Below are 72,089 nucleotides of genomic sequence, written 5' to 3' on the forward strand. Positions count from 1 at the left end.
AGTTTTTTCCATTTTTCATGTGTTAGGAATTGGTTCATTTGAGAGGAGAGGACAGCATGGAAGAGGACTTTTGGAGAGCAGAATTCGAAGGTTTTAGCAAGGGTTTGTCCGTTAATCATTTGGAAACATTTTAAATTCTTCTTTTTCAGCACTTTAGAACTTACTTTCATCTTTTAAACTTGTTAATCTTGTTCTAGCCATGTGTGGCTAGAACCCTAACTTCTCCAATTTCATGTTTTGACTTTTTGGTTGTGAATCAAATCATATGACCTAATATTTGTGTTTAATTTCTATCTAGTGAAACTGATTTTACTTTAATCGAATGTTTGATTCTATAATAATGATTCTTATTGGCCATTTGAATTAGGGTTAGGTCATTCAAGTTCTTCATTTTGCAAAATCTATAATTGTTGTGTGAATTGAACTAAGTAACAAGCATTAAATTGATTTCTTATGAATGAATTTAGTGTAAATCTTTTCACACATTCTTACGCTCCCGAGCTTGTGAGGGTACATTCACAATAGGCTTAATGCAATCTTTTAATCTAATTCTAAGAGCTTGTTTAGATTAGGTTAGTAAGGTTAGGATTAATCAAAGAGCTTGTTTTGATTGAATAATGTGGTGAATGGAGCGTGTTAGAGCTTGTTAACACTTTGAAGTACCAACATAGATAGAATGAAACAAATATCTTGTTGTTTTTGATTCACATTGCTGGATTGTCATACATGAAGTTGGAGTCCTTACAAAATCTGAACTTAATTCACTCCTTTAGTTGTTTACTTGTGTTTTAAATTTGTTTGCTACATCAGTACATTCAAACCTCCCCCTTATTTAATCTTTTGTGAACAAATACAAACGCAAAACAGGTATAGACTAATTGTCCCGTGTCTCTGTGGATCGACCCTACTTGCCTTGTACTACCTTTCTAGTGCAATAGAGTAGTGTATTTGGAGTCATTTGTACCCCTTTATTTGTTGGGTTTGACACCCCTAATAGGGACCCTTTGGTCCCACAACACGGATGGACCCTCTCGTCCTATCTCAATAGTACACAGGATAATATACAACATATATTTCAAGACAGAATACATGATATCACACGTCTCAGTATAAGCACATAAGATTAACATATACACAAAGTACTATAACAACATAAGTCACAAAACAATATGCACAATAAGACATATCACATCATAAACAAATCAGACCCTCCGGTCAATAATGTACTAAGACCCTCCGGTCTACAATGTACTAAGACCCTCCAATCAAGAATGTACTAAGACCCTCCGGTCAGTAACAAGAATAAGACCCTCTGGTCACACATAAATTACCTCATAGGTAAGTACAGTGAGAATACTCTCCTTGGCTGGTGAGCAGATTCTATAAATAATGATGTACTTTGGCCTCTATCACTATGCCACTTCGCATATTTAACCTCATTAGGATCTAAGACCAAACCTTCACATATTAGGTCTAAATATTGTCCACCAACTCGTTCCATAAATAACTCAAACCCATTGGGCCCACCAAGGCCCAATACCAAATGGGTCCATAAAAGTCCACTAATGGCCCAACTTTGGCCTAATTTTCCAAATTGGGCCCATCCCTCATATGGGCCTTACCCTAAAGCCCATTTATATATTCTAGTCTACATGATTGCACTTGGATGGCCCATCAATAGCCTAATCTCCAAAACCCAATTGAAAGGCCCAACTCATGGCCCAAGCAAAAATTAAGGTTTTTCACATTAAATGACGATTAGGGTTAAGTGTTTCTCACTTAACCCATTAAGGACTTAACACCTTAAGTCCATCATTCCACTAGGCCATTCACACAATAAAGTCTGACATAATTCACAGTATCAATCTAACAGTACAACCGCAGGTCCCGGTAAAATCCAAACTAACAAACCCAAAATTAGGGTTCTATAAACCCTAATTAGGGTTTGTAGCCCAATCAAAATTGGTTAGGCCCATTAGGGTTCTACTAGGTTAGGCACCACCCATCGCTACCTTGGCGGTGGTGATTGGCTGCAACTCATGCCGACGGGCGGCGGAAGCCACTATTTCTAATGGTGGTGGTGGTGGTTCCCACCCAAAAATCACACATACCACTTCACACACAATAAACACACACCCACATCCACCTCCCGTGGTGGCTGGTGGTGGTAAAGAGTCGCAGAAACGGAGGCAACCACCACTATGAGGTGGTTGCAGTGGGTTGTATGCCAAAAACTCACGCATGGCCATACATTCAGCTCGTAACAACAACACAAACACACAAAGGACACGAGAACTAGATTCCCAACCACTGAGTGCGAGGCACTGGTCTTCGGAATGGGCTGAAATGATAGCTCAAGGGCCACCGGTGATTATGACGGCGATTCCGTCGTCAGACTCATAGAAAAGAACGAGAGGGAGGGGAAAGGTAGGGTTGCGGTGGCATACCGACGCTCTGGTGGCGCACGACCCACACACGACGAACATAAGCACTAGTCTTTGCGGTACTTTGGTGATCCCCTGATGTTCTGACATTGCTCCCGACTTCCAGCATAGTGGTGGCGTTCCAATGGAGGGTTAGCGGCAGCAGCGAACTCAGTAGCGTAGCGGCGGCTAAGGTTCTCTTGAGGGTGGCGGCTATGAAATGGAGTCCTAGGTTTAGGGTTAGACGAGGGGAGGGAGCATCGGGTATAACTCGTGTCTTTCTTCAAACATTTAGCGTTTTTACAATAGCATCCCCTCCCCACCAAATCTTCTTCAACTTTAACCTAATATTTACCTTTTTAGCCCATACTTCTATAATTCTCTTCAAATTAAATCCCAATAGTTACCATGCAGCCCCAGATTCCATAAATTCATTACAATTGAGGTCCAAAACTTACCAAATAGTCCATGCCCTCAGAAATCTTTGCAAATTAAATCATGCCCTTACACGTTTAACCCCCAAAAATCCAAAATTACATCAATTGGCTCACCGACTGTAACGACCAAAATTTCAAAACAATTAAAACTTTTCAAAAGCCACTCATTTTAATACGTTGTTACAAAAAGGTTTTCAATACATTATTTAACAGAGTATTTTCCCAGGTTCATATCATAAACATCAACGCGAGGAACGGTACGATCACGCCTTTGCCTTGCCACAGACTCCTGAGAACCTGAAAACATAAAACCACAACTGTAAGCCCGAAAGCTTAGTGAGATACCCCCAAAATACCAACCACATATACGCCTTTCCAGGCCACGACCTTCCGATCCAAAACATATCGCCTTCCGGCCCATAACGCAATGCCTTCCGGCCCATAACATATTGCCTTCCGGCCCATTACATATTGGCTTCCAGCCCATAACATATTGCCTTTCGGCCCACAGCATAATAAGCATACATATCAGCATAAAGGCATACATAACCTAACAGAACATAGAACGACCCTGCATACCGGGTCACACCCCAGGTCTAGCAATCATACGCATAACACATAATCATATAACAGTTCACAGTCAGCAATCGATCAACAGACCACATAACATAGCATTACTCTATTCAAGATACCAGACTAACCGGTCACTAGCATAACATCACCATAAGAATCAGTCAACATACTAATTACACACATACGCCTCTCCAGGCCATGACCTTCCGGTCCACATAGCAATGCCTTCCGGCCCACAACATGTAATGCCTTCCGGCCCACAACATATAACCACTGACAACTACCCGGATTTCCATCCGATAAAAAGGTTGGCCTTGGTGCCATAAACCCTAGCGATATAGTGAGGATAACTCACCTCGAAACTGCCGACTGAACAGATAGCTCAAGCTGCTCCGATCACTGATACGATCTCCACCTCTGGACAGCCACCAATGCACTGAACTCAAACAATAAACAACAATTACCAAAATACCCCTGGAATCACTGGTCAACCCTTGGTCAAAGACAAGGTCAAAGTCAACCCCTGACTGACCCTACTCGCCGAGTCAACCCTATGACTCGCCGAGTCCCCATAATCAGAACTTCACTCAATCTGCGATCTAACTCGCCGAGTCACCCCGAGACTCGCCGAGTTCAACAACTCTGAGTCCACTCGCCCTCAACTCACCGAGTCATCCCTTGACTCACCGATTCTCGACTCAACCCTAGAATATCGGGACTCTTCGACAAGACTCGCCGAGTCCAAGAACAGACTCGCCGAGTCTATGGCTATCTTCAACCTACTCGCCGAGTTGTTCATACAACTCGCCGAGTCCAAGGACATCTTCAAACTACTCGCCGAGTCTGTTCATCGGACTCGGCGAGTCCATGCCATGCAACCGCTCCAACTGCTTTCTAAGGTCAGATCTGCTCCGGCAATTCATAGGTCTGGCCTTCCTAGACTGGTTCATCACGTAAAGTCCTCATTTCGGTGCTCATAATACACCCCATGACTCATAATTCACATTTTGACCTAAGGCATAAGGATTCCAATCCAAAACCTCCATTGATTCCCAAAAAGCTCAGGCATGGGCCCTTCTGGACTTCCAAGGGTCCCAATATAGGGTTCCAATCGCTTGGGGGACTAAGGAAGCACTCAATCTAGCCACAAAAGGGTTCCATAAACCCTAAATCCATATGCACATCAACATAGAAGGGAACAACTCGGAATATTACCTGAATAACGTTGCTCTGTGTCCCCAACCCTCAGAATATGGCTTCTCCTGTTGTTCTCTTAACCAAGCCTCCTCCTCCTTGCACAATAACACTTCCAAGATCAATAATGGTCTTCTACCTTGCTCCAGATGCTCACAATCGAATTAGGGTTTCTCTCAGAGGACTAGGGTGAACAATGACGGCCATAAGGCCCCTTATATATGTCCCAAACCTGGGAAGTTAGGGTTTCGCTAAACAGCGCGGACTCGCCGAGTCCATATCCGGACTCGTCGAGTCCAGTCGCGAACCCGCGACCAGATCTGCGATCCTACTCGGCGAGTCTGAGCTCCAACTCGCCGAGTCCCCTCTTAAAACACCCAAAATCATAAATATAACAATACCTGGAATTCCGGGCTGTTACAATTCTCCCCCACTTATATTAGGCTTCGCCCTCGAAGCCTACAGCAACTCAACTCCAAGGATATTCCCACAACGCTCCGCCGCGCCTTAACCGGCCTAGGTCTCTCAAGGCATAAATATCGAAACTCGAACATACATTCCCCTCCTTCACGGTGTCCTGATCACCATCTCGAACCGGGCATCGACTGTACCCCTGATCATCACTCTCAATAACCGAGAATTACCCAAGATGCAACTCTGCTTTAAATCGCAACGATCACTCGACCCATAAGAGCTAGAAAACCCTGAACCATCGAATCCCCAATCCGAGTTCCACTCTATCCATTCCGCGACGACGGAATGACCCATCCTCAATCTCAGAGCAACTGTCACGAGTTCCCCTCTTGCAACCGCATACTCATGCTGGACTAGCTCCTACACCCTCAGGTTGGGAAAACCTGACGCACTGATAATATCCTCAAACATCTCCCAGAATGAATCACTAATATACACCCCATACTCTGATCAGAATCACACTGAGAGTTCAAGACTCTCTCTCTCTCTCTACATCCCTTCCGAGCCTTTTGGCTCTACACTTGCGGATTTCCCTCCGCGACCTCAGCGGTCATTCCAAACCGGATGAGCTTCTAATCCACTGCCGCAAACACACTGCTCACTAACCATACTCGAATTGCTCTAACATAACTCTGCTCTGCCACTTTCACTTCCGTGAACTTGCACTCCCTCTCGGGGTTACACACCTCTTACCTTTCTCTCTTCCTTTACCAAGGAATCCACCCGGCTACAATGTCACTTCGACAAATGCCATGGTGCTTGCCCGACGCTACACCACCCTTAGCGTGTCCGCTATCCATCCAATACACTTATTCTGACTCTCCTCGCAGGGACTCTCAAGCCCATGCACTACCTCAACTAAACAAGATCGCTACCCGGGGCCAGACCTTCCATTGCAAACACACTGCAACATACACAATCCGCAATCTCAAACTGATCCAACAATACCAGCAGAGTCTCCAGCATGACTGGACCGACTCACATAACGCATATTAGCCACTCGAGGCTATATCTCTGTGGGTCCGTACACCCAAACTCCGCGAACCCTCAGGTTCTAACTCTGGGAACCTTCCGGTTCCAACTCTAGAAACATGCACAACATAAATCCCGTGGGATTAATGCAGTACAACCCATCACGTACATCAAGCATGCAAATACTCTGATCACGTAACCCCGGTTACCTACTCAAACTTGATCCCGGCCTGCTCCCAGGCCTCCACAATCAAATGCCCTAGGTCTGTATCCCGCCCCGCATACCCGACGCTCGCTCTCGTCAGCCTATTCTCTGAGCTGACAGAACACTGCTGAATCCCAGCAGCTAAGCACCCTCACATACTCATCGATCTCCCGGAGAATTCTCCAATTCTCCCCCACTTAAAGCACTGACTAACAACCACCAGTCGCCAACAACGACCTTCCAAAACAACCCTACACAAAGAGAACACTTACACACTGGCTGCTTCCCACAAGCATAAACAACCCTCAGCAAAACACATCTCCTCACTGATCAATCCGCTCAAAAGAATCTGATCTCCAATTATCCATTCCACGATTGTAGATGCTACCCGACACTCAACCCAATGCCGCATCTCCATTAATAACCCTCACGAACGATAACCAACGATAGCACAAAACACCAAACTATAATCATACCAAACCCTCAGGGAACAACGGATACCAAAACGAAAACCCGAAACACAAATCCATAACCATGCCAAACCCTCAAGGAACAACGGATACCAAGACGAAAACCCGAAACATAAATCCACACAAAGATACCAGCACAAACAATACACCACCATAATCGCAAGATAACAAAACAACAAGAAAGAAACATACCCGCAGCTGCCTCCGACACTGCTCTGACCTCCTCTGCCGCAAGCTGATAAGCACGACCCTGAGCCCTTGGGGCTCCGCTCCATCCTGACCTCCTCCTGGAATCCTCAAAGTGGCCGGTGCTGGAGCCTGCACCGGTCCTGCAGAAAGTTGTGGATAGTTGACCCTAAATTGTCCAACCTAACAACAATGATAACAAATCCTCAAATCCCGAACCGGCACTGACTGCCGACAATCCCGCGCATAGTGCTCCTCCTTTCCGCACTTGCGACATGCACCACCGGACCAACAAACTCCGGTATGACCCATCCCACACTTCCCACAAGTGTAGCCGCTTAGATTCCCCACTCTAACATCAACGGTCCTGGACCGTTTCGGCGCCGGCTGCGACTGCATCGGAGCCTGCCTCAGCTCACGCAACTGTAACTCAACCTTCAACTCACGCCGCCTGGCGGCCTCCTGGAACTCCAACAAGGTCTCGCACCTCTGCACAGGCACGGACTGTCTGATATCCCCCTTGAGCATACTCAGATATCGGGACGTCTGAGCCTGCTCCGAAACGAACTCAGGGCAAAACACCGCCCTCTCAGTGAACATCCTGATGATCTCAGTCACCGACTCCGAATCCTGCTTCAGCTCAAGGAACTCCTGAGCCAATCTCTCCCTCTCATCCCGCGGAACATAGCGAGTGCTGAACATCTCTCTGAACTGATCCCATGAAACCGCAGCCCTCTGCGCATCGGAATATGACCCCGTGGTCAATCTCCACCAATCCTTCGCCCCGAGCCTCAACAGGTTCAGAGCACCCCTCACCCTCTGATCAGCAGGGCATAAACGCGTGGAGAAACACCCCTCCACGTCTGATAACCATCTCATAGCAACAATCAGGTCCTGAACTCCATCGAATGTGGGAGGCTTCGTATAATAGAAATCCCGATACTGAAAACCCCAACTAGCTCCTCCCCTTACAGCCGCTGCTACAGCCGCTGTAGCCGCCGCGGCAGCCGTCTCTGCGAGAGCCGCATATCGCTCATCAAAATACTCAATCATGGCGGTCTTGATCGACCCAACAATTCCAGCAACTCAGCCCGGGACAATGCAGCAACCCCATCACGTAGGATCTCGCGAATCCTCGCGTCCAACTCGCTCGTGCTCGTCTGGTCGATAATGTCAGACGGCACCGATCCACCCGGAACTCGCTCTCCAGCTCCCGATCCTGATCCGGATCCACTATCATCATGCCTCGAAATCTCCATACCGAAGACACCATACCAATCTCAGACACTTCCCACAATCCTGGGACCCAACTCTCGCAACCCAACCCTAGAGATCATGGTTTCCCTGATACGCACATGGGTCCTGTGCTTTCAGTAGTACGGGCCCATACTACCTTCCACACCTACCCATATTTGTATGAAGTACTACCACAATACCCTAGAGAACATGCATAACAACTATCAACCCTCACCACTAGAGGAACACTGAGAATCTCCCATAAGGGACCCTAGGCTACAGGCATCACAAATCAGGCAACATTATCATGAATTCCTGAAGATCCCTAGCCTAACTCTAGCATGTTGTTCTATCAAGCTCAAATAAAACAAATATCATGTATGGTATCTTGGGGTTACTTACTGGCTCCGGTTGATCGTACCTCCGCGTCCTCCTTTTACTTAATTTGAAAACCATTTTAATTTCTCTTTTTAAACCCTCCTCGATTTGAGACTGGAGTCACACGAATGTTCCTCCAATTCACTCAAACCAAGGCTCTGATACCAACTTGTAACGACCAAAATTTCAAAACAATTAAAACTTTTCAAAAGCCACTCATTTTAATAACGTTGTTACAAAAAGGTTTTCAATACATTATTTAACAGAGTATTTTCCCAGGTTCATATCATAAACATCAACGCGAGGAACGGTACGATCACGCCTTTGCCTTGCCACAGACTCCTGAGAACCTGAAAACATAAAACCACAACTGTAAGCCCAAAAGCTTAGTGAGATACCCCCAAAATACCAACCACATATACGCCTTTCCAGGCCACGACCTTCCGATCCAAAACATATCGCCTTCCGGCCCATAACGCAATGCCTTCCGGCCCATAACATATTGCCTACCGGCCCATAACATATTGCCTTCCGGCCCATAACATATTGCCTTCCGGCCCATAACATATTTCCTTCCGGCCCACAGCATAATAAGCATACATATCAGCATAAAGGCATACATAACCTAACAGAACATAGAACGACCCTGCATACCGGGTCACACCCCAGGTCTAGCAATCATACGCATAACACATAATCATATAACAGTTCACAGTCAGCAATCGATCAACAGACCACATAACATAGCATTACTCTATTCAAGATACCAGACTAACCGGTCACTAGCATAACATCACCATAAGAATCAGTCAACATACTAATTACACACATACGCCTCTCCACGCCATGACCTTCCGGTCCACATAGCAATGCCTTCCGGCCCACAACATATAACCACTGAAAACTACCCGGATTTCCATCCGATAAAAAGGTTGGCCTTAGTGCCATAAACCCTAGCGATATAGTGAGGATAACTCACCTCGAAACTGCCGACTGAACAGATAGCTCAAGCTGCTCCGATCACTGATACGATCTCCACCTCTGGACAGCCACCAATGCACTGAACTCAAACAATAAACAACAATTACCAAAATACCCCTGGAATCACTGGTCAACCCTTGGTCAAAGACAAGGTCAAAGTCAACCCCTGACTGACCCTACTCGCCGAGTCAACCCTATGACTCGCCGAGTCCCCATAATCAGAACTTCACTCAATCCGCGATCTAACTCGCCGAGTCACCCCAAGACTCGCCGAGTTCAACAACTCTGAGTCCACTCGCCCTCAACTCACCGAGTCATCCCTTGACTCACCGATTCTCGACTCAACCCTAGAATATCGGGACTCTTCGACAAGACTCGCCGAGTCCAAGAACAGACTCGCCGAGTCTATGGCTATCTTCAACCTACTCGCCGAGTTGTTCATACAACTCGCCGAGTCTGTTCATCGGACTCGGCGAGTCCATGCCATGCAACCGCTCCAACTACTTTCTAAGGTCAGATCTGCTCCGGCAATTCATAGGTCTGGCCTTCCTAGACTGGTTCATCACGTAAAGTCCTCATTTCGGTGCTCATAATACACCCCATGACTCATAATTCACATTTTGACCTAAGGCATAAGGATTCTAATCCAAAACCTCCATTGATTCCCGAAAAGCTCAGGCATGGGACCTTCTGTACTTCCAAGGGTCCCAATATAGGGTTCCAATCGCTTGGGGGACTAAGGAAGCACTCAATCTAGCCACAAAAGGGTTCCATAAACCCTAAATCCATATGCACATCAACATAGAAGGGAACAACTCGGAATATTACCTGAATAACGTTGCTCTGTGTCCCCAACCCTCAGAATATGGCTTCTCCTGTTGTTCTCTTAACCAAGCCTCCTCCTCCTTGCACAATAACACTTCCAAGATCAATAATGGTCTTCTACCTTGCTCCAGATGCTCACAATCGAATTAGGGTTTCTCTCAGAGGACTAGGGTGAACAATAACGGCCATAAGGCCCCTTATATATGTCCCAAACCTGGGAAGTTAGGGTTTCGCTAAACAGCGCGGACTCGCCGAGTCCATATCCGGACTCGTCGAGTCCAGTCGCGAACCCGCGACCAGATCTGCGATCCTACTCGGCGAGTCTGAGCTCCAACTCGCCGAGTCCCCTCTTAAAACACCCAAAATCATAAATATAACAATACCTGGAATTCCGGGCTGTTACACCGACACCCTCACCCTGCTAAATATTATTTATTTATTAAACGGGATGTTACACCTTTGTAGTTATATTCACTAATTTCATGCCTATTAGTATCATAAGATGCTATTTCAGACTCATTTGAGTTTCAGGACATCGTTCGTGGAACTTATCATCTTATATCGAATCTTTAATTGAATCACCCATATAAGGTGAGTTCATACATCCATATCTTTTTCCAACTTTTAAAATGTTTTAGGGGGGGAGAGAGAATACAAGTATAACACTAGAAATGTTGTGTTTTAAAATATAAATTGCTTATTATGTCTTTGTACCAATGAACTGTATTTAGAACATGAAACTTCGAATAGAACATGGAAATGAGCTCATAAACTTTAGTAAGTTTAGTTTAAGGAAAAAAAGATCTTTTTATAAAATTATTTGTTAATTATAAAAAGGGTTTTTCTGCATTATTACTTGTAAAGTCGTTAATCTAGCTTGTGAGACACGTCTTCGGTACTTACTTAAGTACAAGCGAAAATCTACCCTTATGCCCAGAGTCTCCTAGAGGGAGAGCGTGAGTTTGTGTATAGATCTATACGGGATTGACAATCTCGTACCTCGCTGTTAACTATAGCCAGACTGGCAAGTCTGCGGGTGATAAATGTCATATTTTTCAACGTCTACAATCCGGCGTGTTTTACACTAGTCATATTAGTATGGTCATAAAACTCACAATAGATAACAACGATATATTTTACGTAGTAATATACTTTTCATGAACAATCTCAAGGGGTAATAACTATATGATTACTTAGTATATACCATAGGGTTAGATAAAACTGAAATCTGATAGACAGTGGAATGTGTGACTTCCGCCTCACTTTCTGTTCCTTGTTTGGTTGTGGGCTTGGGGCAGATTCACCCATTCAACTGTCTGTTCAGTCTTGGTTATATACAAATCGTATGTATTAAGTGATCATAGGAGGGTAGTATCGTTGTATCAGGTTTTTAGGGTAAACAAGTCTTTATTCAGTTTAACATATTAACAAAACTAGATATCATGGAAGTAAGTATATTGAGTATACTTGTGCTTTTCAATCTTGGAACAACATTGACATCCAGTCGGTTTTATAAGAAATATAGGATTTTCTATGGTAAACATCATTTTTTTAAGATAAACAGTTTTCGATGGAACTTTCTAAAAACAATAACATTTATTTTTGAAATCAATGTTTCACAATTGAGTTAGTGAAACTAGAAACTTATCTATAAAAGGTTCAATACACGTTAGTAAACCAGTATAACATAAAGGACCTTAAATGGTTAACTCTATAATTCCTTAGTTTATACATCAGGGTTATATTTAATTAATATCTGATAGACAGTGCAATGTGTGACTTCCGCCTTACTTCCTGTTCCTTGTTTGGTTGTCAGCTTAGGGCAGATACACACATTTAACTGTCCGTTCGATATTATATTATATATAGCTAGTATAAACTAACTGATTATAGAAGGAATTATTGTGGTTACCATTTTACTAAAGAAAATATATGATTTTCTTAAGGAATATTTTCATCAAATATAAAAGAACCATTACAGTTAACTCCGTAAGTACCCAGTGGATACGCCAAGGTTATATACAATGAAGATCAAACAAACAATGCGATGTGTGACTTCCGCCTGATTTCATGTTCCTTGTTTGGTTGTGGGCTTAGGGCAGATTCACACCATCGATTGTCTATTTGATATGGATTGTATATAACTTATATTCATTAAGTACTCATAGAAGGAATTGTAAGAGTCTTTTTTTACTTGTCTTTCATCACATCAGAAAATATAGGATTTTTTGGAGGAACTAGCGAACTTTTTCAAAAAGAAGTTAGAGTATACCTTTTATAATAAAAATCTTATAAACTCACCAGCTTAAATGCTAATCTACTCTTTCGAAATAACTTGTATTCTCAGGAAACTAGTAGACAGGTACACACTCAGGGATTCTGAAGATGGAGCATAATAGCTTCATGTCTTTGTTTTGTTATTTACTTTTGGGGTCAATATTTTGTGAATCAAATATGATGTAAACACTTTAATATTTATACAATGGTTGTGGTTTCTTGTTTTACTATTCTACATTTGTTGTGATACTAAGCATGACATCCTCCGCCCGCGAACGTTTCCGTCGTTCCAGTTTGAGGGTTTGACATTAGCCCACATGTCATAAAAGGAGACTCCTTGCCATCATCTATGTAAGACTTTGAACCTTACATTCTCCCTCTCAAAGTATGGAATGGATGACAAGGCTTCAACTTCCAAAACAAGCTTCTAGCAAATAAGAAATGATCTTGTGATGAGGAATATAAAAGTAATCCACGAATCTTGATTCTTCAATAGTCTTCAAACGGGTTCTAGGATATAGAAATATGAAACCAAGCATTAAAGTAAGACTATCACCTTCAAGCTCCCAATGGCTTAGAAGTAATATTTTTCAACTTCATCATGTAATGTAATTCCAAAGATTGTCAAGAAAGTCAAACCCGACATAAATACACATTTCAGAATTAAGAGACCAAATCACTTCTTATATTAAAGAACTCCCTCTCCAAGTCACAATGATCTTCTTATATGCTAATGATATAAGTCACCAAAAAAATATCACGTGACAAATCAAATTCAAGATTCGCAACTTCACTTGATGGAGAAATCCCTAAAAGTTAGAGTCAATCAAAGAACCACGGTCATTGGTAGAACCTTTGGGATCCCCGTCCTAAATTTTATCAATACCTAAAAATCATATCCCCACTTCCATATCTCTTACCACAAGCTTCATCAAACATCTCCAATTTGATACATCACAATCCAATTTCGAATGGCCATATAAAATTGTCCCCCTTTTTATAATAATAAAAGAATGATTATAAAACCTTCAAATGGTCATTAGAATGATCTTGAATTGGATAAATCATTCCAATGCTCCCCCTCGACAAAATGGAATAAACATTGAAGTTTAAAATCTGAAATAGTTGACAAACTTTGAAGTTTTTGCGAAATACGACCTTCCAAACCGCCAAGACTTGTTGGAATCTCATATTTACTATTCACGAGAAATATGCCCAGAAAAAATTATAATTTTTGCTCATCAACCCTTTAATTCGTAATCATTTCGAATTATGGATAAAAATTGCCAAGATGCTGAAATGCAGAGGACTACATATGAAACAATGTATCATCTTCCCAAATTTGGTCGATAAATGCGAACAACAACAACACAACATAAATTTCGAATATGGTGCCTTTTTCCGATTACAATTTTTTCTCGATTTGTGAGTTAAGCAATTCCGATTGCGAGACCCTCTTTCCAAATCTGAGTTGAGCAAATAAATCGGTTCACGTGGTATCAATATTCAGAATGGAGTCATTCACTTTGAATTTCGATTCCAAAAAAATTGATGTCTTCGTCTTGCTTTTCATTCTTTTATATTCCAATTGACATGGTTTCGATCACATTCTCAGATAAGAGCAACATTCCACAAAAAAATCACAATTCCGATTTAATCTCCAAATCGTAAATTAAATCCGATTCCTTCATTGAACTTGAAAAAAATTGACCATCGGAACCCAATACTTGACAAACACCAAATAAATCTTCTTCAAATCGATTTCCAGATCAAACAAGTTGATTCAACAATAATCATCACTATCTCCATATGTTCTTCATCTAATTCTTGATTCCTAACTTATTTTGACACTCACAAAAACCATAAATCATCGAACCTCCAAATCATATTTAACTTCTAAGATCAATACAATCAAGAAACAAAATAGATATTGGAGCATGATTGATTAGATTGACTCAATTCGAACATGTAAGAATTGAGGTATAGAAAAGACTTGGAAATTCTGAGAATTGTGGTTTTCACTTTCAGATTAAAGTATTTGGGTGGTACTCCCAATCTTTAACCGGATAAGACTCATAATTGAGAAAATAGAAGAAAGAATGTTCAAGATGTTATCAAGAAGAAGAGTACCAACCACAAAATTCGGATATGATCATATAACCAGAAAAACTTAAAGTCTTAAAACTGCCACATAACAGTTTTATGTCCTAAAACTGTCAAAATGTCATAAACTAACTTAAATTTCGACCCCCGCCAGGGGCTCTGCTCCTTGGATCCCCCCAGGGGCTGCTACCCCTTGGACCTCGCTCCTAGGGGCGCTGCCCCCGGACTCCCGTCGGTTTAGGGGCTTCGCCCCTAAATAGCAGTATACTTTCAAAAAAGACAAAATTAAACAAATGTGCACGACGCACCATATCGATTTGTTCAATAATTTTCAAAGTGACATTGGTAAAAAAAAAAATTAACCCCATTACAGTTAAATATCATTAGTGATATAAAATCACCAATAGAATAGATAACCAAATAACAAAATCAAATTGATTTTGAGAATGATATTGTTCAGAAATTTCGACTCAAGAACAGAAATCAATTGGTAAATCAAATTAGAACAAATGATTAACTAAACGAATAAGTGTCGTGAAACATGAAATCAAGCAGAATATAAAAATGAATCGGTTAATTTGAACAAGGATTTCGAGATACAGCATTCACAATTTTAAGATGTGTCGACTTGCGTGATTTAGAATGTACGCTTCAAAGAACAAGATATGGGATAAACAAATGAATAGTAATGACTTGTGATTTGGGCTAAATCAAATGAAATATAATCTCAATGAATATGGGCTCGAAACTGATCAATCCAATAGAAAATAATGAACTGGTAGATGAATGGATTGACATTACCACGATGAATAATAACATATGCATAAATCTCCATGAACAGTAGCTTGAACTTGGAGCTTGATTCTATAACAGCAAAATACAATGATATTTAATAACTTGTGTAGAAATTCATTAAATCGAGAACCGATACTTCAAAAATCACTTCGATATTCAAACACATGCTCTGATACCAATTGGGAAATAATAACGATGATTTGATGATGCGGAATGTAAGAGCTAACACACTCATGAAGAAGTGTTTGGTTAACAAGATATTTTAATCAACTATGATGAGGAAATTATACAAAAAAGAAATATTGCAATATAACTAATCTAAGCTAAGAAATCTCATTTCATTCAAGGACAACATCTTGCTATGCCCAATAAATGAATACAACTTCACTATTGATAAGTGTACAAACAAGTCTAGCTAATTAACCCACATATCATAAAAGGAGGCTCCTTGTCATTATCCATGGAAGACTTTGAACCTTACAATCTCCCCAAAATTTAGTAGCTAGGAATCTCAGATTGAAAAAGCAAGGACCTGGAAACATTCACAATTTGTCTGTGCTTTCTCTCCATGCATAACTCCATTTTATTATGGAGTATAAGCACAGGAAGTCTGATGTAATATACCACGATTAGTACAAAAGGATTTCATACGAATATTAACAAATTCAATACCATTATCTGAATGAATATTTTTTTGTTTTTCAATCAAGTTGATTAAGCAAAATTTTCGAAAAAGAAACAAAACATTCAACAACTTTTACTTTAGATCTTATGAGAAAAACCTAAGTATCCCTTGTGTAGTCATCCACTATAGTAAAAAAAAAACACTTAAAGCCTTCATGGTAACCACTCTTTAGGGTCCCAAAAGGTCTAAATGAATTAAGTCAAACAATGTTATTTTCGCTGACAGGAAAAGACTCTCTAAATTGCTTAGGCTTATGACAGACATCACAAGGAGGAAAGGACTCATTACTTAAGTTTAGTTTCTCCTTTAAGGAAACTAAAACTTGAACAGGATGAACACCAATATGACTATGCCATGTAAGTTTGGAAACACAACATTTAAGACCAGGTATATTAGAAGAAATACATAAGGGTAAATAGTCAAGATAATATAAACCCCTAGACTCTCTACCATTCTCCACCATCTCCTTTGACAGTGAATCATGAATTTTATAGATGTGCTCAGAAAAAACAACTTCATAATTATTGTCTTTACAAATCTTATGAACAGATAAAAGGTTAACATTAAATTCAGGAATAGTAAATACATCAAATAAGGTAAGATTAGATGACAACTTAAGATTTCCAATTTTATTAGTCTGAGAAGAGGATCTATTTAGATGTTTCACAAGATGGTTGAGTTTAGAGACATCCACGGTATCAATGAGCTAAGATTCAGAAGCAATCATATGTTGGTTAGCTCCTGAATCAACAATCCAACTCTTAGGAGTAGTAGAATAAAAAATAGAGTTAGAACTGTAGCATCCGAACCCTTGAGGTACTTAATTTATTGAATTCTAACATTTGGTAGGAGGGTCACGACATGAGCCATATCGGTGATGAAGTTGGCGACCATTAACCATTTAACCCGCATTCTTGACGACTCATGACGTGAGGCATGAGGTCTCACGATGTGAGCAAGGCCCGATGACCCAAAACCCTAATTTTTGAGTATTTAATTGAATGAGAGAGCTACGGTTGTCCATCCTCAACCTCTCTCACTCTCTAGCCTTCTGAAAATCCTTGATTTGTCCTCCTTGAGACCTTTGACCATTTTTGGTGACCTTAAAGAGCTTATTTGGTGGTTTTTGGTCCATTGAAGTGAAAGAGGAATCTTGTAACATCCCAATCTTCAGGTATGAATTTAAAAATTATTATTTATGTTTTCAGGGCAACTCGACAAGTTGGAAGGCTTTAACTCTTCATGTAGAGTATATAATGTATGCGTAGCTTTCAATGTATACTCGATGAGTTGGAAGGCCCCAACTCGACGAGTTGAAGGCTGGACATGAAAACCCTAATTTTTATGGTTTGCAACCTATTTAAAGGCCTTATCTCTCATTGGTGGCCTCCTTCATCCCCTCATTATCCAAAGAAAAACCCTAGTTCATGCTTTTGCCCTTATTGTGTGTGCGTGTGTATGAGCTTAAAGAGTGACTTTTGGTGCTCTTTGGAAGAAACAAGAAGCTTGAAGAAGTTGGATGAAGGGAGAGGCTGTAGATCCGGAGTTTACTCTGTTGTGACAACCATTCTGAGGTATAAAGTTGATACCTTGTCCTCTTATTGCTTAGATCTACTTCTATCAAAAGTTATTGTTATTCTTGGTCCAAATTGGAGTCATTTTTGGAATGATGCATTGTTTGTAGTTGCCACTTCAGATCTGGATGTTTTGTGGCTCTTTGAGCCTAAATTTCTAAGCTTTATCAAGTATTCGCCCTACTTCATGCCCTTAATTCCTTGATAAGCCTTATTTGAGTGTTTTAGCCCCTTTGATGCCATGCATGGACGTAAAGTTGGAAAATTTTTGTTCTATCTTAGTCCTAGGGGACCAGATCTATAGTTTGGAGCTTTGGTTTTGCTTGGAGATGTTTGAATGCATTAAGTCTAGGAAAACTCGACGAGTTGCTCTGCCAACTTGACGAGTTGGTTTGGATTTTCTCGCTTTCTGGATGCTGAAGAACTAGACGAGTTGCTCTGGTAACTCGGTAAGTTACCTCGAGCTTTTCACGATTCTATGAGACATGAAGGAACTTGATGTGTCAAAAGATGCACTCGACGAATTGGGTCAACATGGACTATTGAACTTGACTGTTGACTTTGAATTTGACCACGGTTTACCAAATTTGACTTTTGAGGGTATTTTGGGATTTTAATGAAGTTGTCATTGGTGATTGTAGGCAGATAAGTTGGAGCTGTAAGTTGGGATTGATATTACCGGTTCAGCACTAATTGTGAGGTGAGTTTTCCTTACTACACTTAGGGTTCAAAGGCACCAAGGCCGACCCATTGGATTGATATCCTAGTGTTTACTGATATGTTGAGTATGAGTTATATATGCATGCTAGTCTGATATGCTAGTTTGGTAGATCTGTAGGACTACCTAAGATACTGTCTGATTATTTGTTTGTGCCATTATCTATTACATGTCGACATGTTGGGTAGGTTGGGTTGAGGATGTACTGCTCCGTGCTGTAGCCAACAAACCCTGGAGTATGCTAGATATGAGCTGAGGTCCAGGTAGGGCATGTCAGACTCATACTGAGAACTCATAAGCATTCCAGATACGATTTGAGGTTCGGGCAGGGCATGTTAGACTCGTACTGTGGGCTAACCTTTCGTATTCCAGTCAAAGGACTGAGGGAGCATGCTAGACCTAAGTTGTGGGCTCGATGGGCAAGCCACACTTATGTTGTGGGCTCGGGAGCAATCCAGACAGCAGTTGTGGGCCTAATAGGCAAGGCAAACTCATGTTGTGGACTCGGGGGTAATCCAGTCTTTAAATCTGTGGACCCATTACATGTTGTTATTATGTGTACTATTTGTTATGTATCAGTATTTTGGGGGAACTCACTAAGCTTTGGGCATACAGTAGTGGATTTTGCTTCAGGTACTTCAGATGATCGCAAGAAGGCGAAGGCTTGATTGTGCACCTCCTCACATTTCGTGTCATGATTTTTGGGACTATTCTGATGATAAACTATTTTGAAAATAATTTCTAATAAATGGTGGTTTCTGGATGTTTGAAAAGTTCAAAATTTTTATGAAATTTATGGATTTTACAAGTTGGTATCAGAGCCTTGGTTTGAGTGAATTAGAGGAACACCCGTGTGACTCCAGTCTCAAACTAAGGAAAAAATTTCAACATGATTTTCAAATGGTTTTCAAAGTACTAAAGGAGGATGCGATGTGTACGATCAGTTGGAGCCAGTAAGTTGACCCTAAAATAGCATACTGTTATTTGATATTGTGAGATGATAGAACAACATGCTAGTGATAGGATAGGGATCTTCAGGAATTGCATGATAGAATTGCTAGATTATATGATTCCTGGTAGCCTAGGGTTTTCCTTATATGAAATTGACATCATTACCGTAGTTGCTTAGTGTATACATCACAGTTGTATATAACTAAGATCTTATAGCCTGAGAATGTTTGGTTTGGCCTTATTTCCAATTCTTGTTTGATGAAGGGCTTAGGGTAGGATAGGATATTCAAATTTATATATGGTTCAGTGTTATGTATGGCTAGCATACACGAGTGTTGCAGGGTAGGTGGAAGTTTTATGGTTAAGTTATGTTTGGTCAGTTGGCCGGTCGTGAGATGTTTAGTTTCCTCTAGGAGTCAGGACTGTGCATTTGTTTATGCTTATGAGTATTGTTAGGGTTTTGTGATGATACTTGAGCAAACACGGGTACGTGTGGAAGGTAGTATGGGTCCGTACTACTAAAAGCACAAGACCCGTATGCATAGCAGGAAAGTCACAACCCCTAGGGTTTTGGTTGGGAGTTGGGTCCCCATTGTTATACGGAATGTATGATATCTTTCTGGTGTATTTTCAGTATGGTGGTTACGAGGCAATTTGAGATCGAATTTAGGTCGGGATCAGGAGCTTGCGGTCAAGGCGGGCAAGCATTGTCGGGGACCATTGGTTAGATGAGACCAGATGAGTTGGATGCCAGGATTCGGGAGATCCTACATGAGGAGGTTTCTACACTTTTCCAGTCTGAGTTGCTGAAGATGTTTGGGTCTATTAAGACCACTATGTTGGAGTGTTTTGATGAGCGTTATGCAACCATTGCTGAGACGGCTGCCGCTGCAGTCGTAGTAACTGCAGGTGGTGGGGTTGGTCGGGTATTTAAGTATCGGGACTTCGATAACATGAAGCCCCCAACTTTTGATGGAGTCTAGGACCCGATCATAGCCATGAGGTGGCTAGATGACATGGAGGGATGCTTTTTCACCTGTTCATGCCCTGCTGACCAGAGGGTCAGGTGTACTCTGAACCTCCTGAGGTCCGAAGAGAAGGACTGGTGGAGACTTGTTACAGGATCATACTCCGATGATTAGAGGGTTTCATTATCTTGGGATCAGTTTAGGGATATGTTTCGCACTCGCTACATTCCTCGGGTCGAGCGGGAAAGGTTGGCTCAGAAGTTTATAGATTTGAGTCAGGGATCGGAGATGGTGACACATATCACCCGAATGTTTACCGAGAGGGGATGTTTTTTTGGAGTTTGCTTCCGAGCAGGCTCAGATGACTTGTTATCTGAGCATGCTCAAGACTGACATCAGACAGTTCGTTGCTACACAGAGTTATGATACTTTACTAGAGTTATAGGAGGTCGCTCGGCAGCATGAGCTCGAGATAGAGCTACAGTTGATGATGTAGTGGCAGGCCCCGACATAGGCACAGTCGGTGCTGAAGAGGTTTAAGGGCATTGATTCTAGGTCTAAAGGTTAGCATGGCCACACTTATGGGAAGTCTGGGAAGGTTCATGCCGAAGCCTGTCGATCCAGTGATGTGTACCGCAAGTGTGGCAAGGAGGGGCACATTGCTAGGGATTGTCGCCAGTTAGCCCTGGTTCAGGATATAAAGATCTTTTACTACCGCGACGGATTTGTCATGTGAAGACCAACTGTCTATGGTTCGCCGCTAAGCCGGCGTAGGCCCCCGCACCAACTACGTTGAGCATCACTGACAGGGGTCTAGGCAGGGCGGAGCCCCCGAGGGCTCGAGGTCGTGCTTTCCAGCTCACAGCCAAGAAGGCCAGAACATCACCAGATGTGGTGACTGGTATGTTTTGTCTCCCTTATTTTATTGATTATGTTTCTTCTATGGTCATGTGTTTGTACCTATGTTAGGTACGTTCTTAGTAAACGCTTTGCCTGCTCTGGTATTGTTTGACTCGTGAGTGAGTCGGTCTTTTGTCTCTTGATCTTTTAGTATGGAGTTTGGTTTGCCCCTAGGAGGTCTAGAGTGTCCTTTGTGAGTTTCCATCGCCAACAAACACGGGGTTTCTGCTTCATCAGTTTATCGAGGTTACGTTCTAGATATATTTGGGTTGTCTTTTCCGATTGATTTTATTCCGATTCCCATGGGGGATGTTTGCGTTATAGTGAGTATGGACTGGCTGAGTTGTTTCGGTGCCATGACCGACTACAAGAGTCAGCGAGTAGTGGTTCGAACCCCAAGTGGGGGTGAGCTGGCCATTTATGGAGAGGGCACCAGGATGGGCTTAGGATTTTGCTCGGCAACCAGGGCTCCGCAGTATATTCAGCATGGGTGTGCGGGGTATTTGGTGTATGTGGTAGATACACAGGTCGGGGAGCAGGTTTCAGTTTCAGATGTTCCAGTTGTTAGAGATTTCGCTTATGTGTTTCTGGAGGAGTTACCCGGAGTGCCTCCTGAGAGGCAGGTCGAGTTTAGGATCGACCTTGTGCCACGTGCAGCCCAAAATTGTCAAGGCGTCATACCGATTAGCACCGCCAGAGATGCATGAGTTGTAATCTCAGCTACAAGAGCTGTTAGGCAAGCGGTTCATTCGACCAAGCAGTTCTCCATGGGGAGCACGAATTCTCTTCGTCAATAATAAGGATGGTTCACACCGGATGTGTATTGATTAACGGGAGTTGAACAAGTTAACGGTGAAGAATTGTTACCCTCTTCCACGGATTGATGATCATTTCGATCATCTGCAAGAAGCATCTTGGTTCTCCAAGATAGATTTGAGGTCCGGTACCATCAGGTCAGGGTGAGGGAGGAGGACGTGGAGAAGACTGCATTTCATACTCGTTATGGACATTACAAGTTCGTGGTGATTCCGTTTGGGGTCACCAACGCCCCAGCAGTATTCATGGACCTGATGAATATGGTATGCAGGCCGATGCGCGATCGCTCAGTTATTTTGTTCATCGATGAGATCTTGGTGTATTCCAAGACCAGAGAGCAGCATAAGGAGCATCTCTGAGAGTTTCTGGGAGTTCTGAGGTGAGAACAACTTTACGCCAAGTTCTCGAAATGTGAGTTTTGGTTAAGAAAGGTTCAATTCCTTGGACACCTCGTTAACCAGGAGAGGATTTTGGTCGACCCGGCCAAAATCGAGGCGATGATGTAGTGGGAGGTTTCGAAATCTCCCACAAATATCAGGAGTTTTATGGGTTTGGCAGGGTACTACCAGAGATTTATTCAATATTTCTCCAAAATTGCAGTACCCCTGACTCCTTTGACGAGGAAGGGGGTGGATTTCCGGTGGGGCCCTGAGCAGCAGACAACATTTGAGACCCTCCGACAGCGACTTTGCGAGGATCCAATTTTGACACTCCCTCACGGAGTTGAGGATTTTGTAGCTTTTTGTGATGCGTCTATCACTGGGTTGGGAGCGGTCATCATGCATAGAGGACGAGTGATAGCTTGCACATCGCGGCAGCTGAAGCTGCATGAGACGAGATATCCCACGCATGATCTTGATCTGGGACCGGTAGTATTCGCTCTCAACATTTGGAGACATTACCTATATGAGGTCCGATGTACTATCTACACGGACTACAAGAGCTTGAGACATATCATGAATCAGTCGAACCTGAACATGAGACAGCACAGGTGGCTGAACGTAATCAAGGATTATGACTGCGAGATCCTTTACCATCCTGGTAAAGCGAACGTAGTGGCGGATTCCTTGAGCCGCAACTTAGCTAGATCTTCTATTCCGACATCATGTATGAGGATTTCCGTGGACTCTCTACTTGTGGGATTGATTAAAGAGGCTCGGGTCGGGGGGTACGAGAGGAAAATTGGAAGATTGAGAGGATCAGGGGTGAGATCACCAGATCTGTGCAGGATAGTCGTGGATTGTTGATCCATTGCAGTCGGGTGTAGGTTCCGATGTCTGGTGGGGTTAGACAGATTGTAGTAGAGGAGGATCATAAGTCTCGTTTTTTCTATTCACTCGGGGGCCACTAAGATGTATCGGGATCTGAGACTAAGCTATTGGTGGCCTTGTATGAAGAGAGAGATCGCTTGGTACGTTGAGAGGTGCTTGACCTGCAGGATGGTCAAGGCCAAGCATCAGAGGCCGCACGGAAAGCTGCAGCCTCTGGAGGTGCCCATGTGGAAATGAGAGCAGATCACAAAGGATTTTATTACCAAGCTGCCGAGAACGACAAAGGGTTTTGACGCTTAATGGGTCATCGTGGATCGACTGACCAAGAGCGCCCATTTTCTAGCAATCCGGGAGAGTTCGTCGGCCAAAAAGTTGGCCGATGTGTATATCCGCGAGATCGTTGCTCTCCATGGGGTTCTTGTCTGTATTGTTTTAGACCGTATTGTTCGGTTCACGCCCTGCTTCTAGCAGAAGTTCCATGGGGAACTGGTCATGAGGCTGCATTTCAGCATAACTTTTAACCCACCGACAGACGACTAGAGCGAGCGGATCATTCAGACCCTCGAGGATATGTTGAGGGCCTGCAACACTGATTTTGGTGGGAGCAGAGTTCTCCTACAACATCTTTCACTCCAGTTGGAAACTTTACGTGGTATCTCAGTCCTAGGGGACCAGATCTATAGTTTGGGGCTTTGTTTTCGCTTGGAAGTGTGACGAGTGTCTGAATGAATTAAGGATAGGAAAAATCGACGAGTTGCTTTGCCAACTCGACGAGTTGGTTAGGGTTTTCCCTCTTTCTAGATGCTAAAGAAATCAACGAGTTGCTCTGGTAACTCGGCAAGTTGCCTCGAGCTTTCCACGATTAAGCAAAATAAATTTTAAATAATTAATTAACAATAAAAAAAACTAAAAATAATGTTAAACCATATATTATATTTAATTTTATTCATGTGTTACACGCGGGTAGAAGTCATTCAAATGATTGACATTATGCAGTTATAAATAGATGTATATATTCTCATATAATTCAAAATAATCAATATATTATATCAATTTACAATACAAATTATTATATAAAATTTAACAACCACGTTATTGTCATATTTAAAAAAAAAAACATATATTTGTAAAGACTTCAACTATATAGGTGTTTTTGCGCAACGCGCGGACATTCACCTAATATGCTTATAAATGAAACATTTTTCCTTTCACCACATTCATTTGAAACTCCCATGAATTTTCAATTTATTTCTAATAATGATTTTAAATTGGTTAATAATGTTAAATAAATATCAAACCAATCATAAATAAACTATATTTCAATATTAAAGTAATATTTTTACTTCTATTTATAAATTTATGTATTTAACTTTTAGCATATCATACTCAATTTATTAGTTTTAATATATTGTTGTATGTAAACGATTATCATTTTAAAGCTATAACTTTTGAACAGTTTTGATAAAATACTTAAATTGTTAATTTATATATAACATTACAGGTCAACTTAAATATAAATTTTAGTTCTACTTAAAAAACCTAAAGAATATTTTGTAAATAATTAAAAATGACAAAAAATACTTATAAATGAAGCATTTTTTCTTTCACCACATTCATTTGAAACTCTTACGACTTTTCAATTTCGTTCTAATAATATTATAAATTGGTTAATAATGTTAAATAAATATCAAACCAATCATAAATAAACTATATTTCAATATTAAAGTAATATATTTAGTTCTATTTATAAAGTTATGTCTTTAACTTTTAACATATTATAGTTAATTTATTAGTTGTAATATGTTGTGTGTAAACCATTATCATTTTAAAACTACAACTTTAAATTTTTTTTGATAAAATACTTAAATTGTTAATTTAAATATAATATTACAAGTCAACTTAAATATAAATTTTAGTTCAACTTACAAAAACCTAAAAAATATTTTGTAAATAGTTAAAAGTGATAAAATATAGTGCTAAATGCAAAAAGTAAATGGTAATCTCAAACTCACTAAAATATTTCCTAAAGATAATTTTATAGTCATTAATAGTTTTTAAATAAATAACTTACAATAACAATAGTAAAAATAATACTATATAAATGGTTATATTGTTACCTTTAAAAAACAAAAACAATGTTTGATGTTTTAAATAATTACAATGATAAAAATTAAAATGTTAATAAATAAATTTTAAAAATTACTTAACCATAATAACAACTATAAATAACATTAAACCATATATCATATTTAATTTTATTCATAACTAACCCACAAGTAGATGTCATTTAAACGATTAAGATTATGCAATTTTAATAGATGTATATATTATCATGTAATTCAAAATAATAAATATATTACATCAACTTAGTATAACAATAATTATAAAATTTAAAAACAAAGTCATTGTTATATTTAAGAAAACATATGTTTGTAAAGATTTCATCTATATAAGTGTTTCTGCACAACACGCAGCCATTCCTCTAATTATTGATAATCGGATATCACACTAAAAAAATGGGAGCATAAGGAATCGAATGACCTGGTGGGCAACGACTTCCTAAATTTTTGTTATTCGCAAAAAGAAATTACGAATTGATGGAATAATATTTATTTACCGGATAAATACTAGTTGTTGGTACTCTATTTAAAGTGGTATGTCGGTTCATTAAATTATTTTCATTGATTTCAACAAATTACCGGGGTTTACAATCAACCTACTATTACATATTTATTATTTGCAAAAAGAAATTAAGAATTGATGGAACAATATTTATTTAGTGTTGACCGGCTGTTTTGGGCCCTTTTTTCTAATAGACCTCATAGCCCAATCCCAAACAGTACACCAGAAGAACATAACCCCTGCCTTAGTAGATCTTCCCTAAAAAGGAAAAGGACTGAACTATTCCCCTCAAGGCTCTCTGCAAGAACTATCACCTCGATGACCGACCTTGATGAACCAATAAAATCATATGTTGGGGCAAACCACGGATCAGATCAACCATCGATGTGGGGGTGAGGAAAACACTTCCATAGACCTGAATAGAGATGATTGCAACCATGGAGTAAAAAATACCCTATTTATTTAAAATAAAGCAACCCGTTTTAGTTTCTCAAAACGTACATCTCCCTATTCTAATAAAAAAATAGTTTTATTCTCTTATTGACAAGTGTCATAGTATTATAACTCCTCATTAATATTAATTGACAACTATTATCCCACTTGTCAACATATTAATTATCCATTTTAAATCTCAAATTTTAAATTGCTCACTCTAATTAAATTAAATTAATAATTGATTCTCTATTTTAAATTTCAAATTTCAAATTTTCTCACTCTACTTATATTAAATTAATAACATTAAATTAAAAAATAAAATAAAATTAATACATATTATAAGGTAATATAACTTTACGTAATTATTTAAATCAACGATAAAAAATTTATATAACTAAAAAAATATCCCTTAAGTAATAGTTATTTAAAATATTGATTAATAATTTTGATTTTTCAATATAAAAATTTATTTAATTTTATAACTACGTATTATAAACTAGTTAGGATAATAATTGCTACCATAAGCTCACATCCCGAACACTTGTCGTTCTATGATGGTGTACAACTCAAAAAAGAGAAGGACCATCACCAACCCATTTGAATCCTTCAAGGACTTATCGGTTGTGAGGAAGAGTTTCACTAAAATGCAGGCGAAACGGAATAATGCCATTACTTTGAAATTCACCTAGCCAAGCCAATTGCCATTCGAGAGCCGGCTTTTCTGCCATTTGCACCACCCATTATGCCAAGGCCTTAGACCAACAAGGCTCCATTGAAGAAATCAACCAAGAAGATTAAGCTTTTCGAGTCATTGAATCTGGGTAACTATTCCAATTCCAAGCAATTGGAGATGCTAAAACCATATGAGTTTGGGAATTTGAAGTGGAGCTAACGGAGGAAGTGCTTGGGAAGCCACTAAGTAGAGCAGAGATAGTAGAGCTTGTTAAACCTCACATTTCTAGTAATCGGCAACTCAATCTTGGCAAGAAACAACATGCAAATTGCATATAATCACGATTACAATTCACTAGTGAAACGAAAATGGTTTTATTAACTTATAAATTGGATGGTGAAACCTGTAGGGGAAAGGATGAATTGACGCATAATATGTTAGAACTAATACATTCCCGCTGGAAGATCCTGTCTGTAAAATCCGATCCCTAGAGTTCCCATTGTCGACATGACCATAATACTCGTCTACAATACCTTGTGATGTTGTTGAAACCTGCAACCCCAGTTTACCCTAAACTTATACAGAAGCACCTTAATGTTTGACTAAAGAAGAAGCCGATGAGTTAAGAATAAAAAGGAAAAACTTCCCCCAATTTGTAAACTAGGTAACTTCATTACATATTTGCTCATTAGTTCTTGTCATTATATATTATTGATTTATGCTCCATTTTGCACGTCATAGTTCAAATTTCTTTATTCTTTTATAGTGAAAAATGGAGTTTACCTTAATCTAGTAAAACATGTGAGACAAGCTTTTGAAGAGTCTGCATTGGTGAAGATTGCAGCACGGAAAGGAAAAGATGTCTTTGTAGAGCCAAACGAGGAAGAACGCGGACGTAGTTTTGGAAACAATTTAATGGGATATTTCTCTCTCTCTTCAATATGATTATCTCAATGTTAGTATTATATTTAAACCAAGGGTATATTTGTCATTTGAATTAATTTTCCAGTGGAAAAAGTTAAAACAACCATGGAAGAATCAGCACCCTTTTGTTTAAAGAGTATAAAATTCATATGTAGACTAATTAACGAAATTATTTGTTCCTCGTTAGTTTTTGGGATATACGAGACGATCAGCAAAACTAGTTGTTTCTCAACATTACTCGAATCTTCGTCATCATCACCAACCGATAAAATATGATTGATGCATGCATCTTTATTTTCATGGAACCCACAAAAACAATGTAAAATGCATGTGTGTTACACCTTGGCGTGGAAGTCTTCTATTTTGTTGAGAAGAAGTTTCACAAGTAATCTGTCAAGAAACGTTCAATTAGAATTAGTAAAAGGAAAAGTCAAATAGGTTGAACTTTGATTAGTCAACCCATGGGATTTTTGAGTAGTCAAATTTGCCTGCCACTTCAAGATGTAGATATAAATGTCATCCATATCCATATCTCACAACACAAAGAAATTTACATAAACTTCAAGTATCTTTTCAGTAAATTAAATCCACCGTTTTAAAGTCTCAGAATGGCAATATATGATCTTGTTCGTGACACAGAATCTATGGAATATTTCCCACAGCCTTCGATCCCTGACTCCTCATGTACAATGCAATATGATGGATACATGGAAGGAGAAGATGAGTCAAATGAGGTGCATGATCACATAATCGGTGCCCTTAAGGAATCTTTAGAGGAATTTGATATCAAAGCTAAAGATTTTTTCAAGAAAATTATTTCCAACGGGGACTTGGAAATTCCGTTAGGAAGGCTTGCAAGAGAAGCCATAGGAGAATCCCAAGCGAAGCATCTTCTGGAAAAGATTACAAAAAAAGTGGGAAAGAAGATGAAAGCTCGAAATCATGGTGATTTTGTGGTTGGGGAAAGAGGGGCGAGTATTGATGAAGAGTTGAATCAGAAACTTGAGCGTTTTAAAGTCAAGACTGTAAATATTGGAGGGGACGCTGTCAAAGAAGATAAAAAATGAGTTCCTTCAAGTCTAATTATTTTATCAGAAATTATTTGAGTTCTTTGATTCTTTGAAGTGTTTTTTTTGTATCGAATCTTTCATGTTATATATTCAATAACGCTATATGTAATTTGTTTTCCAAAATTGTGGATAATTATGTTAGAGTAATTCAGAAGTTGTTTTTCTACTGTTTTATTAGGCATGTTTCATTTTGAGTAGGAAGAATAAATCAAGGCCACGTAAGGATGTATTACCTCGTTTCTAGCTAGTCATTAGTAGTCCCTATTTTTCTGCATTACTTTTGGTTTAAATACCCAGGCATTGTGTACGTTGTAACTATCTTTTCCTGTTGAATAATACACGAAAACCTTTGCCTACATTATCCTCTCTGTAAAATCTTCTCTCTACCATCTCTGTTTTGCAGGAGCCTCGTGAAGAGCCTATGAAAACCAACAAAGTGGTATCAGAGCCCAACCTGGTGTATGCCCAAGTATCAGTCTCGTGAAGACATGCCAGGAAGCAATGGCAATGGTGAAAAAGACAAACAAATCACCCTCCACTATCCGATGTTATCCAAGAGTAATTCTGGGGCATGGGCAATCAAAATGCATTTGTTCATGCAAGCCCACGGTGTATATTATGTTGTTGAGCCTTGAACAGCCAACACGGTGGTGGAGGTGAAGAAGGACAAGATGGCATTGGCGGCCATTTACCAAGGAATCCCTGAAGAGTTTGTAACGTGGTTGTCTGAGAAGAAATCGGCCAAAGAAACATGGGAAGCTCTGAAAACAATGTTCGTAGGGGCAGATAGAGTGACGACCGCAAGAGTTTAGACCCTGAAAGCTGAGTTTGAGGTTATGATTATGAAGGAGACAAAAAGTGTTGATGATATTTCCACGAAGGTAACCAATGTCGTCAGCACCATGTGCACTTTGGGAGAGACCGTAGATGAGGGCTATGTGGTGAAGAAATTACTCAGGGCAGTGTCATCAAAGTTTCTTCAAATTGCCTCAACTCTTGAGCAATTTGGGGACTTGGACACGATGAGTGTGGAAGAAGTGATAGGTCGATTAAAAGCCCATGAAGAGAGAATGAAGGGGCATGGAGACAGTGATGATCAAAAACTTCTCTTAACTCATCAAGAGTGGTCAGAAAGAACCAAGAAAAAGGGAGAAGGTGACTCAAAATCTAAATCAAATCGAGGAGGATTTGGAGGTTCACGAAGACGAAGCAGAGGAAGAGGTCGAAACAGCGGTGGTTGTGGTGGTCGAGGAAGGGGTGGCTCACATCAACAATGAGAAGGGAGTAACGGTGCATCCGGTAGCCAAGAAAAAAGTGGGATACAGTGCTATAACTGCCAGGATTTCAGGCATTACGCAGCTGAACGTAAGAACCCAACAAAGGAGAAGAGTCACGAAAATAATTTGATACAAGAAGACAATGAACCTACATTATTACTTTCTTCTCTTGTAAATAAAGAAGAGTCTGGTGAAGTGTTTCCTAAATGAAGAAAATGTGAGTCCAATACTGAAAACTAAAGGTGGGGAGGCAAATCAATTGATGCTATGGTATCTTGATACAGGTGCAAGCAATCACATGACCGGTGATAGAGAGAAGTTCCGTGATCTGAACAACAAAATAAAAGGGTATGTCAAATTTGGAAATGAATCCAAAGTCATAATTGAGGGCAAAGGCTCAATAATTTTTCATTGTAAGAACGGAGAGCAGAGAAAACTCCAAGAAGTGTACTACATACTTGACTTGTACAACAACATCATCAACCTTGGTCAACTATCAGAGAGTGGAGACGAGATCAAGATAAAGGAGCCATTTTTGTGGATTTATGACAGAATTTATAGACTACTTATGAAGGTCCATAAGTCCCAAAATCGTCTCTACAAAATGGAACTTGAAGAAGTGAATCAAAACTGCATGGTTGCTGAAATTGGAGATCAAACGTGGTTGTGGCACACAAGGTTAGGTCATGTGAACTTTACCTCACTAAAGTTAATGTTTGAAAAGGGTCTGATTGAAGGAATTCCCAAGATGGTGATCCCATCAAGACCATGTGAAGGGTGTCTTAGTGGGAAGCAAACTCAACTCCCATTTCCATTGAGTACAAGTTTTGGGGCAAAGAAAAGATTGGAGCTCATACATGGTGATCTGTGGGGGCATGTTACACCACCAACACCAGCTGGAAACATGTATTTCATGTTGCTAGTAGATGATTTCAGCATAGTAATGTGGGTGTACCTGTTAAAATCAAAAGCTAGATGAAGCATTTCAAACATTTAAGAATTTCAGAACAAAGGCTGAAGTAAAGACAGGTGAGAAGATGAAGATATTTAGAACAGATCGAGGAAGGGAGTTCCTCTCAAATCAATTCACCATGTATTGTAACGATATCGGGATTGATCGGCACTACATAATACCCCATTTCCTACAACAAAAAAGGGTGGTAGAAAGGAGAAATCGGTCTATACTGGATATGGTTAGGAGTAGCCTGAAAACAATGAATGTACCATATGTGTTGTGGGGAGAGGCTGTGAGTCATGTTGTTTATGCACTCAATAGGGTAAGCATGAAAGCCATAAAAGACTTTACACCATATGAAATGTGGACTGGAAGAAAGTCGTATGTTGGTCATCTGAGGGTATTTGGGTGCATTGCCCACATGAAAATCTCTAAGAACCATCTGAAGAAGTTAGATGATAGAAGCAGGAAGGTTGTGTATCACAGAACTGAAAAAGGATCGAAAGCTCATAGACTGCTGGATCCTGATACGAGAATGTTGTATGTAAGTAGAGATGTGGCATTTGAAGAAGATCAAGCTTGGAATTAGGAGAAGAAAACCAAAATAAAATCGATTCCCGGGATGAGTTTCATGGTGGAAGGTTTTGATTTGGATGGCTTTTAGGATGATGAAGTCGACCCGGAACCATCAACCCCATAATATGGTCACTGGTCAAGTAGTGACAGTAATTGGATCAATGATGAAGAGCCCATTAATTCTTAATTGGGTTCCCAAGGAAGCCGACAAAGTATGATGCCCATAAGCCAGTCAGGTACACAAAGTTCACCTATCTCACCAATCACACCCGATTCACCGACCCCATCTCCTACCACCGCCTCTAGTTCCACAGGTGGTGGCACACCATGACAATATCAACTTTTCATAGATCTGTATGAAAATACAGATGAAATCCATATTCCCGTGGAAGACCTTATGATGATCTGGAATGAAGATGAACCTAGCACATACCAGGAAGCGAAAGACAAGATCGAGTGGGTCAATGCGATGAAAGAAGAAATGTCATCAATTGAGAAGAATAAAACCTGGACCCTCGTTGAACTTCCAAAAGGCTGAAAAGCAATTAGGTTAAAGTGGGTTTACAAGGTAAAAAGAGGTCTTCACTGAGGAATTTCAAAGTATAAGGAAAGAATTATGGAAAAAGGGTACGTGCAAAAACAAGGGATCTATTATGAAGAAGTTTTTGCTTCGGTGGCAAGGATTGAAACTGTTAGTGTTGTAAGGTCCCTAAAACTGAGGATCGAAACTAGTGATCAAACAAACAATGATCAAACACAATGAGAATGGAGTAGAAGAAGAATTAAGCCAAGCATGCACATGTTTAAATCATAAAAATGTCAAATACACCTTGGTTACGCACACCAGGACCATAAACTATATGACACGTCACTCTGGTTCGTCAACCCCTGACAAGACTCTGACAAGACCTATATATAGGGGTAGTTGGTCGTAAATAGGTTTACGGCCGTAAACACAAAATCAACCGTAAACAGTGATAAAAAAAAAAACAAAACATGACCATGAACACACTAAGACCTATACATATGATTGCCTGGCCCAAAACACAAAATAATGACCTATCAATCTCCCCCTTGGTTTGAGGCTAGCATGAGCTCAGTCTTTTTCAATTACAAACACATCAGATCTTCCCATTGCACCCATCCACATTCTTTTGCTAGTGATTTCGGAAATCATGCCCGTGTACTCTTTCGCAGCTAGTTCCAAAACTTCCTGCTCAAAAATTATTTGATGAGCTGCCAAAGTGTGAATGTCCCTCTCACCAAATTGTAGTAAATCCCTCTTATCGATTAGACGGAAGACACCATCTTTAAACTTTATAACAGCTGAGGCTGTGGCATCATCATACACCCAATACAACATATTGTGCAAAGAACCATCACAAAAATTCTTGATGATCGAAATCTTTGTCAACTGCTTTGTTGGAGGCCACATGACATTTTTGATAGCCTTTTTGGTGATTGGGTCGTACACATCTTTATCAGTCTTCAAAAATGATTCAGCAGTTTTCATCTTATCGAATCCTCTCCTCACCTGATTTTCCAAGAAGTTTTTGAAATCTGTCACCCGAGGATCATTAGAGGGATTGTAAAAAGGAGCAGCAGACAATTCAGCAAGATCCACCTTGGTAAGCGAGGAAAAGTCATTTTGATGCTTATAATACTCCACGGTGTTGTTCTTTCTTTTAACCAGCCAGCAGTTGATTTTATCATGAAAGCCCCACATACGGAATCCTAATTGATCTCTATATTTATGCTGGAACTTTTTCTTATTAAGGTCAGACACAGTCAGTTGAGGCTGATCACCACGAATATTCTGATCGGAATTCTTCATGAAGAGCAAACCTCCCCTTTTCTGAGACGTGACTGTTCTCCCTCCTCGCTTAATTATGATTCGGGGCGGAGCTTGTTCAGGTTCCTTCTTAAAACGGTCAACAACCGTTGTGGTTCTGATTGGCGCATTATCAGACTGATCAAAAATGGGAGAAGTAGCTGGGGCGGGTTTAGGGATTTGAGAAACACTTGGGCGTTCAGCTGTTGTCTGAAATTTGTCTCCAAATTCAGCAATAATTCTATTTTTCAAATCAAAGTAACCAACTGATAGAGCACCAAGGTTGAGCTGGAGATCAAAAATCTATTTACCTTTCTGGATATTGTCTTGCTGAAGTTCGGAGATTTGATCATTCTTTAAAGTGCTTTCAGCTTCAAGCATAGACATTCGAGAATCGAGGTTCTCAATTTGAAAATCTTTTTCAATTATTTTCTGTTTAAGCATTGTGATCTACTCCCCTAGCTCTGGATTTGATGGATCTGCTCCCCTCGAGCTACCTTCCCCTACAGATATACCTTTTTCACGAGTGGGAAGGTTTGTTTCATTTTCTTCCAAGAACCTGGCAAGCCTTTCAAAGGCAACATCATGCGCAGGCCTGGCAGGGGAGAGATTCCCATGAGCTGAAGAGCTTCTGGCTTCAAAAATGGGTCTCGGTTGTTCATGATCAGGTGCAGTTGAAGTGGTTGGAGTAGTGGTTGATGTAGTGATTACGGGTTGAACAAGTGATGTCAATTCGTATATTAAAACCCCTGGCCTTGGATCATGTATTCGTCTTTTCAATGGGGGCATGGAGGTATGTGTCACAAGAAGATCACTCACAGACGCCACAAATGTTGCAATTTCAACAGTCAAGGGAGGAATCCTTGAAGTTGAATCCATGAGATTGGAAGCACCGGCAGTCTGATTGACTAAAGGAGGCGTTTCTTCTTGAATATCATCTATCCCCTTCTTCGTTGTGCGTTGCACAACATCATCGAAATCATTAAAGAACGAGTCAAGGTCCTCTTTTAAAGGGCAGTAGTTGTCTACAAAATCCAAGTCAAGCTCTATGTAATCATGTTTAGACAAATTACCACCAAAGATAGAATCATCATCTTCAAGACCTTCATCATCATCATCAGCAGCATCCTCACTTTTACTGTAGTCACTTTGCACATGCACAGATGTTAGATCATGTTCCTTGGGCACAATTGCAATCGGAGGAACTCTATTATCTTTGTGATCTGACATAGTTATCACATCCTCTTCTACTGTCATACGGTCAGAAGACTCGTGAGATCCAGATGCTTCACTCGACTCAGCAAACATACCAAACATCACCAGAGGGTATTTTCCTTGAAATGTGACTTTACCCTTATGATTTTGCATAATTAACCTAATGGTGTGTGGTCCAAGGGACTTCATATCTAAAGTTTCTCCTTCTTTAATGATCTCTGGGAGCTGCTCATTAATAATCACTTATAGAAACCTAGGATACATCAGAAACTTGTCTCTTGTCTTTCCTTTGATATTCACTACGAGCTCATCCAGAATGAACTTTGAGAAATTAAAGTCAAGTCCTACAGCAAGAGTGACGATAGCTCCTGTGTTCCGTAGTGAGATTTCATCCACACCAGATCTTTTTCCTAAAATACAACTCACAAAAACATGAGCTAGAAACCTCCAATATGGTGGTAACAGCTTCTTTAGGGTTGGAGGAAATTCGCCTTCATAACCCATTTTACTAAGGAGTTCTTGAGCCACTTCGATCTCAGTTGGAAAACTTGATTGATCTTCAATCTTCAGGGCAGCCCTGATAATTTGCTCTGTTGTAGTGACCTTGCATCCTTTAACATGAGCTTTAATAGACATATAGCCATCATTCCCTTTCTTTACTGCTGCAGACTTCCAATATTCTTTAATTAGACTTTGGTAAACTGCTGGATTCAGAGTTAGAGCGGTATCCAGACAACATTCCTTCAAGCCATGAATCATGGACTTGAATTCACCATGTGCAACAGGAGGGTCAACCAATAAGATCATCAGATTGTGACTTTTTGCAAATTTAAGTTTTGTCATTTTGACCTACATGAACCGAGCCAAATGAGAAAACAGATTATTTGAACAGTAAATTATATGTTTTGCTCAATAGACAATTTAATTTTGGCTTTAATTTAAAAAAAAAATTGAGTTTTCGGTTGGATGAGGGGTTTACGACCGTAAGCCCTTCAATGGCCGTAAACGCCGACGGTTTAGTTTTTGTTCGATTAATCCTTCGATTCAAAGTCGTTTCTTTGTAAAAATGGCTTTCTGATGTTCGGAAGGTGCATACCTACATGATCAATCAACCAATTTTGAGATATTAACACAATCTTTGATGGATCGATGAATAGTCAAGGAGAGAATTAGGAGGAGTTTACGGTCGTAAATTCAAAAATAGAGCATAAAGTGTTTACAGCCGAAAATTGTAGCATATATACCGGACCCATGTCCCGGTCAAAAAACCCATGGGCTGCACCACTTCAATTCGAAGTCCAATACCACAACTTATTTTTTAAAAATAATACATTTTGAGGATTTAAAAAAAAAATAAATAAATAAAAATTAAATCTAAAAAAATAAACTAAAACTATAATAAAAACAAAAAACATTAATTTTTAATTTTTAATTTTTTTAGCAAAATAAAAATAAAAATAAAAATCAAGGTTGTAGAAATCGCTCGACGTTGGCTAATCGGTGGACTGGGGTCAAGGGATTAATCGGCTAAGCGGGGATTAATCGAGGGATTAATCGGGGACCATTAATTATTAAAAGTTTAATAAATATAACATTAATCCTAATAATATAAGTAAACAAGTTAACAATAATAAATATTTAATACATAATTTACATTAATAAATATAACATTAAGAAAATCCACTTGAGGTGTTGTGCTGTCAAAATCTGATACAAACGTTTCTCTTAAGCATTTACACAAACACTTGGCATGCTAGTTATCTTATCACACAACTGAGTTCATTCAAGCCACCGAATCATCATTTTCATATCAAAATCGACTCCAACAATCGTATTCCATGAGTATCGATCGGTAACAATCATCAATGTTATCGACACGAATTCCATCCATAAACAAGAAATCGAAAATCAATAATTGATTTTCAAAGAAAACTTTCAAGGAACTTGGTGAGTAAGTAAAACTCTTTGATCGATTAGATCTTTATAACAAGCAAATCAATAAAGTAAAAACAGTGAGATAAAAACACAAGTATGGATCTGAATGAGTCGAATGATTCGATTAACTCAATCATCAGCAGAGCTCGATAAAGAACTTCCGTTGTCGAGGATTCTAGGGTTACAAATGATAAGAACTTGAACGCTATTAAAATCTCTATCAAAGCATTACGATCAAGAATTCATGCAAGCATCTATATATAATAAACCCTACAACGTACTCACGGATGGACATGCCCATACCGGAGACAAAAATGGACTAGCTAACGAGCCCAAAGAGGCAACACTAAACTGGACCCAACAATCTCCCCCTTTGCGCCAATTTGGAGCGAGACTATCACTTCTTCTTGCTGGGTCTAGCTGCCGGAACCTTCTTGGTGGTATCAAACTGACGAGGGATAAGAGCGAGAATTGTCTGTCTGAAGCGAATATACCACTGAATCATATCATCAAAGTACTTCTTGTCATCAGCAGAGTTTTGCTTGCACCGATGATTAATCCCTAAGACATGTTCCAGGCATGCAGTGGTATAGAGATGTTTGTCTGCCAAAGCGAATAGGCATTTTTGGCCTTCGTTTCTGGTAAACATAACGAAATTTCTCTTCGGGTCTATCTTCCCCATCTGCATCATGTTGAGATCACTTGCTGAGCCAACAAGAGAAATACTAGGCTTTTTCTTGAAGACACTCGCTATCTCCTGATCCATCTTGGCGACTTCCATGATGTAGCAAACAAGCATCCTCTTGAAGTGGTCAATGATCGGACCATATTCTGCTTCATTTGTAAGAAGCATGTTGTGCAAAATTATCCAGTCATGTGGATTCAAGTTGGGAAGATCAGCAAGCGAAATGGCATGTTCGGTCTTTGCAGATCCTCTCAGCACCTTAAACCGAACGTTGGTGAAGTTTCCTTCCTGATACGGCTTGATGACCCGAACATTGACTATCTTCTGAGCGCTCCATGTTTGATACTGTGGTTGAGCGACTCTCAGATAGAATTCGACTAAGTCCCTGTCAACCTATGGATGAGGATGAAGGAACTCGGCTATGTTGTCAAAGGCATGGAAGACAAACGCCTTTCGGGTCAGTGACATGTCGAACTGAGAATTGACAGAATTAACACGATCTAGAGAGATCACTGGTTCTAGCCACAAGATGCTCGGTGTTTCGATTGCTTCTTTCAGCAACTTCTCAAGAGTCCAAGGAGGAGAAAAAGTTTTCCTAATCTCGAGAAGGTCGTGAGCTTCTTTCTGTTTCCGTTCAGCTTCTTCAGCTTCTCTAGCCACACGAGCGCTGATGTCGGCATCTTTGTCTCGACCTTGTTTCTTCAAAAGATCGGCAATGGTCTCTTTATCTTCATCGCTCTCTTCAGCAATTTTCTTGCCCTTGTCTTTGACACCCGAACCTGAGGCTTGGCCTGTTGGACGAGGTTCGGTTGTTTTGGTTGCTGTAGAAGTAGGAGGCGGTTGAGATACATTCTCTCCCCCTTGTTGTGGAATGGACACGAAGTCAAGGAGCCCTTCAATCTTGCTCAGGAGAGAAAGGGAAGGAGCAAGCTTTTCTGCAAGATCTCGCCTCACAGAGTAGTAAAGAATTGGATCATGTGCTTCCAGGATGTTTGAAATGGCTGCGTGGACATCCGAAACACATGATGAAATCACCTCTCTTTCAGATCGAAGAGACTCAATCTCCTTTTGAGAGTTGGAGAGTTGAAGACTCTTGACCTTCAGAGCAGTGGTCTTTCTGGCAAGAGCGTCCATAAGAGAATTTTCAGCAGCTAGATCTTTGTGAAGCTTGGTGAGGCACTCCTCAATGGTTGCCTTAAAATCGGAGTTGTCGTCGATGAGAGCTTGACGAAGAGTTGCAAAGGACGTCAGTTCAGATGCAACTGAGGTAGCCAACTTGTTTACGATGGGGTCAAGCTTTGTTTTGGTGTCTTCGGCAGTGTCCTGTAAATAATGTAACAGAGAAGAAGCATCAGTAAATAGTTTTTTCAACTTTTTCGGTCGCTGCCGCACAGGCTTTGGTGGATGCATCAATTGCAGCAGTAGCTCAGTCGAGAGAGACTTGATGAGCTTTGGAAAAAGCATCAACAATCTTCTGAATGGAAGCTTCAGAAATGGTAGAATGTGAAGAAGTAGAGGAGGCAAGGAGTGAATCTATCTTCTCATGAAGCTCTTTGAGATGCTTCTTGGTGACGGGAGCATCATCAACGTCATTACTCTGCACCTGATACGGACTATAATAGACCGAATAAAAGGTCATGTCCTCCCCACCAAGAAATGGTTCTTCGTCCTCTGCTGCCTGAGCAGGAGATGAGGGTGGAGGTGAGGGTGGAGGCTCGGTAGTGGTAGTAGGTTCGGGTTGGGATGTATGTTCGGTAGTTGGTGTGGGTTCGGGTGCGTCAGTAGGAGCCCCCGTATCAGATACGTTGGTTCTTACTTCTGCGATTGTGGTGGTAGCTTCTGTAAAAATGGGAGGGGGTACTGAGATGGAGGTAGGTGGTATTTGAGTGGTGGAGGTTATGGGGGGAATAGAAATAGAAATGGTAACTGGTGGAGAAAAGATAGGTGAAGTGGAAACATGAACTTCTGGGGTAGGCGATCGTGAAGGAGTGTTACCACGAAGAGACTCGTCAGATTCTGAATTTTCTTCCTCAGATTTGCTTGAGGAGGAAGCTAAGATCAGCTTTCACCTTGGTTGGGTTTTTCTCTTCTTCAGCGGAGGGGATTGAACAGCCTTGGTAGTTTTGCATTTCTTGGGAGAAGGGCCTTTCGCTCCCTTGCCAACCTGCTTGTCTTTGCCCTTTTCATTCTTCTTTCCCCTTGGAGCAGGCTTGTCAGCTTCATGGATAGACTTGATCATCTCAGGAGTGAGCTCTCTCAGACCAGAGCGACGAAACTCCTTGTAGGTTCGAATGATCCGGCTGTCGGCAGGAACGTCTCCATACATCGACTCAGGGATGGAGCCAATGAACTGAAACTTGGATGCGTCAGAGATAATTATCTTCGTGGTATGGAAAGTACCAATCAAAGACATTGGAGAACCAGCAACAATGGGGACGTGATACTTGTCCATCACCCATTTTGTAATAAGAGTCCAAAAACGAGCATAGGAAATCTCGGAATGCCGAGATATAGAAGCTAGACTCTGAATAAGCTGCTGCTATAGGACCGACCCATAGTCCAGGTTGATACCGTTGTAGACCCCATAGAGAATCGAGATGAACAGACGACTCGCTCCGTCTGATCTAGCACTGCGTTTAGATAACCCTTTGAACAGTACTGTAAACAACCCATTCCACTGAGGAGGCAGGCACGATTTCTTGAACTTTGTGACCGTTGTCAGCAACTCAGTATAACCCATATTATAGAACATAGAAAACATGTGACCCACTGGAATTGATTCAGGGTTAACCCTAGATGAATCAGGTTCAAACCCTAAAAGTGAGCAGAATCGTTGCTTGGAGATTGACGCCTTGTGATCAAGCACATCGAAGAAGATCCTGTCGACTGACTTGTCGTAATGAGCAGTGGCGAAAATTTGGGATAAGAATTCCATAGGAACAACTTCAGCTTTGGTGAGTGCAGGAGCAAGCGGCGAGTATTTGGGGCACTCGATAATCGGGAACATGAAGGCATCATAAACCTGAGGAGTAAGATCGATGATCAAACTCAGTTGGGGAAAAATCGGCAGGATGTGGGAATTGCATGAACTGATGATGAATCCACCATTGTTATGAAGAAGTTGGGAGAGATGTTGAACAGTAGAATACGTGAAGAATTTCTTGCTCTCTGAAATTTGGGTGCAGTAAAGAGGTAAATAATGGTGAAGATTACCTTTTATACTGTGGCAAAAGGAGAGAGAAGAATCTATCCCAAATCTTCGATGGAAATACGAAGGGTTTTTCGGAAGTGATTGATGTGTGACAGTTGTTAGCACTGATGATTACGCATGAGAGAGAATATATGTCCCGATTCACACGCCTTCCCATCAGGCGCCATTTTTAAACGAAACGGTTCCACTTCGCACGCCTGTCTTTCAAGCGCCGTTTGAAAATCAAATCGATTGAACTCCTGCCTGAGTCAACATCTTATCCTTTTAGATTAAACGTCATCATAAAGTAAAATTGACCACGTGGATCAATGTGAGCCACAATTCTTTTATGACGTCAAATCCCATTTAAAAAATATGCCTTGTAACTAATGAAACCATAATTTTGGAAAATCAAAAAGATTTCCGTGCTTAGTGTGTAAAAGAAAAGGAAATAAAGCAACACATATAAGGGAATTTGTGATGTCAAAAAAGACACGAAACAATGGATCCCAGGCACGAATCTCTTCCTTCAAAGTCAAGAGAGACTTCAAAGTGTTTGTATGGTTTCCCGTTAAATAACGATCAGACACTTATTGAGAAGTGTTGAAAGGCTTCTTTTAATTAGGCTGATTTGGGTGGCTTTCGCTTCAGTTTAGAATTCCTAATCTTGACATAAGACCGAAATCTAATGAAGTACTTGTGAGACCAATGTAGTCTGTTGAACAAGTAGGTTTGAAATATTTTAAGTGACAATGTAAAATAATTTATGTAAAATCTCAAAAAAAAATTAAAACTGGATTCCAAGGGAAGAAATGTAATGGGATTTAACAATTTCATAGGAATCACACAAAAGAAAATTATAGATTTTACTTTCCATCCTCATTGATAAGTCTGTCACTTCGTTAGTGAAAGGTAGAGCAAAATTAATTGTTCACCGTCAATGCATAGTAGGTATTGAATTGTGGGTTTCATTTAGTATGTAGTGACACGAAGCTAAGATCATAAACACATAAATTGTGTAACCATAAACCTCAGTGGTAATTTCTGAGAGTCTCAAGGGTTACGTTTATGAAGCGAATGAGATGGAGAAAAGTAGTGTAGATGGTGTAAAGAAAAACCAAAGTACCTCTGCTGTTAAAATAAGGACCAAACAGAAAACTCTTATCTCATGTGAGAGGAGAGTTAGGTAGCTCATGATTAGAATAAATATGAAAGACTAATTGGGAAGACAAGGTTTGTATGTACCAAGTCAGTAAGGCTATTATTCAGAATCAGGTGAGACTTTGGACACATACAACAGCATGCTTCTAGGGACACTTAACTAATGAAAAAATTTCCCCACAAATATCCACACAAAAATATAAGACACAAAACAAAACAAAAAAAAAATTATCGAACTAATAAAAATAAAAAAAAATGTTTTTGGAGTTTTTGATTTAAAAGAATAAAAAGATGTTGGAATTTTTGATTTAAAAGAAAAATAAAAAAATGAGACATACAAAAAAAATTGGAACCGAACCCGAGCGTTCGGTCTATTTCGGCTAAAAAAAAAATTTTGGAACCGAACCCGAGCGTTCGGTTCATTTCGGTTGCAAAAAAAATAAGTTTGAAAAAGAAAAGAACTTTGAAAATAAGAGAGATGAATTTGAGAAAATGATACAAAAGGTTTACAACCAAAGAAACTACCTTTGAGTGATAAGCGATGATTAGATGAGAGGACCGAACCCGAGCGTTCGGTTCATTTCGGCATACCAGAACAGGACCGAACCCCGAGCGTTCGGTTCATTTCGGCACACATGTGACCCGAACCCGAACGTTCGGTACATTTCGCTTCCGACTTTTAATTTTGAGAAGTAGTCTTTGGTACTGACTCCGATTCCATCATTCCTAGCCCTTGTAGACTTTTATTGAAAGATGCTTCAGGAAGAGCTTTGGTGAAGATGTCAGCCAGTTGATCAGTGGTTCGAACAAAGTGAATTTCGACGTTCCCATCTTCCACATGATCCTTAATAAAGTGATACCTCAGTGCTATATGCTTTGTCTTGGAATGTTGCACTGGGTTATGACAGATCCTAATTGCACTTTCTGAATCGCAATATAGTGGGATCTTTTTCATATTGAGTCCATAGTCCCGGAGCTGGCTTTGGATCCAAATCACTTGAGATGTACAGGAGGCTGCTGCGATGTACTCTGCTTCGGCTGTAGACAGAGAAACACATGTATGTTTCTTTGATTGCCAGCTAACCAACTTCCCGTCTAGGAATTGGCAGCCTCCAGTGGTGCTTTTCCTGTCTAAACCACATCCTCCAAGGTCTGCATCTGAGTAGGATTGAACGAAAAAACCTGAGTTTGATGGATACCATAGACCAAGAGAGGTGGTTCGTTTCAGATACCGGAGTATGTTTTTCACTGAAAGCATATGCGGTTCACGAGGATTCGCCTGAAATCTTGCACAATAACACATAGAAAACATTATATCAGGCCTGCTAGCATTGAGGTACATTAAAGAACCAATCATCTGGCGATATAACGTAATATCGACTGCCGGTTTTTCCAAGGATGGTGTCAGCTTGGTGCCGAAAGCCATTGGAACTTTAACCTTTGAGTCTCCCATCATGTCAAATTTAGCAAGAAGAGTCTTGGTGTATGCTTCCTGGTTGATAAATATGCCTTCGGGTCCCTGTCTAATATTTAAACCAAGGAAAAAGTTAATCGGACCCATTGAGCTCATTTCAAATTTAGTCTCCATCAGCTTTCTGAATTCAGCTGTTAAGCTAGGATTCGTTGAGCCAAAGATGATATCATCGACATAGATATGAACAATCATAAGGTGGTTACCTTCCTTCTTACGAAATAAGGTTGGGTCAACCGAACCTTGTTTGAATTTTGACATCTTTAAAAACTTGGTTAGCGTTTCATACCATGCCCTAGGTGCTTGTTTCAGACCGTAAACTGCCTTGTCCAGAATATAACAGTGATTTGGGTACTTTTCATTGACAAAACCAGGAGGTTTCTCCACGTGAACCGTTTCTTCAAGTTCTCCATTCAGAAAGGCGCATTTCACGTCCATTTGGTAGACCTCGAAGTTCTTGTGTGCAGCATAGGCCAGAAATATTCGAACAGATTCCAGCCTCGCTACCGGAGCAAAAGTTTCCTCATAATCAATTCCTTCTTCCTGGCAGTATCCTTTCACCACGAGATGAGCTTTGTTTCGAATCACATTGCCTTCCTTGTCCATTTTATTTCTGAATACCCATTTGAGACCAACAACTGAGGCATCTTTAGGAGTTGGAATGAGGCGCCACACCTTGTTTCTTTCGAACTTGTTTAGTTCATCTTGCATAGCCTGAACCCATTCAGAGTGATCAAGAGCAGTATTTACTGTCTTCGGTTCAACTTTTGGTACGAAAGAATTATACAAGCAGAACTCTACTTTGGAGAATAGAGATGTTTGCTTTGCCTTCAGTTGAGATCGGGTTAGGACCTTTTCAGAGACATTTCCCACTATCTGGGATACAGGATGATCTCTGGTCCATTTAACAAGAGGAGGGTAATTTGGATCATAGGATGGATCCAATTCAGCGTTTACCATTTCTTCCAATTCAGGTTGACTATCATCATCGAAAAACATATCGGAGTTCTCCCCCTCGACTGATGAGCTTTTAGGTGTAGCTAGACTTTCTGGTGCTACAGGACTTTCGGGTGTTGTCGAGCTTTCGGGTGTTGTTGAGCTTTCGGGTGCTATTGAGCTTTCGGGTGGAACGGGAATAGAATTCTCCCCCTCAATTTGTGAGCTCGGTTGTTTTGAAGAAAGTGGATTCTCCCCCTCCACTGAAGCACCTTGCTGAGGAGGTTCGTTTGGAACTTGTTCTCCTTCACCCATTCGTTTAGCGGAATCTTCGACAATTTGCTTCAAATGGTCGACTTTGTTGTCTGCTGCCTTGTCTTCCGAGAGAGTAGCTTTCTCAGGTTCATCAAATAATTCCACAAACTGATCGAACAGATTAGCAATCGAGGCCGTGACTTGACCTGTTTGAGTGAAAATCTCTCCAATTGCTTCTTCAGTAGCCTTTAGCTTTTTGACGTAGTTATCATCGAAAGTCACATAATATGTTTCTTCGATCTTCCTAGAACGCTTATTTAAGACCCGGTATGCTTTTGAAGTAAGAGAATATCACAGAAAAATTCCTTCATCAGCTTTAACGTCAAACTTGTTACAATGTTCTTTGGAGTTGAAGATGAAGCATCGTGAGCCGAATACATGGAAGAATTTGACGTTCGGCTTCCTGTTATTGATGATCTCATAAGGAGTAAGAGAGAAGCGCTTGTTGAGATAAGACCTATTCTACGTAAAACAAGCTGCAGCAATAGCATCAGCCCAGAAATATAAAGGAAGAGAAGCGAAGCTTAGCGTCGTTCGGGCCGCCTCACACAAGGATCGGTTTCGTCTTTCGACAATTTCATTCTGTTGAGGGGTGTAGGGGGCTGAGAAGTTGTGACTGGTTCCTTTTTCTACCAAAAAGTCTTCAAATTCTTTGTTCTTGAACTCCAGTCCATTATCGCTCCTGATGTAGCGAACGACTTTTCTCAGTTGCACTTCAACCTGCTTAAAAACATTTTTAGCTTAGGAGAACCCTCAGATTTGTGCTTCAGAAAGAACACCCATGTAAAACGTGAGAAATCATCAACAATAACAAGAATATACTTGCTACCGCCAATGCTTTCGATTGATGATGGACCACACAAGTCAATGTGAAGCAACTCAAGTGGTTCAACAACTTTTGTGTTTATAATGGATGGGGGACTTTGACGACTTTGCTTCCCCATTTCACACGCAGCACATAAATGTTCTCGATCAAACTTGAGCAATGGGAGACCCCTAACATGACCTCCTATGACAAGCTTGTTGATGTCTTTGAAGTTGAGATGTGAGAGCCTTCGGTGCCACAGCCAGCTTTCGTCAGAATGAGCTTTGGATAAAAGACATATAGCTGGATTTCATTTGATTGGTTTGAGATTGAGAGGAAACATTTTGCCTTTGTGTTCTGATTTGAGAATCACCCTTTTTAATTTCTTCTCTATGATTTCTAAACCTTCATCGTTAAATGAAACCTTGAGACCGGTACCGCCTACCAGTTGAGATACACTGATGAGATTGTGCTGCAACCCTTCAACATACGCCACCTTTCTTATTGTGAAGTCTCCATTGGTTCTCATCCCATAACCCTTTATCATTCCATAAGAGTTGTTGCCGAACTTGACATTCCCACCATTTTGAAGAGATTGAAACTCCCTTAGCTCTTCCTTCCTTCCTGTTATGTGACGTGAGCAGCCACTGTCAATATACCATTCTTCGTCGAACTGCTCGTCACTAATAACCTGCAAATTAAGCAGATTTAGGAACCCAAAGTTTCTTGGGTCCACGTGAGCCTTTCACAGGAACAGGAATAGTAAGAGAAACATCAACATGATATGTTCTTTTTATTAATGTTGTTTCATCTTTTGTTTTAATGGTAAACACTTTGATTTTATTAGGGTTAGCAACAGTTGGTTTGGTTTTAGGTTCTGGTGTTTGGGCCTTAGAATGGTTTAGGTCATTCTTGACAGAGGAAATGTTCGATTTTCCTTTCAAATCCGTTGAAGATTTTGAGTTTCGTTCCGGAACAGAATAGGATTTAGAAAAGGATCGAGAATGAGAGGAATTAGAATGAGAGAATTTGGACTGGGAGTTTTTCCTGACTTGAGGTTCTAAGTGACCCTTTTGTTTATGGTCATCAGAGGGACCGAACCTGGATCTTCGGTAGCTGTTTGAACCGAACCTGTCCTTTCGGTTGTGTTCCTCATGTGGCCTGAAGGTCTTTTTCTCTGTCTTTGAATTTTTATCATGATAGGAGAAATGGGCGTTTTGAGATCGCCAAAAATGCTTTCCCTCTGAGAGATTTTTTTTGTATCTCAGATCCCTCTACTGCTTTTGATCTTTCACTTGTTTCGGCTGTCTGTGGATGTTAGCCATTTGTTTCAGCTTCTTGTCAGCCGGTTCACTTTTCACAGATGATGTTTCGCCTGTGGAAGTGACTTCCTCTATAGGTATTTCTTTTGTGCCACTAGTGCTTGGCACGTCAAAGTTGTCAGGCTTATTCAGCGGCTCTGGTACATATCTTCCTTTTGTTTTCCAGGACGTTCGCTCTGACAAACCAACTGTTTCGTCAGCATTATCTATAGGAGCTGACCAGAAGAACTCATCACAGCCATCTGCGTTATCTTTGTTTACTATGGCAGTGAGTTCGGCTGTTTGATGCTCGGTTACTCCTATGACCTTATACACCTGATTTGGTGTTGTTCTCACCTTTTGGTACACAACAACCTTTTCTTCAAGAATTGGGGACTTGTTTTGGGACAAACGAGCGAATTCCAGAAAATTTTCAGAAATCATATTTTTGTGGTTTTCGGGTTCGCTCTTGACAAACTCAGAACAGTCGACTACGTCCTCTACAGAAATTTCACTCATATCATCGTCCTCATTAAGTTCAAATGCGTTTTCAACATCAATTTTATTTTCTGAACTTAAATTAGCACTTAATGAGTCGAACTTTTGTATGGTTTCGGTCCTTAGTTTCAACTTATCGTTTTCATCCAAAAGATTTTTCAGCATGTCCTTATGGTCTTTCGATTTTATGAAAGATTCTATTTTGTCCAGACCATACATATAAGTAGGATTCACATCATCAGACAAAACAACGCTTTCACAGTTGTATGCTTCAGCATCGATTTCATCCTCCTTAAATTCAAGGAAGGGTAAAATCATGCGATGTATTTTCTGCCCTATTTCACAATTCAGATGCAGTTGAGTAATGTTAGCATAATGTCTTTTAGCAATCAAACAGAAAACATTTCTTTGTTTTAAAAGTTTCAAATTGTCTCTTTGTAAATAAATGTTTTCATCTTTAGACTTAATCAGCTCCGACTCCTTCTGCTCAATCCACATCCTTCATTCCTCATTCTTGGATGACACCCTGCTTATTTGGTCAGTTAGGTTAGAATTGGTGACCCATGTTTGAGTTAAACAACTATCCAGATTTGAGATTCTTGAATTTAAGTTATTTAATTCCTTTTCATATGATTTCTATGGAACTTTGAACGAGATAAAAAGAGATTGTACCTTCTTGATCAATTCATCAAGTTCATTGAATTGCACACTGAGAGGTTTTGCTGTGAAGCATAAGTCCTCTTGCTCCTTGGTGTCCTCATTTCCACCATCTGTATTGTATCCTCTCATGTGAGATACGTCAGTCACCACCAGACACTTTCCACTGCTTTCTCCGCCTCTTGCGACATACGCCTTTCCATGCGAAGGCTTTCTCACCTCATCATCTTCTGAGTCGGTTGACCACACCTGTACACCACCGAACTCGTCATCCTCTGCCGAACCCTGTACAATAAGAGCATTCATAGAAGGGTTAGTAGCAGCTTTCTTCCTCTTGATCTCTTCCAGCTTTTCATCAAGACAGCCTCTTCATCTTTCTCCTCATCCTTTTCTGCCATTTTCTTCAGAACACAGTCTTTGGAATAATGATTCTTTCTTCCACAGTAATAGTAGTTGACACCAGAATCTCCTTCAACCTTCGCCTCTTTCTTTGGTTCCTCAGTCTTCGGCTCCTCCCTTACCTTTTCTGAACTGTAGCTTCCTTGCCAATTTTGATTTTTATTAGTAGGAAACCTCTTCTTGATGAACCTTTTTGGATTGGACACCATCATAGCATAATCTTCTGAAGTAAGATCGTAGTCCTCCAGGTTCAGATCTTCATCTTCTACTACATTCTTGCTTTTGGACAGGAGGGCTAAGGACCCCAAACTTGAAACCACATTCTTCTCTTGCATCACAATCTTTTCTTGGGATTTCAGAATCCCCACCCTTTTAGCCAATGAATATGACTTGAATTGCTCATGAGCTTTAACTGTAGACACAATAGCTCTCCATTCAGATCTTAAGCCATTCAAAAAGGTGACCTTCTATTCAATCAGCTTCCTTTCCATATCATGTTTGATCATCTTGCTAAGAAGATGATTGAAGCGATCAAACGTCTGAGTGACGGTCTCATCAGAATTTTGCTTAAATTCTCCAAACTCAGACAAAAGAAAAGTCTGAATAGAGTGCTCTAAATCTTCATCTGTGGAATACAGCTCTCACAGCCTATCCCAGATTTGTTTAGCGGTACTGCAGGAACTAACCAACCTAAACGTGTCAGATTGAAGAGCGAATCGGATCAGTCTTAATGCTTTGATGTTGCACTGAAACTTCTCCTTTTCGTCTTGAGCAACGTCTTTTACATCTTTTAACAGATCATTATACTCTTTCTGAGTTTTAATGATTCTGGATGTTCCTGAGTGAGCAAATGGTCCAGACACAATGGCTTCCCAAATAAGATACCCATTATCTTCAGATCCGATGACATAGTCTTCAAAATGATGAGCCCAAACTTTGTAATCCTGAGTGTAAAGAATAGGAATCTTCGTCGTTGATCCAATATTGTTTGAGATGTTGATAGGATTAGATTGAGAATCGTCCATGCATGATCGTTTAACCTGTTTGAAAGATCATACTTGTAATATGCAATATTAGGGCAAAACGAATAAATACTGAGATACGTCAATTATGGAGTGACGGCTCAATAAATATTAGTTAATGCGGAATAAACCTTAATCACTTCTTTCACAGAAGAGATGTGTATGAATTACACAGCCACCTGCTCTAATACCAATTGATGAGTAAGTAAAACTCTTTGATCGATTAGATCTTTATAACAGGCAAATCAATAAAGTAAAAACAGTGAGATAAAATCATAAGTATGGATCTGAATGTGTCAAATGATTCGATTAACTCAATCCTCAACAGAGCTCGATAAAGAACTTCCGCTGTCGAGGATTCTAGGGTTACAAATGATAAGAACTTGAATGCTATTAAAATCTCTATCAAAGCATTACGATCAAGAATGCATGCAAGCATCTATATATAATAAACCCTACAACGTACTCACGGATGGACAGGCCCATACCGGAGACAAAACTGGACTAGCTAACGAGCCCAAAGACGCAACACTAAACTGGACCTAACAGAACTGATAAACAAGAGGAATATTATCAAATATTTAGTACCATTGATTATAAGCAAATCAATCAAGATTTAGAATATAAGATTGATAGAAAGAATCATGAGAATCAAACAAATTTTGAATGAACCAGATTACTCAATTAAAGAAAACGTGATGAGAATGAACGAGTGCTTGCTTTCTTCTGATCATCAATTGGAGCACTTGTCTGCTAATTACATCGATTTTAAGACTGCTTTGCCTTCGATGCCATGTTATGCTCATGTATATCTGTTTTCACCTCGAGTATCTATTTTGGGGATGAAGGTGTGTTGAAATCCTAAAGATTGAGTCGGTGTCGTAAAGTTGGGTTGTCTTCGAGTATCACCTAATCGAGTTGTATATTGATTCATCTCTCCAGATCAGACCTACAAGTTGTGGATGTGGATGCCATGATTGAAGACTTGAGCAAACTTGAAAGAAACGCCATTGAAGAACTAACCTCTATTGATTATCATCTTCCAATTGGATTCGATATTGAGGAACTAACCTGAATGAGTTTTATACCAAGGATCTCAAACACCCCCTGAACATACAAAACATATAATAGAAAAAGAAGGAAGAATGAATTGTCGATTTTGTTTTGGTGTTGTCGATCAAACAAATCAAAAGAAAAGGAAACAAACAAATTTATCTTTGTGTTCCTGTGTTTTTTCATTTGAGTATCCTACATCGTTGGTGGGATAAAATATCAAGGGAAAACATTTATATAAAAAGGGTAGAAGGGTTATTGAAATTCATAACCACTTACGCTTTGGGCCAGCTATCTCCTTTGAGACGGTGGGTCATTTGAGCACGATTTGGGTCCAATTTTGGATCCGATTTGGGTCCGATTTAGTTCGATTTGGACTGTATATAATCCGGTTTTGACCAATATAGACGAAGGCAAATTTTTTTACCCTCTAACCCTTATTCGTAGGCGGTTGGAGGCCGCCAAGCGCCTAGTCGCCGATTAATCGGCCGCCTAGACCGATTTTTACAACCATGATAAAAATAAAAATAAAATTGAAATTAATAGTGAATTAACACTAATTTCTATTTTACTAAAGCTAATAGTATATTGTGAGTTTGGGATCAAAGTTTTTAGACAGCCTAGATCCGTTTATTAGTACCTTCATATTCATGAATAGATCTGGTCGATCGTCGGTATTATGGTCCACTTAAACACGAAAGATTTGTGACAAAATTAGGACATATTACAAGTGATAAGACATTGTGACTTTGCAATTCTAACAAAATTCATAAGAACCATTCATCTTACGACGACCAAGAATATTGTTTTCCACTTAAAGTAAGCAGCAAGATTGACAAACAACCTATTAATTGTTTGATTTTAGATATACTAGAACATGTTTTCCGCTTCCTGATATACCCCAACAATCAAGAATTTCCGAGATACTCCTTACTTTAGGTCAGCAGACAATTATTATGAGAGAAGACAATTTACAATGCATATGATGTACACCCATGTCGGATCTTCCGATCACGCAGAGGGTGAAACATATGACTAACCAGATTCAGAGGGATTGAGAAGTAGAATGGTGCATATGTTGTGTATCAAGTTGGATTATCAGTCACGCAAAGGAGACAACATATGGCTAACATGTAGAAAAAAATAGCATAGAAGGATATGCAGAGAGACAGAGTTGCATATGTTGCAGTCCAGGTCGGATCTTCCGATCACGCAGAGGAGGCAACATATGACTGATAGAAAGAAAGCAAGAAAATAACCTTCTATAGACCTAATTTATCGGAATTTCCGTGGCCGTCCCGTCAATATCGGAATTAAGGACAAAGTCCATACATCGAGGAAGATTTAAACCACGGTTCTAAATACAAATTATATAATGTAATCCACAGATTCCCATGTATATCTCCCTGCTCAACCTACCCGAGGATCGCATTGTCAAACTAAATGGATCTGTCTAGGTCAAGATTTTTCAAGCCATTTGATTCCTGAAGTTCATTTATGCCTAGTCAAGTCCAATTTAAAACTTTCGTGCCTACCAGTGTAATGAACACAGAGCCTACACAATTCAACTTTGATACTTTACACAAATTCAAATTACCTGTTACCACCAAGTTTATATCACTTCCCATCACAACATCTACAGAACAAAGTTAGCACACAATATTTTTGGATTTTTGAATTTTTTTTCTCCCCTTAAATTTGTGCATGGGAGAGAATGAAAACTAAATGCGCAAATTTAAACTATGCTAAAAAACAAAAATTAGTCCTCAAAACGTATCATTTTCAAAATTCCGACAAGCACATCGAATCGAGCTTTGTTAAACGGTTTTGTGAACAAATCCGCCACATTATCAGTAGTAGGAACTTGTTCCATACGAATGAGCGAGCTCTCATAACAATCTCTGATAAAATGCACTTTGATATCGATGTGCTTGGTTTTCGAGTGTTCTACAGGATTTTTAGCAATTTGAATTGCAGCCTCATTATCGCAAAAAATGGGGGTTTCAAGAAAATTCAAATCGTAATCCATTAGCTGATGTTTTATCCAGATAACTTGAGAACAACAAGCAGAAGCGGCTACATATTCTGCCTCTGCTCTTAAGGTGGAGACAGTATGTTGTTTCTTGTACTGTCATGACACCAGCCGATCACCAAGAAATTGACATCCTCCAGACGTTGATTTCATGTCAAGCTCACAGCCTCCATAATTACTGTCAGCAAAAGCATATAAATCAAATTCAGAATTTTTCAGATACCAAAGACCCAATTTTGGGCTGCCTTTGAGATACCGAAAGATTCTTTTGACATCAATAAGATGTGAAAGTTTAGGAGTAGCTTGATATCATGCGCATTGACAAACCGCAAACATAATGTTTGGCCTGCTTGCGGTTAAATACATCAACGATCTGATCATTGATATGTAGTCATTATGATCTACGGATTCACCTTCAATATCTGGAGTTAGCAGTGGTCTCTCAGCCATTGGCATCAGTGCATGTTTTGCATCTCGAAACCCGAACTTCTCTAGCATATCTTCAACATAGTTGACTTGATGTAGTAGGATTCTAGTTGATTCTTGTTTGACCCGAAGCCCCAAAAACATGGTCATCTAGAACTCATCTCGAACCTCTTCTTCATAACGTTTTTGAAATCTTTGCATAACGTTGAACTCATTGACCTGAAAATGATATCATCGATGTAGATTTGAATAAGAATTTGATCGGTACCAACATGCTTAATGAATAAGGTTTGATCAATTGTCCCCCGTGAATAGCCATGCTTGAGCAAATGCTTTGTAAGAGTAGCATACCACGCCCTTGGAGCTTAGTGTAACCCATATAAAGATTTCTCCCACTTGTAGACGTGATTCGGAAATTTTGAATTGATAAACCCAGGAGGTTTGATCCCGTAGTTTGATCCCGCAATGTTCCAAGCTACTGTAACCGCAGCCGTAGCTTCCGCAATGTAACAAATGGGTACGAATGGTACCGATGGTGCTCGATCTGGTGCCACAAACTCCAACCATGGGGACAGTACGGGGCGTACGGAGTAATGTTCCTACAAGGATTTTACTAGTGGCAAACCCGATTCTTTCAATGGAAGCGGGGGTGTCATCACACTGATCTAATGGTTCAAAAACATCAAATCAGTATTCGAAATGTGTGCATGCCCCGAAGCTAGCAAGGTCAAATTTACAGCCTGCACTTTCTCCGGCCGAGCCCTTACTTGGTGGAACAGCCACGTTAAGGCACTGACGCTTATAGTGGCTAACTCGATAAGCTGGGAGGACTTGAAGGCAATGATGCTGAAAGAGTATTGCCCAAGGGGCGAAGTGAAAAAGATGGAGCAAGAACTATGGAATCTCAAGATGACCGGCTTCGACCTTGTAACATATACTGCCCAATTCTGTGATCTAGCACTCCTGTGTCCCTCAATGGTCACCCCGGAGTCCAAAAACGTGGAACGATACCTTTGGGGATTGTCTTCCCGAATTAACAATAGTGTGTTGGCCTCAAGACCAACCACCTTTGACAGTGCCAAGGAGTTGGCACAACAACTCATCGACCATATGGCCAGCCATGACACTGTAACAACCACCCCTGAGCAAGACGGAGGGAGAAGCAACGAAAGGAAGTTCTGAAACAACAAGAAGGACCAACCAGCCCAGGACTCCACCAAGAAGCGACAGATTGTTGCTGTTCATGCAGCCACAACTCATGCCACTCCAGCACCCATAAATCGATACGTCGGAAACCTTCCGAAATGCAACAAGTATAACTTCCACCATACCGGGGTTTGCCGGGAGATGCATTGCAAGAATTACAACAGGATGGGGCACACTATCTGTTTTTGTAGAGCACCGACACAACCCATCACTCAGGTCCCTGGCGCTGGAGTAAGCCCAGCCTGTTACAAGTTCGGCGAAACAAGACACTTTAAAAGGGACTGCCCAAGAGCAAGGAATGTCGGTGATGGTGGAAGGGTGCTTATGATCATCGCAGGAGAAACTCCCCTGGAACCACCTATGAATAGCTGTACCTGCTTCTAACCACCACATGTAGGTTTTAAATTTATCTTTACTTAAACTAGTGCCAACTTAAGGTTTACCAACCATAGGTCTAGAAAACACGACAAAACCAACTAAGTCTTATCATTTATATAAAAACACAGGGTTTTTACTAGTAAATCTATGATGGCTAGTGTAAACATTAAGGCCATATATCATTTAGATTCTATAGACTTAGAATGTATAATTCCGCCTTATTTCCTGTTCCTTGTTTGGTTGTGGGCTTAGGGCGAGTCACTCATTCGAATGTCCTTGCAATCATAATGATATACGACTGGTTTACACCAAGCAATTATAAAAGATCTGGTAGGACTTATACTATAAATTCGTCATATATTATCGAAGCACTCGTACTGCTAGTACTCACTAGTTACATTATAAATATTCCTAGTAATAATACCAAGGATAAAGCGGAGAGCATAATGACATATACATAGAACACTCTCTCATTCCAAAATAATCACTCCTTTTAAATCGACTTAGCTCAAGTTACAATAAAATTTCCAAGGTCGTCATTTGACATGAGGTGGATTGGTCCTCACCATATTAATTTCATGTGCCGCGAAAAGTACCTCCATCTTTTCCCCAAATTCTTGAAGTCCAAGTCAAAACACTAATTTCGGGACTAAATTACTTCTAATGGGGGGATGATGTGACAACTGCTAATTTCCGGTCAAGTCAAAGTCAAATAAAGTCAACAAGTCAAACTGGTCAACTCCGTTAACCTTTGTATATTAGGGTTTACAATATGTTAGCTACGGTACAACTCGCTGTTTTAATAAGAAGTTATCACTTGGAAGGTTTGTATAATCGAAATTCTTAAACCCTAAACGGGATAAGTGAGGTAACAAAACAATAAAACACTATTTGCGTACCCTTCGGGGGTATGTAAGACTCCTAAACATGGCTTAATGGGTTTACGAACCTTGAGTTGCGAAGCTAAACACTCAAAAAGGTCACAAACAAAGTCTCTTTCAATCTATCTTTATCAATCTTAATCTCTCCTAAATCTCTCTCAATTCTCTCCCAAATCTCTCTCAAAACATCTTTTAACTTTTTCTAAATCATTTGGGGCATCCCGACCCTTAACCGGGTCAAAAACCACTTCAAACAGGGAAATTATTTGTAAAATTGCCTTAAGAACCGAAACGTTCCCTTAAGGGGCGAAGCCTCTCGGACACGTAACCTCTTGGAACTGAACTGCTGAGGACCGAACTACTGAGGACCGAACCTCTAAGGACCAAACCCGAACATTCCTTTCGGCCCATTCCGCCTTCGGGCTATTTCGCTTCTACTCGGCTTCGAGCCATTTTGCTCCTACCCGCCTTTGGTCCATGACAGAAGGGACCAAACCTTCGGCCCCTATCCAAGCAACTTCGCAGCCTCAACCTTTTTACCCGATTTTTTACCACGAGTCCGTTTTAAGCCTGTTTTTCATTATTTTAGCGTGGGACTTTCACCCAAATTCATATATTGACATATAAAACACTATATATTCATAATTTAAGCACATTTTTAGGGAAATCTTTATTTAAGAATAAAATCTATTGGGTGAGATTTTGAGGTGGAGTGTTGACTTTACCTTTGAGTTATGACACAAGCAACCCACCACACCCACTCCAGGGCCATACCCAGTCACTATTCCTCCATACTTAGTCAATTAGTTGTCCTTTCACACTATTTCACCAGCCCATAATTAGACCAAAGGGCTGGAAATCATCACTTTACTTCCCACATTATCCAATCTTTCTGAAGAAGAATCAAACCCATTTCTCTCTCACTTTCTCTATCTAAAACTCGAAATTGAAGGCTATTCTTGAGCATTTCCCTCCATGTTTGGTAAGTAAATTCATCTTACATTTGATTATCTTTCATCATTTCGCACAAATCATGGATTCCTTACAAATATATCATCATATTGGTTCATAGGATCTTCGAATCTTCAAGCACCTACCAAGTGTTCTTGACTTGCAAACTTCTTTCCTTCACCACCCATCTACTGAAATCAATCAAGGTGAGTTCATACCCATATATTTTCATGTTTTTCTTAAGTTTTCGGGGTGGGGGGGGGGGGAATACAAGATAAAACACCAAGAACACAACTAAACTCATCCATCAGCTTTCATTAGAAAAGTTTAACTCCATTCACGGACTGTTTTGAACATCTTAAAATTTTTAGTTTTCAAAAATGTATTAGATGCAAATATTTCAGGTTTATACCTTTAAAATGAATACTTTCACATATTCACACGATTTTTCTAAAATTTATGGTGATATTTACAAAACAGCCTATCATTTCAGAAACCGGTTCGTACCAGTCTGTGAAGTTGGACATTTTTACACAAGTTAAAGGTCACTAAAAATCATGAAAAAAAACTATGAATAAAATAGAGACACTTTATAGGCTCTTAGAATTTACGGATCTAAATTTTGACTTCGGATAATTTTTCTATAAATTCTCCAATAGAAGTAACCGAAAAGTTAAAAACTATAAAATAGTTAACAATCCCGTGTACACCTTGTAACTTGCTGAGCAAGGTGTGTAGTTTTATTTGAATACATGTTGCTGACTGTACTTATTATTTACATAGTTTAAAGGAATGAAGCATATATAAAGAAGTACTACCACTACAAATATTTATAATAAATTATAATAAGTATGGTTGAGTCTAATGTACATCACAAACAATTAAGCTAAACTATAATAGAAATAGTTTATGTTTCATTTACATTTTGAACTCATTACAAAATATATTCATTAACGGGTTACAAATATAAAGTATCGGGTTTATACAAAAGGGGTACATTACAAAGTACCGGGATTTTCGTTAACGGGGTACAAATACAAAGTACCGGGTATATACAAAAGGGGTACATTACAAAGTATCGGGATTTTCATTAACGGGGTACAGATACAAAGTACAGGGTTTATACAAAAAAGGATACATTACAAAGTACTGGGATTTTTATTAACGGGGTACAAATACAAAGTACCGTGTTTATACAAAAGGGGCACATTAGAATGTACTGGGATTTTTATTAACGGGGTACAAATACAAAGTACCGGGTTTATGTAAAAGGGGTACATTACAAAGTACCGAGATTTTTATTAACGGGGTACAAATACAAAGTACTGGGTTTACACAAAAGGGTTTTATGATATGAAAACTACAATTCATCTAGAATTTGTTAGTTTCCGGCTATAATTGCTAAGTGTATATATTAGAGTTATAGAAGAATTTAGTTGCGATCGACTTAGAATTGGTGGGTCCGCCTTACTTCCTGTTCCTTGTTTGGTTGTAGATTTAGGGCAGACCCTTTATATTCGACATTTTATTTAACTTAATTATTGTATAAATTATATACACTAGGTGATTATAGATGGAATTTATGGGTCTTTCTAGGGTACATTACTGCATAACATAGGAGCTTTCATTACCCATTTTATAAAGAAAATAATGGATTTTCTAGAATCATATTCGTTCACTTTTAGAAGGGAAATGACATCTTTATCACATTAATCTCTTATGAGCTCACCAACTTAATTGTTGACGCTCTTTCAAAACTAATTGTATTCTCAGGGAATTAATAAAACAGGAAATCAGTGGCTTTTGGGAATGGGGCGTTAAGGCATAAAACATTTTATTTTTTTCAACATAATGTAATTGATTTAGAAACATGTAAACTCATACTATGGTGTAACCTATCAATTATATTTATGTTGGTTATTTTTACCTTGAGCACTATTATACTCGTTGTTTTCATACTATACATGAAGTCCTCCACCCTCGGACGTTTCCGCCATCCTTAGTTTGGGGGTGTAACATCGGTCGAGTAATACCAATTATTCAAATCTAAATTTAATCCATTACTAAGCAATAAAGATTAAACTCCAATATTGTTCACATGCGACATTTTCCTATTTCCCATGATTAAATTTATCTTCCCGTGCTCCACATTCTTGCTTTCTTTTAGTCCCTGCACATCAGAACAAATGTCAAATCCACAACCAGTATCAAAGACCCAAGAATTAGAATGTGATGAGTTATTAGATTGAATAGTGTAACTACCTAGGAAGGTGGGCTTTATCTTCTCATCCTTAATATCCTTCAAGTATTTGGTGCAACTTCGTTTCTGGTGCCCTTTTTCATGACAACGGAAGCACTCTACATCATTTGGATTGGTAAAGGGATTAGCATAACCAACTTTGGTCTCAGTTGAAGAGGATTCATCAAGAGACTTTCCCTTGAAGATCTTAAAAGGAGCCTTCCTCTTCTTCCCTTTCCCATGTCCTATTACAAGAACAGCGGCAGTAGTAGTAGTAAGAGTAGATACAACCGACTGGCCAAGGAGAGCAAGCTTGCAGGAGACTCAGGATACGACTGCAATTACTGTCACGACAAGAACCACTTTGCCAAGGATTGCATGCTAAGGAAAATGGCTGAGAAAAGAGATGGTGAAGATGATGATGCGTACTATATGCGCAAGTTGGAAGAGATCAAGAAAAAGAAGGCAACTAACAGTTCTATGAATGCCTTGATTGTATAGGAGAAATATGTTGAAGACGAGTTCGGTGGCGTCGAAGTTTGGTCAACCGAATTTGAAGACGAAGAGGTGAGAAAGCCCACTCACGGAAAGGCTTATGTGGCAAAGGAAGTAGGTTCGGCTGGAAAGTGCTTGATTGTCACAGCTAGTTCATCAACTGAAATGCAAGTGAGGAACCGAACCTGACTGAAAACAAATGTTTTGTAGCAAAGCCAGTTAGTGAGCAGATCAACGACTGCGATCATTTGATCAAAAAGGTACAATCTATCCTAGGATCTCTTAATGTTCCAATAACAGAATATGAAGAAGAATTAAATGAATTAAAACTTAAATTTTCTAATCTAAGCGGTAGTCTTATGCAAACTCGGTTAACAAATTCTAACCTAACTGACCAAATCAGCAGGGTGACAACGAAGAGTGAGGAGAGAAGAATGTGGATAGAGCTGAAGGAGCAGGAGTTAGTTAGGGATAGGGATGAAAGTATTTATTTGAAAAGATACAATCTAAAGTTTTTAAAACAAAGGAATTTTTTTGTTTAATTGCTAAGCGTTGATATACTAATATAGCTCAATTGCATTTAAGTTTTGAGATAGGAAAGAAAATTTATAAGATGATTTTGCCTTTTCTTGAATTTAAGGAAGACGAGGTCATAGTAGAATGTGAATCAGAAGTGTCATCAGAAGAGACATCCATGTCCTACAAACTTGGACTGGACAAAATAGAAACCTTCATTGATTCCAAGGAACACAAATGTACGCTAAAAGATATTTTAGATAAAAATGATAGGTTGAAAATTAAGTCAGACACTATTCAATCATTTGACCAATCCAATGCCAAATTAGCTTCTGATAATAAAATGGACTTTGAAAATATGTCTAAATTTGATGAGGAAAGTGAGATGAGTGAGATATCAGTAGAGGACGTGGTTGATTGCTCTGAGTTTATGAAGAGCGAAACCGATAATGAGAAACCCCTCATTTCGAAAATCCAGTTGAATTCGCTCGACTGTTAAAACATAAGAAAAAGAAACTCAAAGAAAAGCCTATGGTTTATCAAAAAGTTCAAACTGTGCCAAATCAGGTTTATGCAGTTACTGGGGTTACTCCAAAGTAGACGTCAGAATTAAGAATCATGGTCGACAAAGATAATGCTGAAGGATGTGACGACTACTTCTCGTCAGCTCCTATTGATAATGCAGACGAAACTGTAGGCTTGTCTGAGTAGACTTCTTGGAGGGTTAAAGGAAGATATGTTGTTGAACCCATAAACAAACCCTCAAGTTTTGACTAAGCAAGCACAAGTGGAACCAAAGAAATCCCTGAAGAACCAAAGGAAGAACTGAAAGTTCCAGTCAAAACAACCGAAACTCAAAAGGAGAAGCCAAAGGTTAGCTTAAACATCCACAAATCACAAAAGGAGCTAGCTGAACAGAAACGCTTAAGAAATCAAAGATATGCAAAGAATCTGGATGAGTGAAAAAGTTACTGGCAATCTCAAAATCCAAATCATGTCCCTCCTAAGAGAGCATCATCGGATAAAGCAAAGGAAAAACTAAAGCAAAATTTCAGTCCAAGTTACTATTATTCCAAGTTTCAGAACCGAAAGTCTAGTTTCAGTCCGAAAGTCACTCAGAACCGAAAGTCAACTTTCGGTCCTAAACCTAGTTTCGGTCCTAAACCCACTTTCGGTCCTAAAACCAGTTTCGATCGATCCAAGTCCCAATGCAAAGAAAATTGTTTGAAGGACATCAAAGGAAAGGGAAAGCTAACTTCAAATTCTAAGTTCCATAATAAGAAATCATCAGCTAACCCTAGGAGTCAAGAGAAAAATCTAATGCCATCTAACAAACCAACCAATGCACTATAATTTAAACAAGATAAAACTAAAATCAAAGTGTATACAATTAAAAGAAAAGATCAAACTACTTTAGTAAAAAGAACATATTTGGTTGATATTTCCACTGCAATTCCGTTTTCTGTGAAAGACTCACAAGGACCCAAGCGACTTTGGGTTCCTAAATCTGCTTGAATTTGCAGGTAATCAGTGATGAGCAGTTCGATGATGAATGGTATATAGACAGTGGTTGCTCGCATCAGATGATAGGAAGGAAGGAAGAGCTAAGGGAGTTTCGGTCCCTGAAAGATGGTGGGTGTGTAAACTATAGAAATAACTCCTATGGATCAATCAAGGGATACAGTATGATAACAAATGGAGATTTCTCGATTCGAAAAGTGGCATATGTGAAAGGATTGCAGGATAACCTCATTAGTGTGTCACAATTAGTTGTGGGCACAGGTCTAAAAGTATCATTTGATGATGAGGGATTTGAGATAATTGAGAAACAATCCAAGAAGGGCCTGTTGAAATCTGAACGTAAGGGAGAGATGTACCCTTTAAATCGCAAACCTATACGAGGAAAACCAACAATATGTTTGCTGTCAAAGGCAAATACAGATGAAAGCTGGTTGTGGCATCGACGATTATCGCACCTGAACTTCAAAGACATTAATAAGTTGGTGCTTGGTGATCACGTTCGAGGATTTCCTCTTCTCAAGTTTGACAAGGAACATCTGTGTGCAGCATGTGAAATGGGCAAACAAAGCAGAAAGAGCCACCCTACACGAATCAATACAAAGATAATTGAAGCTCTTGAACTCTTGCACATCGACTTATGTGGACTTTCAGCTATAGAAAGCTTCGGTGGTAGTAAGTACATTCTTGTAATTGTATATGACTTTTCACGCTTCACCTAGGTTTTCTTTCTTAAGTAGAAATCAGATGCAGCTCCCAAGTTGAAGACGTCCATCAAGCAAGTGGAAGTGTAGTTGAGGAAGACGGTAACGAATATTAGAAGTGACAATGGTCTAGAATTCAAGAATAACGATTTTGAGAGCTTTCTGGCTGACAAGGGGATAACTCACAATTTTTCGGCCCCTTATACACCAAAACAGAATGGGATTGTTGAAAGACGAAACCATTCTTTATGTGAGGTAGCCAGAACTATGCTCAGTTTCGCTTCACTTCCGTTATATTTTTGGGCTGATGCTGCTGCAACCGCATGCTACACTCAGAATCGGTCCTTGCTAAACAAGAGATTCTCAATTACTCCATATGAAATCTTAAACAACCGAAAGCCAAATGTCAAATTTTTCCACATATTCGGTTCAAGGTGCTTTATTTTCAATTCTAAAGAGAACCGAAATAAGTTTGATGTCAAAGCCGGTGAAGAAATTTTTTTGGGTTATTCACTAAAATCAAAAGCATACAGAGTGTTGAATAAACGATCAAAATGAATTGAAGATACCTATTATGTCACCTTCAATGATAATTAAATGAAGAAAGTTCAAAGAAGTCAAAGTGACTTAGGAGAAATATTTCCAGAATCTGGACAAGTCTCGGTTCCAATAGCCAACATGATTGAAGAATACATGCGGCAGTTTGATGAACCAGAGAAAGCAGCACACTCAGAAGCGAAAGCAACAGACAAAACAATTGATAATCTTAAGAAAATTATAGATGAAGCTGCTAAAGAGATGGAAAGTGAACCTTCTACAGCTAAGGGTGATCCACCATCAACAGACTCAAAGTTTCATGGGGAAAGTTCAACCGCATCGAAAACAAACAAAGTATCTTTCGAGGGGGAGGATCCAATTTCGTCCCCATCTCATAAATGTTCAGGTGAAGGGGAAAATTCTACTCCAAATCCACCCAAATGTAGTCCTATCAAGGGGGAGAATCCTAATCCCACAGAGAATGCAACCTTTGATGTTGCCACAGATTACACTTCGCCAGTCGAGGGGGAGAAAGGAAATACAACAGACGAAGGTGATGATGATCAATCAGAATTTGAAGTTGAAGTGAACGCTGAATTAGACCCGACACATGATCAAAATTATCCTCCGTTAGTAAAATGGACCAAGGACCATCCCAAAGCACAGATTATTGGTGAAACTTCAGAAAAAGTTCTTGCTCGTTCTTAATTGAAAGCGAAACAAACTGCATTATTTTCTAAAGTTGAATTTTGTATTTTAGTTTGTTTCTTTCCAAGATTGAATCGAAAATGGTAAATGTTGCACTTGATCATTCAGATTGGGTCCAAGCAATGCAAGATGAGCATCATGAGTTCGAACGTAACCGAGTTTGGAGGCTGATTACCACACCAAATGATGCTTCTATGGTTAGCTTGAAGTGGGTCTTTAGAAATAAGCTGGACAAGGAAGGGAATGTCATTCGCAACAAGGCTCGGTTGGTGGTGAAAAGTTATTACCAAGGGGAAGGAATAGACTATGAGGAAACCTTCGCTCTTGTAGCTAGGTTGGAATCAGTTAGAATCTTCTTGGCGTATGATGCTCATAAAACCATCGAAGTTTTCCAAATGGATGTCAAATGTGCCTTTTTGAATGGAGAATTGGAAGAAACTGTTTATGTTGAGCAACAACCAGGGTTTGTGAACGAGAAATTCCCTGATCATTGCTATGTGCTGGATAAAGCTGTTTATGGATTAAAACAAGCACCGACAGCCTGGTATGAAACTTTAACTCGCTTCTTCAAAAATGTTAAAATTTAAACAGGGTTCGGTTGACCCAGCCTTCTTCCGAAAGAAAGAAGGCGGACATCTTATGATAGTTCAGATTTATGTTGATGATATCATGTTCGGCTCTACGAATCCTAGCTTAACAACTGAATTCAGGAAGTTGATGGAGACTAAATTTCAAATGAGCGCCATGGGTCCAATTAACTTTTTCCTTGGTTTAAATATTAGACAGGGAACAAAAGGTATATTTTTCAACCAGGAGGATTATACAAAGAACTTACTGACGAAATTCAGTATGATGGGTGACTCAAAAATGAAGGTTCCTATAGCATTTGGCACCATGTTAACACCATCTCTGGAAAAACCTGTTGTCGACATAACACTATATCGTCAAATGATAGGGTCCCTTATGTATCTAACAGTGAGTAGACCGGATATTATGTTTTCTGTTTGTTATTGTGCTATGTTTTCTGAAGCGAACGTCCTCTCTCGGTCTCTAGTATCCTGCAAGATCTGGATTCTTCATTCAATCTTTTTTCTGATGTTGATCTTGGAGGATGTGGTCTAGATAGAAAAAGCACTACAGGTGGATGCCAATTTCTTGATGGAAAACTTGTTAGCTGGAAGTCCAAGAAGTAGACATGTGTGTCATTTTCAACAGCCGAAGTTGAGTATATAGCTGCAGCGTCTTGCACTTCTCAACTAATATAGATTCAAAGTCAACTGAGAGATTACGAGCTGAGTATGAAGAAGATTCCTCTCTATTGTGATTCAGAAAGTGCAATAAGGATTTGTCACAATCCAGTGCAACACTAAAAAACTAAGCACATTGCACTCAGATATCATTTCATCAAGGATCATGTAGAAGATGGGAACGTGGAAGTACACTTTGTTCGATCCTCTGATCAACTTGCAGACATATTCACGAAGGCCTTACCTGAAATAAGTTTCAAGAAAATTTTACAAGGTTTGGGAATGATGGAAGCAGAGTCGGTATCGAATTCTCAAATCTTGCGCTAAAATTTTAAACAGGCGAAATGGAGCGATCGCTCGGTCTATTTCGACTCCAAAATTTTAAGGAACCGAAATGAAACGACCGTTCGGTCTATTTCGGCTCATTAATTTAAGGAACCGAAATGAACCGACCGCTCGGTCTATTTCGGCTCATTAATTTTCGCGAACCGAAATGAACCGACCGCTTAGTCCATTTCGGCTCTAGAATTATAAGGAACCGAAATGAACCGAACGCTCGGTCTATTTCGCTTCACTCCTTAAAGATAAGGTTTCAATTGTATATTCTATATTTTCTATATTCTATATTCTTTTACCTACTTTCTGTTTTTATTATTTTTCAGAAAACTTCAATAATTCCAAAAAATATTTTCTCTTTCTATTTTTATTATTTTTCAGAAAACTTCAAATATTCCAAAAAAATATTTTCTCTTTCTGTTTTTATTATTTTTCAAAAAACTTCAAATATTCTAATAACATTTTCTTTCGTTTTTATGCTAGTTTGGTTTGTGTGGTGTGTTTGTTTGCTCTTTCTTTTAATTAGGTCACCAGTGTACCAGGATAACAGACTTTGGATCTAAGGAATGTAAAATCTTTTTCGTGAGAACTAGTTAAGAGTCCCTAGAAGCATGCTGCTGCATGTTGACCAATGCCTCTACGACTTAGAGCAAGGCCTTAATGATTGAATCTATACCTATCGTGTCTTCCCAATCAGGCTATTAACATCAACTCGGTCTAGAGCTACCATACTCTTCTCATATGAGTTAAGAGTTTATCTGCTTTGTCATGTCTTAATAGCCGAAGGTACTTTCGGTTCTTTATCCATCCTCCTTAAATTCTCCATCAACTTTCGGTTCACCACTGTGACCCTTGAGACTCTCGGTCCTTACCACTGAGGTTTATGGTTGCATTAATTCTGTGTTTGTGATCTTAGATACGTACACCACGTGTTGAGTGAAACCCAAAATACAACACCTATAATGAATTGATGGTGAATCATTGCATTCAAGTTCTTACTGGTTACCCGTTGAAATCTTCTTTTTATTTTTGTGTGATCTTTTATGAATTTGTCTAACACCAAGGCTTTTCTTCCCATAAAGATCCACTTTATTTTTTTGAAATTTATATAACTTCTTTAGTCATTAAAAAATATATCCCACCTACTTGTTCAACAGACCACATCGGTCTCACAAATACTTTTTCCAATGTTCGGTCTTACATTAAGAATCAACGATCGGTTGAAGTTAAGCCACCTTTAGCCTATGTCTTAAAAGGAAGACTTTCATTGTTTCTCAACAAACACTTGATCGTATTTTTCGGGAAACCACACAAGCACTTCAAGTCTATCTTGACTTTGAAGGAAGCGATTCTTTCCCGGGATCACCTGCTTTCTGTCTTATAATGAGACATCACTCACATCCCATACACACTTGCTTTATTTCTTTATCGTTTGTCACTCTATTGCACGAAAATTTTATTTTACAAAACTCTAGTTGCGGTTGGTTCAAGTTTTGTTTAAACAGGGGCAATCATGTTTCCTGAAGTAACACTGAATTTCAAACGACGATTGAGGATATGAGTTTGGGCGCATGAATTTGAACGGTCTCTATACCCACACGTGCTGATGTTTACCTAAGAGTACCCAACCTGTCACATCACGCTTTTCCAGGCGATGTTTTAGTGATCACTTCATTATCTTCATCTACATTCTCTCTCCGGGCAACGGTATATAAAGAGATTTTCCTTTATTTGTCTTTTACCAGCAACAAATTCTCTCAAGATTACAACGCAAGTTCCAACTATTTATCTTCCTTCTTCGATTCAACAATGACGACTTCTTCATCCGTTCATGATCAGACTGCTTCGTCTACATTGCTTTTAATCAAGCCAAATCAAAATATGGTCATCGAACTTAACTCGTTTTTGTATGATTCGTATATGCTTCATGTTGTTGAGTGTTTGAAGGTTTCTCCACTGGTTGTAGCCCTAACCCAATTTGAAGTCGTTTCGATGTCACTATTATCGCAGGTCTACTCCACAACCTCATATGACAAGAACAAAGAACGTATTTTCTTTCAAATACATAACAAGAAGGCTTCTATTTCAAAGGGGAGATTTTGTTCGTTGATGAATCTTGTTGTTGATTCCTCAGTAATCTCACCAGACGTTATCACGACTACATAGTTGTTCTCAATGCTTTACGAGATGGGATATACGGATTTGCTCACCATAGTTACAAAAGTTAAGAAGTCTTGTTTACCTTCTCAATGGAATGGTTTGTTAACTCTTCTCATCAAGAGTTTGGCAGAAAGGAGTGGTGGATCAGATGGCACTAGCAAGGGGTTTCTTACCCTTTTATATGGTCTCTACATTGGCATCAACCTTGATTATGGGACGATTATCTAGTCTCAAGTGGTGCAGAGTCTCAATATATCTACGAGGCATTCAGAGATATCATGTGGCCGCTTCTGGACGCTTATTACAAGAAGGGAGATTAACACTTTGGACATTCCTGTGATGAAGGATGCCCTAGTCGCATCCATTGCTACGTTTCACACGAAGAAGATCATCATCTCTGATCCGACAAAGTTCCATCACAATGGCTCCATTCCTGAATCCATGTATCGTTGTGTCTCAGCTGAAAGTCATGTTATGGCGGAATACAGAAAACTTACTCCTAAGGGACCGAGAGTCCTTACTCCAGAACAGCAGGCTGCCCTGGAATCTATAGACAAGCCTGGCAACCAAGGGAAATGCACTACCACAAAGAAGGAGTCCACAAAAGAGGATAAGACTAAATCTTCTAAGTCACGAAAAAAAAGGTCTGATAAAGAAGATTCTTCCAAGCCCAAGAAGCTTAAGAAAATGGAAAGAAGATCCAAGAGTCCCACTCCTCCTAGCTCAAAAAATGACAAGGATGATGAAGAAGAGGAAGGTCATCATGAATCACCAAGAGGCAATATACCTCCCAGATCCCCAACTCCAACCGGACCCATTCATGACAAAATTCCTACCCCACCTCCATCACCAAAACAAACAGTTCCAATTTCGGTTCCTATCGATCCTCCACCCACCACTTCACAACCAATGACTTCTTTACCACCAACTCCACCAGTTACTTCTACTCCTATTCCTACAACTCAATTACCACCTCTTATAATTTGTCAAACCACTACCACTAGGATTCCTGAACCGACAGTGGAAGTCAACGTATCTGATACGGGGGCCACTACTGTAATTGAAACTCCCATCATCCATAAACCTCTTTCACCCACCCACTCAACCGATTCCGGTGCAAGTCTCGGTGGTGAGAATGACGAGTATGATTGTACATACTTTAGTCCATATCGGCTACCAACTGATGAGGATGACGATGCTCCTTTCACTAGCCAACACGTGTAGAGTATTAATGAGAAACTCGATCGATTGCTTGAAGACATCAAAGCCTATAGTGGTGTGGTTTTCAAAGCCTTTCTAGAAACTTCTCTGGAACAATATACAACGTCTATTGAAAAATCAACCCAAGCTGTTGATGCTTCTACTTCCTCCTGCAAAAAGGCCTCAACTGATGTTACTAAGATTGTTCAAAGAACTCAGATTTTTCATGAGTCTCTGAAAAGGCATGCCAACACAAATGCAGCCAAGATACATGATTCTGTAGATTCTTTTTCTAAGTCTCTTCAAGAAGAGCAGTTTAAGTTTGAGGCTGTGCGTTCCTCTATCCAAGCTGAGAATTCTTCGCTTATCAGCTCAATCACTTCTAAGCTTGACTCTCTTCATGATAATCTGGAAACCGAAAGTGCTCTGAAGGAAGAACTCGCACGACGATCCTCTACGATGGAAGTACAGAAAGTGCAACTCGCCCAAGCAGAAAAAGAAATTTCTTTGTTAAAGACCGAAAGGGTTGTTTTCTGCATATGTGCAGGGGATGTTAAGGATATGCTCACCAACATTCTTGGTGCTCATGATCCTATTCTAACTTTGACCATTAGGAATCATCTCACCACAAAATTGGCTCCTTCCATTGCCATGTTACATGAGATGACGGGTGTTTTGGAGGGATTCCGACCTCCAAAACAAGGGGGAGTAAGTGCTCAACCGAGAGTGACTGTAAAAACAGAATCAGAAACTACACTCCCAGAAGTCAAAGTCACAACCGAACAGAAGGATAATGTAGCTTCAGGTTCTGGTACACATGAAAAGAAAAAAGAGACTGCTGATAGTGATGTTGGTGAAACTATTGCTGAGGCTCTCAAGAGAAAGAAGAGGGAACGAGAGTTGGATGAAACTCTCAAAGTTGCAAAGGAAGCAGAGGAGAAGGAAAGGAGAAACAAGGAAGAAGAAGAAGTCTTGAACTGTAAGAAGGCCTTGTTTCCCTTATTGACCAGAGATGTACTTATCAATCAAGCTATAGAGTTTCCAATTACTTATTGGTTGGAACCTGTTGCTTCGTTTGACTATGATAACTCGAAGGACTCGCAGTTAGATATGCCAATAACAAGAAAAGCATTCACGTTTCATTGTTTTGACTCGACTGCTGAGGTTCCTTTTCCTCATCCGAAGGTTGACCAAGAGTTGATTGACTTCTATCTGAAGTATGGCCAACCTCAGTACCTGACATGGAGTGCTCAAAAATTGTGATTGTTAAGGTGCTCAAACCCTCACATGCTGGGAGATTTGTCAATGTCAATTTTAAAATCACTCGAGGTTTTGCAAACTCGGTGTTAATTATCTCTCTAGCAGACCTTCCTAGTTTGAATCCCCATGACTGGATTCTGCTATACAACATTTTGCTCACTAATCTGATGGAATATGAGCCGATTCTAGAACACTTAAAGAGAATGTTGGTGTTGAAACATAAAAGTGACCTTGTTGAACTAAGATATCGCAACCATCTATCTACCGCAACGGTTCACCATCAGCGATCATCTCAGCACCCGGATTCAGTTCTTCTTCAGCATCTGCAGTCCATTGTTATGTTTTTCGTATCTTTATGTAATGTACTCTATTATCCAGCATGCCTTGCACGGCTGCTTATAGAGTAGTTGCTTATTTCTGAGACTCTATAAATAGAGACTCTTTCTGATGTATTCATATAACTTCTTACTACACAAGATTTCTTCTTCAACCATCTCTCTTATTACTTGATGACTTGTGAATTATTCTGAATATATTTCTCCATGTTATCTTCTTCATTTCTCTATCTTAATACTCTTCACACTCTAAATTGCTAGTGAAACATATCAAACTATAACCTCTCTTCGGAGCAAGTCTTTTAGACTTAATCACTAAACTTGATCTTCCTTATTAACTCAGAGTGAATGCATTCCTTGTTATGAATCAGTTTAAGTGTATTCTTGATATAACAATTGTTGTCATTTATATTTCTTAACTTTCCACAACTAACTATCTAACTATCTAACTATATTATTGTTGAGCTTTTAGATCCTTTGAGATTAAATATTCCGCAATATACTTGTTCTAACGTTTGTTCAAGTGTGTCTCCAAGTTTTTCTCTCAACAATTGGTATTAGAGCTAAAGTGGTTGCTTTTTGAATATTGGAACTCTGATTTCCTCATTAAGCCTTCTATAACACTAAAGCTCATTTCTCAAAAAAAAAATAATAAATAAATAAATAAATAAATAAATAAATAAACCTAAATGGCACAAACGTTATCTCTGAATGTCTCTAATAGTGTTGGTGGTTCTAACCGAGCTCCAATACTGGTAGCAAATGAATATCATCATTGGTCACAAAGAATGGAGACTTCCTGAATGGATACCACGATTGGAAACTTCATTCCCATCAGCAGCATTGACTGTGCTGATAGCGCCACTATGCACAAGGACCGCGGTTACGGCAGCCACCACGGCAGCTGTAATTGCTGTTTGAAAGGTAGCGGCGTCCATAGGAAAGGCGGAGGTTTCTCCGTTCGACTGATTGCTTTCGGATGACGACATGATTCTGTAACACGAAAGATAAGAATTTTGTGAGCGATTCTGGTTGACCCTAGATGTACTTAGATTGTTCATGTAAAGAGTATGACTATGTTCTCGAAAGTTTGACCTACATCCCTATGATGTAGTCCTAGTACGGAATGGAAGTATGTTCGTGAAGGTTTTGACCTACATCCCTATGATGCAATCCTAGTACGGAATGCAAGTATGTTCGCGAAGGTTTGACCTACATCCCTATGATGCAGTCCTAGTAATGAGTAGAAGTAAGTTCATAGAATGGTCTCAAAACGTTTGTTGTGGAAGCCGAGGTATCGTGGGTTGGTGAATAACAAGATCCAACCACTGAAAGAGACTTGGAAATGTCTCCGGAGATAAATCACTATAGTCCAATGACTTGAATAAAGCATGTTTCAGATAGAACCCAATGAAAGTATGATAAGAGTACTTGAATGAAGAATGACACAAAAGTTAGTCGGCTGTCAATATCTTTGATATTCACGATGTAAAGATTCGGGAAAATGACCTTGTGAAGGTCTTACATCATAACCACAGAGAACATAGTTCTTGACAGCATAACGACCTAACTAAAGTACTTACGGTACAAGATAATTTCATAGAAAATGCCACATCGGGCATAGACAGAAAAACATGATTCCTTTTAATAAGGAAAATAAAGTAAAGCGTCTACTACCGGCGACGGTCATTCTTCTGGTGAACTCTCAGTTCAGCCAGTTGACATTCCACGTCAAGTAGGTGTCTTTCGCACACCCTCTGGCGTACTCGGAGCTCTATGACTTCGGCTCGTGATTCAGCCAGCGCTTGCAGCAGGGTTTCATGGTTGCTCTCTGATCTCTCGCGAGCATCTTCTAGACGAATGGTGCGGAAGGTATGCATTCTTGCATCGGCGACAACTTCGGTAATCTGATGTAGGGCTGTCCTGCCTTGAATCTCATTTCGGGCCACTCTGCGGACCAAAATTGGCAAGATTATGTATGCTGAGCCCCCATTGTTCAGGTCGTAAAAGCTTCGGTTGCCATTAAATGGCATGGGCTGATCTTCTCCTTGGCTCCATGTTTCCAGGCATTCCACCCACTCAGGCGTCGACCATGAAAAGCTGGACGAGGGTTAGGAATTGGAAAGGGAGCTGCTCGGGGTAGGTTCTCAACCTCTGGTTCGGAGTTAGCATCATACAAAAGGTCATCATCATGGTGATCATTCACAGGGACAGGATGATCATTCTCTGGTTCTTCTCCCAACCAACCAGCTATGACCTCATTTGGAAGGTACTAGTTGCCGTGCGGATGGAGTCTAGCCATGTTATCTATGCGAGAATTTGGGGGTAAGAAAATAATTACTAGACGAACTATGTAGATAATTATTTAGAAAATCTTCATCAGTTACATCGCTATTTGTGAAGTGCATACCAGTTATATGTAATCTAAACAGGATAGACCTTCGAATAAGTGACCTTAACTCCGTATTCACACATAATAGGGTTGAAGTAAAATTTCCACAGATTCTAAGTCTATAACATCCTAATTACATATAGCCTTAGT

General features: G+C 39.7%; 1 long non-coding RNA gene across 3 annotated transcripts; it reads right to left on the bottom strand.

Annotated features, from left to right (window-relative positions):
• Window positions 1–26,075: 26,075 nt before the first annotated feature.
• Window positions 26,076–28,287, bottom strand: LOC122197310 (uncharacterized). 3 transcript variants are annotated; one of them, XR_006190426.2, is made up of 3 exons: window positions 27,926–28,287; window positions 26,989–27,712; window positions 26,076–26,488 (listed from the first exon to the last, which is right to left on the bottom strand). It is a non-coding gene; the product is annotated as an uncharacterized LOC122197310 (long non-coding RNA). The 3 variants fall into 3 exon arrangements; XR_006190424.2 differs by having other exon boundaries at window positions 26,076–26,449; window positions 26,989–27,694; window positions 27,926–28,286; XR_006190421.2 differs by having other exon boundaries at window positions 26,076–26,449; window positions 27,926–28,286.
• Window positions 28,288–72,089: the final 43,802 nt, after the last annotated feature.

This window comes from Lactuca sativa, chromosome 1 (assembly GCF_002870075.4).
Source record: "Lactuca sativa cultivar Salinas chromosome 1, Lsat_Salinas_v11, whole genome shotgun sequence".
NCBI lineage: Eukaryota > Viridiplantae > Streptophyta > Magnoliopsida > Asterales > Asteraceae > Lactuca > Lactuca sativa.